Genomic DNA, 64,041 nt, shown 5'->3' on the forward strand with positions numbered 1-64,041 from the left:
TATCTAGAGCTGCTCCTGTCTAGAAAATTTAATTTTTATTGGCAGTATTGAGGGGCCTGGTGCCAATGAGATAGGTGATCTGCCACCTGAGTCACATCTCTATCCCTTTTTGGTTTAATTATTTTTGCACAGTACTCAGATCTCAGCCTCTTGAGTAGCTAAGACCATAGGCATGTCATTGTTACCTGGCTCTGAGTATAACAATTTTGAGTAACTATTATTGAGAGTGAAAACAAGAGGTCTAGATTCCCATAATGTTAACATCTGACACTGAGAAACATTTGCTTATTATCTGTCTGTCTGTCTATCTTCCATTCTTCCTTGTGTGTATGTGAGTCCTGGGGCCTGCACTCAGGACTTGGGCACTGTCCCCCACACACAAACATAAAAATATTTATAGGGGCTGGGAAGGTGGCTCAGTGGTAGAGCACTTGCCTTGCATGCATGAGGCCCTGGGTTCAATTCCTCAGCACCACATAAGCAAAAAGAAAAAAAAGCCGGAAGTGGCACTGTGGCTCAAGTGGTAGAGCACTAGCCTTGAGCTGAAGAGCTGAGGGACAGTGCCCAGGCCCAGAGTTTAGGCCTCACAACCAGACACAAAAAAATTTTATATATGTATGAATATGTGTGTATGTATATACAAACATAGCCATGTATGTTTATATGTACACACATACACACATTTACATGTACATGTACATCCTCTTGGTCCTATTTCTCTGGAGACCTCTGATTGTTATAGGTGTTTGTCATCAAGAGTAGTTCTACACAGTTTCCCCTTTACTAGTACATGTTAAGAAATTTTTCAGAAAACAATTCTCCAATCATTGACAGCTAATGAGAGATCCATTCTAAAAACAGGACAAACTTTTAGGAATACACTTCTATGGCAAAAATAATGTGAGAGGGTTGGGCTGGGTGGCTCACGCCTGTAATCCTAGCTACTCAGGAGGCTGAGATCTGAGGATGGCAGTTCAAAGCCAGTTCAAAGCCAGCCTGGGCAGGAAAGTCCATGAGACTCTTATCTCCAATTAAAAAAAAACAAACACTAGAAAACCGGAAGTGGCACTGTGGCTCAAGCAGTAGAGTGCTTGCCTTGAGGTGAAGAGCTGAGGGACAGTGCCCAGGCCCAGAGTTCAAGCCCCATGACCAACAAAAAAAAAATACAAAAAAACAAAACAAAACAAAACAAAATAATAATAATGTGAGAGGTAATTCAGAAGTCCTCCCACTTCTAGTTTAATTAAATTAAAACTACTGTGTCAACATAAGCAAAACTTCCTTTGTTGAGACTGTCTGAAAATACAAGGATATGAGATTTTACCCTAGTGGTTCTTCAAGAAATGTGTTTTAAAAGTGGACTCATTAAAATTTTTATAGCTTTCACTGTATGTATTTGCACATATTATACTTTAAAATATTTCCTTGAGGGCTGGGGATATAACTCAATGGTAGAACACATGACTAGCACATGTAAGGCCCTGGATTCTAGTCTCAATACCAGAAAATATTCATTAAAATTAAATGAAAATTACCTTGAACATTGGGTGCCAGTAGCTCATGCCTATAATCCTAGCAATTTGGGAAGCTAGGACTGGAATGATTGGACCTTGACACAAGCTCTTTGCAGAAAAGCTTACAATATTACTTCTCAGCTTATAACTGGTTATAGTAGTGTGTCATCCTAAACTATATGTGAGCTTGAGATTGGGAGAATCAAGTTTCCAGGTCAGCTCAAACAGAAAAGCCCAGGATACTCCATTTCAATGGAGGGAAGCTGGACGTTGTAGCCCATGACAGTCATCCTGGCAAGACTTGAAGCCTAAGATAGGTGGATCACTGTCCAGGCTCTTGTGTGGGAAGGAAATGAGACCCTATCTTCAACTACCTATGAAAAACAAGGTTGGAAGCATGTCTCACTGATAGAGCACTTGCCTAGCAAGTACAAGGCTCTGAGTTCAAACCATAGTAGTGCCAAAAAATTGCCCTAAAATTGCATAATTTAAAAAATCAGTGGTTGTACAGGAATAGAATCTTAAGGACTGGTCTTCTGAATTCTTTTTTCTTATATGATTATACTTGAAGGCCCTGATTATACTTACTTCTTTTCTTTTCAGGACTGAGACTAGGACTCAAACTTGGTACCTGGCACTTTTGCTTATTGGCTAGTGTTCTACCAACTGAGCCGTGCCTCCCTCACCTTTGATTAAACTTAAAGGCGAGGTAAACAGGACATTAATAGTCTATGATTGTAAACATAGGCAAACAATAATCATCATTACATCTCTATAATCAAATACCTCTACAAATCAGGGTTTGGAGTAACCATGTATTTGATAACTTAGAACATTATAGTAAAACTGAGGATTATAATAAGGTTGACTAATTGATCCCAGCTTGGCTAGAGAAAATGGGAAAAAATATGATGAACTTAAGGATTCAAGTTTCCCAATCAAGCTCAACAAAAATGAGCAGGAAACTTCCATAGCACTGAAGGAAATTCTTATCTTCTGTAGCCCCAGGGCTAAGATTGTTGAAAAACAAGCCAGGCCATCATCCTTACTGTGGCATCTTTTTTGAACTTAAAGCCATTGATAGGGAAGAATCAGGATTATGAAACTCTGGCATGGGAACATGTGGGAAGATCCCGATAAAGCTGGGGGTAGTAAACCCTGGTATTTTGCTGAGACTTTCACATACTTTGAAGTTATCTTTGAAGAGACTTTAATGATCTTCTGTGGGGGTTGTTGTGTTACAAGATACTTTTGATTCTTCTCTGGCCCTAGTTCCCAAACATTCTTTTTTGTGTCTGGAAGTAAACTAGTTTGAAGTCTCAGCACTCACCAAAAGTTAAGATGCAATGAGATTTGTCTGATTTTTTTACCCATGTGTACAAAGGTTGAGAGTAAGTGGGGGAGTAGAGGTTAAGAGTACAGGATGATTGGGAAAAAAACATGAAGATCTATCAGATTGAATGTACTGGTACTGGATTCTGGATTTATGGATATATTTCAAGGGGTAGAAAGAGCTCTAACAGTTTGGATGTTGATTAGAACCCTAAACAGAGATGAAATGCCTCAACTTCCTTGGTATATTGTGTACAAAGGCTTATGGAGAATAGAATGTAGAGGTTCCAAAGAACACACTATTAATGACTCTGAGACTTAAATTTGTGAGAAGACCCCCCTCCCCATCAAGAATCAGAAATGTCAAAAATTCCAGTGGGAACTATTGCTGTGGACCTGTTTACATACATTCATTGGGGTAACTAGATCCCAGACTGGCATGGGAAAGAGAAGACACTTAATAGCAAACACAAGGTGAAGCAGCAATAATATCTTACTTTCAGAGACTGACTGCACTGCCTTAGCTGATCATGATGTCCTTTGAAAAGAAAAACATAGGCAGTCTACTAAATTTTTCCTTGATCAGTGTAAGTGGACAAGCTTTAAATAAGAGTCCACAGAAAACTAATTGGAATCACCAAAATGAAGAGTCACAGCTTCTCAATCACTTCCCAGATTTTAGCCAATTTACATGCCTAATGCAATCCTGAGCAAGGTGGGTTGATACTGCTAGATACATACTGCTCATTATGGAACTCAGGACAAATCTCAGCAGAACCACAATCTATCCCTAGGGTTCTTCCATGCCACATCTGCAAATGGAACTGTTCATATGTGGTTGTGTGTGGAGAGTGTAGTAAGAAGGTCTACACCAGCATGCACTTTCCCCCTCCTTGCAACTTCTTCTTATGGACTCATACCCCTCTTCCATTCATTCTCCTGCTCTTTCCAGGGCTCCTCTTCCTCACTCTCAGATAAAGTTAACTCAGGTGCACTGGGGGGCAATAACTTCAAAGTCTCAGTGAAAACTGTTTTCCCTAGTTCATGATTAACTGAGATCCAGCTAGGCAGAAGAGCCTAGACTACTGACCCTGACAACAGCAGCTGGCAGTTTACATACTACCTATGTGCCAGCAAGTATGATCAACATACACACAGACACACAGTGCTGTCCTTGAGGTCGCAGAAGAACCCTGAAACAGCTCTCATACCTTCCACTTTACTAGAAGAGTGACTTGTCCCCTAGTTACTAGATAGCAGGACTGGAAATCCACCATTTCTCTAAGGCCCGAGTAGCCCTGCTATTGCAGAGATACTGCCTCCCTGTGGAAACAAGAAGCAATACATTATTCACTCTGCACCCAGGGCAAGGAGCAATATGGAGGATGAATGTCCCAAAAAACTACTAAAAGTCACTGACCAGTGTTAGGTATAAACTTCAATCAAGGCAATCAATTTTGTTTCTTTTGAGATAGGTTCTCACTGTGTAGCCCGGGTGGGCTAGAACTCTAACCTTTTGCCTCTGCCTTCCAAGTGCTTGGACGACAGGCCTGTGCCACCACACTTGGGAAGAAATTATGAATGGGTAATAAATGACTGGATAAAGAAAATGTAGAAGACTAAAACTGGATCCTTAACATCCTGAATAAATACGAACTCAAAATGGATCAAAGACATTAATCTAAGACCTGAAACTCTGAAACTATTAGAGGAAAATATAGGGAAACAATTCTAAGATTAGGCATAGGAAATAACTTTTTAAATAGAACTCCATAGCCAGGAAATAAAAGCAAGAATTGACAAATGGCTTTCTATCAAATCTAAACAGCTTCTGCCTGGCAGTGGAAAGAACAGATTGAATTTAAGAGAAAATCTTAATATGACTTAAGAGAAAAATCTTTGCCAGCTGTTTATCTAAATGGAATGAATATTCAGAATATATAGAACTCAAAACTTAAACACTGAAGGAACAAATAAGTTGGATGCCTGGCTCATGCCTGGAATCCTAGATACTCAGCAGGCTGAGTAAAAGAGTAAAGTCAAAGAAAACTGACTTGTTTGTCAGCCAAAATTTGGCCTCACTAAACCATGGCCACCACTGACCTGAATTCAGAACCTTCAATTTTACTCTTACTGATACAAACAGTTCTCCAACCAAATGGTGAGAGGTCCAAGGTCCCCTAAACCCAAGTTCTTCTCTACCTTTGATCCAGAGACCCCCCCCCCAACTCGTCCTGTTCTGCCCACCAAGTTCTTCTCTGACCTCCACTTCTGAGCCACCCCTCCTCCCCCTCTTGTGCCTTGCTCACAAAGTCTTTCTCTGCAGAAAGCCTCCCAGCCCAAAGGCAACTTTCTTTATCCTTTTTTAAATTTTACTTTATTTTATTTTTGTTTTTTGTCTGTCATAGGCCTTGATCTCTGGGCCTGAGTGTTGTCTCTGAGCTCTTCTGCTCAAGGCCAGTGCTCTACCATTTGAGCCACAGGGCCACTTCTGGTTTTCTGGCGGTTAATTGGAGATAAGAGTCTCACAGACTTTCATGCCTGGGCTGGCTTTGAACAACAATCCTCAGATCTCAGCCTTTTGAGTAGCTAGATTTACAGGCATGAGCCACCGGCGCCTGGCCAACTTTCTTTATCTTGGAGCAGCTCAATCTTCGCGCCCCCCCCCCCCCACTCTCTCTCTGAGAACCTCCAGATTGGAACAAGTCATCCCAGCAACAAACCTGGACAGTCCTGGTGAACAGGGACCACACACGACCAGACAGTTGGGAAAACTGCTCAGCTAAGAGGGGATGGTATCAGATCTTAAATAGAGTCACTTGGTGCTTGTCCTTTCAAAATTGACCAGATCTGGGAGATCAAGAGAAAATATTTCATAAGCATGCCTATCTAATATCCATACCTATCTACCATGTAACTGTTCAGGTACTTAGCATTCTTGCTTTTGTTACCTGCTATTTCTATTTCTCATCCATACTATATAGTCCAGACATCTATAATCCAGTTATATAAAAATCCCTCCTTCCCTGTAATAGGCCACAACTGGGATTATGCTCCAAGTGGAACTTTTCTGACATGTGCCTAGGGTATGTTTTCCTCTGTCATTCATCTCAACTAGTCCTGCCACCTTGTCAGCTTTTTGCCTGATCTCACCTTTTTCAAGTTTATAACAGGCTAACAGTCCTCACTGAGGACACTACCTGGGAGCACATCAAGGCCAACGTATTACTGCAGGCAACCAGAGGGTTAGTTTACACCATTATGCCCTGTCCAACACAAACATGGACCCTGAAGACTCCAGCCCCAATGACTCCTCAATGCCCCCATGTCAGCAGGAAGTAGCCAGAAAAGACCATGACATCCCTCAACTTTTTATACTCCTTCAGGGCTTCAAATGATGGGAAACTACCTTATTCTTGTAACTCCATGTTGCTCCCCTCTCTGCCCATCCTTTCTATGTATCCAAAGATGAACTATGAAGGATTGATTCCCACCCTGTTTTCCCAGGTGCATACAGATACCAGGGAACCCACCAAAGATAAGTGCAGACTGCCTGACTCCAGCAGGACGATCTATCTAAGCCTGTCTGTAAACATTCCATCGTGGGCCCAACTGAATCCCACTCCCCCTCCCTTGACCTAATGGCTTTTTCATTAACCTCTGCCTCCTTAATCAGACCTCATAAAACCCCATTCCTGAGCCCAGCTCTGATACACAGTCTCCAAGCCCATGGGAATGCTGTGTCCCTTGCTGCTCTATCTCAATAAACAGTCTTCGCCTGTGGAACATTGAATCTTGCCTGTTTCCTTCTCTTCTCTTCCATTTTCTTAACACCCATCAACAGATGAATGCATGGAAAATATCATATACACATATAAATCAACTATAAAGAAGAAAGTAGTTATATGGTTTGCAGGAAAACGGTTGGAACTGGAGGCCATCAATTTAAGCCAAATAAGCCAGACTCTGGAAGATAATACCATGTCTTCTCTCATCTGTGGGATTAAGATCTAAAAAGAAAGGGAGAAAGTACATGAACATTAAAAATGAGGCCATTTTCAGGGAGGGGAACTAGTTTGAGGTAGAATGAGGGAAAAGCCAGGGAAATATAAGTAAAGTACATTTTCTGCACATATGAAAAACATTTTTAAATCTTTGCAAGAAGTTTTAAGGTGATTTAAGAGGGGATAACAAAGAAATTGAGGGGACAAATATAATTAAAACACATTATTTACAAGTACAGAAATATAACTGAAAACACTCACTTTGTACAATAAATGTGTGTTATTAGTGATAACGGAATTCTAAAAAGAAAACATGGTATATATGCTCAATGGGGTTTAATCAACTATAAAGAAGAATGAACCGGTGTGGTTTGAAGGAAAGTGAATGGAATCAAGATCATTTAAAATGAAATAAGTCAGTTTCACAAAGACAAGTATTATGTGTTTTCTCTCACATGTGGGACACAGGGAAGAAGGGCGACATGGAAATAAAAGGGTGGAGGACTTCAAGTGGAAGAGGAAGGGCAGGTAGTAAAGGTAATAGAGGAGTGCATATGACTGAAGTACATAATACCCATTATGAAGATGTCATAATGAAGCCCCATATTTTGTGCAATTAATATGCATTAGTTCTTTGTGTATGTGCCAGTCCTGAGGCTTGAACTCAGGGCCTGGGCACTGTTCCTGAGTGTTTTGCTCAAGGCTAGCACTCTATCACTAGAGCCACAGCTCCACTTCAGGTTTTTTTGGGGTAGTTTATTCGCGATGAGAGTTTCATGGACTATCTTGCCTAGGCTGGTTTCAAACCATGATCTTCACATCTTAGCTCCTGATTAGCTAATATATTTTAATTTCAAGAAAAGAAAATCTGTAATCTTACTATATATATGATAAACGGCAGTAGCGTCTATGGCAATAGCTACCGGACCCAATGCAGCCTCTGCCACTGGCTGAGGGTCAGGCTCCCAGTCCGCATGGGCTGAAACCAGCTGTGACTCCCATCACAAGTGACTGGGGCCGCTGAGAGACGGGGCTTTGCTGGGACACCAAAATGCCGCGGAAGACACTTCGGCCCGGGCGGAGGGGTCAGTTCCCAGTGCTGCCCACCACCTCGCCCAGTCATAGCGCTTCCACCGGAGCCTCGTGGAAGGCACAAGAACAGATAGTGCTCTCTTCTCCATTCTGGACCCACACAGAACTAAATAAACCCTGACTCCACACACGAAGGCCCAAATTTTAAGTGACAGTATGGGATCAATCTCAGGACTACATTTGTCAAAGCACATCATTGTATCTAGCCGCCTTTGGATCTTGTCGAGCCTCATCTTGTCGTTGACCAATCAGAAGGCAAAATTTGCTTTCAGAGGCGGGACTAGCAAGGGACTTATTGGAAGACAAGAGACAGATCCAGAGGGCGGTCCTGAAGACCCCTAGTGACCTCTCTGGGCAGTAGGTTGTGGACAGGAATGGGCGGAGTCTTTAGACTGGATCTTAGGGGCTTCCAGAAAGAAACTGGGAAGCAAATTCAAGAACACTGTGATCCGCAGGCGAGATGAGACTCGGAATCTCCAGGGTGTTGGACAAATTTTGATGCCCAGAAGTCTGAATTATTATAAATAAATCTCTTCCAAGAAATTACCTCCATCCCGCGGAATACAGGTTTGAGAATCAGTGAATCATAGCGGATTTTAAGGGTCTGGTTACTCTAAGGCTGTTGGGAAGAAGCTCTTACTTGGCTCACTATACCGGGCTCGTTCCTCCCAATCCCCGGAGACCAAAAAGCTATTAAACCGGAAATGGGACCACTTCCAAAGCAGCTGAAGCTAGGTGGAAGCCTGGGAGAGCCCTAGCCCCTCCCATGTCAGCATCCTTTTGGGCTCTGAACGCGGCGGGGTGGCGTGAGGCCTGCTGGGAGATGTAGTCCAGAGCTCAGTTCTGCGCTTGCGCTTTGAGCAGTTGCCGGTGAGCTGGGGAGAGCTGTGGGCGCCGAGGCGGTGAGTCCCGGAGCGGCCAGAGGGCGTGGCCGTCCCTGGGGCGCAGGAGCGGGTAACGGGGCTCCCTTCGCCAGCCTGGGCCTGTGGAGCTGGCAGATTCCAGATGTGCTCTGGGCGCTAGGCGCAGAGAGCAAGGAAGGGCGGCGGGCCCCTATCCGATCAGAGACCCCGTCGCCGCTCCCTGCGACCTGGCCAGGCCTTCCTGGGAGTCTTCCCAGGGTAGGAGTACCCCTCTGGGCAGATGGACCTTGTCGCCTAGTTGCTATTGGAGACCACACCCGTGAAATTGGCATCAGATTTTAAAACGAGCTTTTAGACTTTTCGGGGCATGTCAGGCTTGCGTTTTCCCTAGTGCCCTCTTTTCTTACCGTTTTACTAGTAGGCCCTGTAAGGGTGGGTTTACTCCAGGGAGGTTTAAGGGAAAACCACTAATCCCACAATGAAATGAACTTTTAACTGGGCAGGGCCCATGGAAGGAAACCCGAAGGGTCACTTCCCTGGTAGACGTGATGGAAGGTTTTGGGTCAGTTATGGGGAGGGCTGGCCAGCTGTGAAGCTGGAGCCAATTAACGGGTGGGTCTGCAGCCAAAAACCGCTGTTCCTGGATTCCCTCCAGCAATGGTTGGATGTCTAGGCTCAGGAAAGTAGAAGCTTCCTAGGAAGGAGTCGTTACCAGCAATAAACTTTAATTGAGTCCTTTCCTGGTGCCAGTCAAGCTGCTATTCACTTTCTATGCAATTGGTTCTGCACAGGATACTTTATGAACTCCAAGTTATGATTATGCACACCTTGCTGACAGATGGATTGGGCATCAAGATACCACAACAAGTAGGTTATTGTGCCTAGATCCATCTGCCACTAGAGTTGAGTTTACTGTCACTGTAAAAAGGGTTATGAGGATACAACTTCAATTTTTGATGACTGAGTAGGAAGAAAGTCATGAGTATTTTTTTTTTCAGCAATCCCTTCAAGAATCTTTCCTGGAGAGGAAAGGTATATCAAATACAGGTGCAGGTCATATGACCTGAGGAGACCTCAAAAGTGTTGTGTTGTTCCTCTTATATTTACTTTTAAAGCCTTCATATATTCAGAAACACAAGACACATGGAATAGACTCAGAATGTGTTTAAGGCAAGCAAATCTAAAAATACCTGGAGGCTTATTAATGGCATAGTTCTTACACTTGGGTCCATGGAAGATTAGAAGAGAGGTGCCCATTGGAACTTTTTATCATAATGTTTACTGAGAACTTTATTTTTGAGTAGTATGACTGAGAAACTAAATTTTTAAAATTAAAGTATCACATGAGACCATTGACTATCATATGGACAAGCACAGCTTTGAGTATGTTGATGAACTTTGAGATCTTGCGAACATCTAAAATATATGAGGAATTTGTGTGTGTGTGTGTGTGTGTGTGTGTGTGTGTGTGTATTTTACTGAAAAGTGAGTCTACAACTTTTATCTGATTCTTAAACCACAATGAAGAGTTTCAATTGTTCATTTCGGTCTTTGGGGGAAAAACATGAATATGCCCTCTTCTGACCACTGCGGTTTCTCTTTTTTCATATTTTCTTGTCTTCAGCTTTAGGTGGCTCCCCTGAATTATTAAGTAAAAAAACATAAACAAACCAGGAACCAGAGACCTCAGGCCCCAGATCAATCGTAAACTTCTAGAAAGGGCAATGGCTGTGGCCCTAGGTTGTGCCATCCAGGCCTCCTTGAATCAGGGCTCTGTGCTGCAAGAGTATGACACAGACTGTGAAGTATTCCGCCAACGTTTCAGGCAGTTCCAGTACACAGAAGCAGCTGGACCTCATGAAGCTTTCAACAAACTCTGGGAGCTTTGCTGTCAATGGCTGAAGCCAAAGATGCGTTCTAAGGAACAAATCCTGGAGCTGCTAGTGTTGGAGCAATTCCTAACTATTCTGCCCACGGAGATAGAGACCTGGGTGAGGGAACACTGCCCAGAAAACAGAGAAAGAGTCGTGTCTCTGATAGAAGATTTACAGAGAGAACTTGAGATACCAGAGCAGCAGGTGAGAAAGAGTTTGGGGTCTTCATCCTTAGGCCAAAAGAACCGCTGAGGCAGTTGGGTCTAGACAAGGCTTTTTATGTCCATGCCATTCTACAGCCTCAAGACTTCTCCACGGCCCATTCATTTTTCTCTTCTGCTGGAATCATTATCTGGGTCAGTGGCTGTCAACCATATCTCACTCCATTCCCTCTCTATAAGACATACATTGTAATGTCCTCTGTATTGTCATTAAAGGAAATTCATGGATAGCAAAACTCATTTAAATATTGGCCTGAAGGCCAGTTCAAGCCACAGCCTGTGTCTATGCACTCTGAATGTTTATAATGGTTTTACTTTGTTAAATAGTTGTTTTAATCAAGAAGTAGATGAAGTGATAAGGTAAATGTGACCCACACGTTTGCAAACATTTATACTTGGGCATTTTTTTTTCCTTCAGAAGCTTTTCCACCCTTAGTTGTGTAGCCTAGAAAGGATAAAAGGAAAGGGAATGAAGTCAGTTGTAAGCTAGTATGTATTTCTGCATATACATATTGCAGATTCACCTCACACAATAGCGCTAGGAAATCCTTGCATTCACACAGCATCCCTGCTGCTTAGAATTGCTATAATGGGGTTAGTCAGGAATTCTTGCTACAGGTCAAGTGCTATGAGAAATGTTGCTACCTGTCACATGATTTCTCAAAGTAGTTTCTTTTTTTTTATTGTGAAAATACCGTACAGAGGGGTTACAATTACATGGGCAAGGTAATGAGTACATTTCTTATCAAGCATTGGTACCTCCTCCTTTGTTTCCCCTTCCCATCCCTTCCCATCTCCCCTCCCTCACCCCCCCACTAGTTTCTTCTTATATATTGTTTCCTATGACCTCTGGAAAACTGACATGTGTGGCTCATTGTACTCCTCCTGGGTTAGCAGCTTATTTGGAGTGAGAAAAAATTAGTTTTGCTAATTTTGTGGGTCTAGATTGTGGAATGATGAGTTCTGGCCTTTCCTCCAGGTCAACATGCATGACATGCTTTTGGAAGAATTGGCACCGGTGGGGACAGTACCCATGCCACCAAATATGCACCTGGAGTCACCTGCACTCCAGGTAATGGGAACTGTCCAGGACCCCCCGGTAGCAGAGGCCTGGATCCCACAGCCAGGGCCACAGGAGATGGACTATGGTGCTGCTGGTCAATGCCAGCCCTTTCTGGATCCTGGTAAGACAAGGATTTATTTTCTGTTTCTCTGTTGGAGAGTTCAAGAGCTCTAGGGGTTTGTATTGGGAAGAAAAAAGTATTAATTCTCCAATCAAAATGGACCTCTTAAAGTATTGGAGAAGGGAGAGAAGGAGTAGGAAATCTCTCTGGAAACACTAGCAAGGAACAATGGTCTTTGGGTAGATTGGTGCTCAGAAGTAGATAAACTATTGGCCTTTCTCAATGGGCTTTTCTTTAAAAAAAAAAAAAAAAGCAAGATTAGTATTTGGGAAAACCTATGGTTGGAGATAAGATCCTCCAGGTGAGGAATCATTTGTCCATCTTTTGAGCTATAGGATCTGTAATGTGGTTCACAGAGACCAAAGTTACTTTTAGCATAAGTACTTCATTCAGATTGAATACCCAAGTAATATGTTCTCTTCAGATCCTTGAAGGGGGTGCAGTCACAGAGTGTAAAGGAAATAAATACAGCCTAGAAGAGTTCTCTAAGTGTGGTAAACAGGTCCTCTACATCAGCATAACCCAGAGGTGCAGAGGTTACACACTTACTAGGTAAGCCCTTCACAAGCAAAAGTTTCAGAATTAACCAGCTGCTGGTGGCTCATGCCTGTATTCTAGCTACTCAGGAGGCTGAGATCTGAGGACTGTTCAAAGCCAGCCTGGGCAGGAAAGTCCATGAGACTCTTATTTCTAATTAATCACCAAAAAGGTGGAACTGGAACTGTGGCTCAAGTGGTAGAGTGCCAGGCATGAGTAACAAAGCTAAGGGATAGCATCCAGGCTCTAAGTTCAAGGTCCAGTACCAGAATGCACACACACACACACACACACACACACACACACACACACACACACACACATTTGAGGCTTACTGCCCATGTGACATGACATTGTGAGTTGCAGAAGGCACAAATCCAGTGGAGAAAGGCAATGAGAAATCATAGCCAATGAACTCCTGTATTTTCCTTCCCTTTGGGGTTCTTATACATTGTTGTCCATGCTCCCTGCCCCTGCCGTTGATCCAAGTGTGGTCACAGACAGCTTAGATATTGTGGCACATGGGCCAACTGTGTAATACTGACACAACAAAAGAGACCAAGAAAATGGAAAGCAATCAAGTATAGCCAAAGTTACAAAGGAAAAATGTCTGATATGTCCATAGTACCACAGAGTTTAGCAACTACATGCCTTTTCTCATCTTAACAATTTTTTTACATATCCAAGACTTTTTTTCCTAAGTAATTTGCCAGCTTTTCATCTTAACAATTATTAAGTCATCTGACATCATGATCCCCTGGGAAGAACCAGGCTCTGTGCTAGATTTTGGGATTCGGTAGGACTCAAGGCCGAAAAGCATTGGGATTCTTAGGCTCTGGGCAGTTCAGCTATGTTCATAGGAGAGCTTGTCTGTGCGTGAAGTGGGAGGTGCATTGGAGGGTGTGGGATGCTGGAGAGTGCATTGCAGGGCCAGCTCGACAGCTTTAGGTGGAAAGAGAGGGGTGTGGATAAACACTCACAGGATGGACTGCAGGGCTAGCAGTTTGAGGGGTGCAAGTAAAGATGGGAGAGGACTCTGGGCAGGAGGATCATCATGTGCAAAAGCTCGGGGACCAGAGAAAAGAACTTGTGCTGCTCTGTGGGGGGTGGACAGGAACAAGGGGAGCAGTGTTGATGAAAATGAGATCAAAGGGATGATCCCTATTTTATTTAGCCGGTGTGGCTGCCTGGCTGTTAGTTGATGGGTAAGAACAGGTGAATGTGACATCTAGCTCTCTGTCCAGTGACCTGGACACGTGGCAATATTATTCACTGACATAGACAATATAGTGTATGGTGAGAGGGTAAGATTTGCTGCCTCAAGGTGATGTTAGATTTGACCATGTAGTTTTTGGGTACTACTGCTAAGTATATTTTAAAGAAATGGCGAGAAAGAGAAAACTCAAGTCCATATTTAAATCGATTGGTTAAATCAGAACCATATAATATTATAATGTTCTGATCTTGCATCACTTTCATTTTATAGGCCATTACATACTTCAAAAATTAATGGATTTGGGCTGGGAAGGTGGCTCAGTGGTAGAGCGCTTGCCTTGCATGCCTGAGGCCCTGGGTTCAATTCCTCAGCACCACATAAGAAAAAAGCTGGAAGTGGCGCTGTGGCTCAAGTGGTAGAGCGCTAGCCTTGAGCTGAAGAGCTGAGGGACAGCGCCCAGGCCCAGAGTTCAGGCCCCACGACTGGACCTCCCCAAAAAATTAATGGATTTATATGTAAATGCCTGTTACTAATGGTAGAACTTAAATTAATACTGTTTCAGCACACAATTCATTGACTTTCCATTAATTAGAATGTTCATTCCTTTTGTTTTGTGATTTTGATACTGGGTACTGGGGCTTGAACTCAGGGCTGAGGTATACTGCCTCTGGACATTGTTTACTCTTCCATTTGTGCCACAACTCCACTTCTTTTTTTGGTAGTTAATTAGGTATGAATCTCACAGACTTTCTCACCTGGACTGGCTTTGAACCATGATCCTCAGATGTCAGCCTCCTGAATTACTAGGATTACAGGCCTGAGCCACTGGCACCTGCCTTCTTTCTGTTTTTGTTCTGTTCTTAATCTGTTTCTAAAAAGTCTTTTGTAAATGACTGCAATGATGTAACAGTAATCGAGGAGGAAGTAGATATTAAGAGGCCATGTAAGGGCTGGGAATGTGGTTTAGTGGTAGATTGCTTGTCTAACACACATGAAGCCCTGGGTTCGATTCCTCAGTACCACATAAACAGAAATAGGCCAAAAAGTGGCTCAAATGGTAGAGTGCTAGCCTCGCACAAAAGAAGCTCAGGGACAGTGCCCAGGCCCTAAGTTCAAACCCCAGGACTGGTAACAACAACAAAAAAGAGGTGATATATCCTGGAAATCAGCCTAAACTCTGGAAAAGTCTTTTTTTTTATTATTGTGAAAACACCATACAGAGGGGTTACAATTGATGAACCAAATTATCATGCTTGCCTTTTTTTATGACCAGGATATCCATTACCAAAGCTTGATGTGAACTTCCCATTGGATCATAGGGAAGAGCCATGGGTGAAGGAATTACAGGATTCCAAAGAAATGAAACAATTACTTGATTCCAAAATAGGTAAGAAATCAGGATAAAAGAGCTTAGAATACTGTTGAGGAAAGTGTATATTCCTGCTAATAATTTCATATACCTCTTCATTTTCTTTCCCTTTTTTGTTGTAGTTTTTGTGGTGGTTGTTGTTTTGGTCAATCGTGAGGCTTGAACTCTGGGCCTGAGCACTGTCCCTCAGCTCTTCAGCTCAAGGCTAGTGCTCGGCCACTTTGAGCCACAGCCCCACTTCCAGTTTTCTGGTGGTTAATTGGTGATGAGTCTCACAGTCTTTCCTGCTGGGGCTTTGAACCATGATCCTCAGATCTCAGCCACCTGAGTATCTAAGATTATAGGTATGAGACACCGGTGCCTGGCTTCTTTCACTTTTTTTTCCCCTCTCGGAATGCAATGTCATATATGTTTTCTATTTCTTAGGGTTTGAGCTCGGCATTGAAAATGAACAAGATGCTTCAAAACAGAAAAAACTGGAAAATATGTATCCATTTATTGTAACTTTAGAGGGCAATGCTCTTCAGGGTCCTATTTTGCAAAAGGACTATGTCCAGTTAGAAAACCAATGGGAACCACCTCCAGAGGATTTACAGACAGATTTAGAAAAACTTGTAGATCCTCCAAACCCTACTCTAGGAGAGACACCTGAGACCTCCAGTTTGGAAGAACCTCTCAACCCTAAGCCTCAAAAGAAAAAGAATCCAGGGGAGAAACCCCATCGGTGTCCTCAGTGTGGAAAATGTTTTGCTCGGAAATCACAACTCACTGGGCACCAGAGAATTCATTCTGGAGAGGAGCCTCACAAATGCCCTGAATGTGGAAAACGGTTCCTTCGTAGCTCAGACCTTTATAGACACCAACGACTTCATACAGGAGAGAGACCCTATGAATGTACTGTATGTAAAAAGCGATTCACTCGGCGGTCACACCTTATTGGGCACCAGAGAACCCATTCTGAAGAAGAAACATACAAATGCCTGGAGTGTGGGAAAAGTTTTTGTCATGGATCGAGTCTTAAAAGACATCTGAAAACTCATACAGGTGAAAAACCTCATAGATGTCATAATTGTGGGAAAAGTTTTAGCCGGCTGACAGCACTTACTTTGCACCAGAGAACACATACTGAAGAGAGACCTTTTAAATGTAATTACTGTGGGAAAAGCTTTAGACAGAGACCAAGCCTTGTTATTCATTTAAGAATCCATACAGGGGAAAAGCCATATAAGTGTAGTCATTGTTCAAAAAGCTTCAGACAGAGGGCAGGCCTAATTATGCACCAAGTGACCCACTTTAGAGGACTTCTTTGAGAATTGTTAAGGGAAGAAGTAGGTCCTACAAAAATTAACACTAACCCAAAAAATTGTAGCCTATAGTAGCTTGTCTTGGAAGAACCGTATAAGAACACTTTCTTAGGGGGTATTTTTCAAAACCTGTCTTCCAAGGTATATGACTTCTAGAGTATCTACCTATTCTTGCAACATTCCTACATTTGATTTATCCTGTGTATGCAACCTCTTTTTTATTGCAATGGCAAGTTTTGTGTTGTAAAGCAACCATATGATACATATAAACACAAAGCATGTAAATGATGACGGTCTTTGTAGGGGTAGGGTCAATATAATCAATGATTATGTCTATCTAACATATCTGTTATAGCAGTACCATACACATTCTGCTATAATATTATTAAAGGTGATTATGTGACCACAAAGCTTTAGATGTGCCCCCAGTTGGCAACAGGAGGCAATGAATTTTGTCAAACAATAAAAATGTGTCAGTAGTATGAAGATGAATTTGCCTGGTAAGATAAGAACTGGGTCATTGCCATTAAAGTTTTTATGTTTAAAAAAGTTAAGATTTTTAACTTTGACTTGAGACTTTTGCAAAATTTGCTCACCTGAATTTGGCAGTCTGGTATGGTGATTAGAGCGGAGTAGTAAGTTTGTAATTAAGCTCTAGGGCTGGCAGAAATCACTTGAGAGTTGAAATTGTACCAGTAGGATTGAAATTAATTTAGATTGATGCAATGCCTTTTCACTCTCCTTTGGTAATTCAGTCAAGTGACTTTCAGTGCTTTTAAATTGTACCCATTCTTTAATTCAGTGTCATCCAAGGTAAATGGCATAGACCATTTAGTTCTACAACATATTCTGCAGTTAAGTTTGGGAATTGCTATCTACCTAGATTCATAATGCATATCAGTTTGTGAGAGAGATCCTAGTCTAGTAAAGGAAGATAAAGCACCTCTTTTGGCTCAGTGTTTTTCAAACTTATTTGATGTCCACCTAGTATTAACTTAGAGAACTAGTATTCTGCAAACACTTTCTGAAACACACTGCCTTATGCAAATACCTTTATAGCTATCAGTGTAGTCTTTTTTGAGGCCAAGCTAGTTATCTCCAGCTATTTCAAGAGTTCTCTATAAAACTCTTTAAAGACATACATCTTGTGTATCATACAAACATATAAATTTCCCAGTGATTCTCAATGTTTTTGCATTTACTTATTATTACATACACACACAGACACATACATACATATTTGAAAGAGGTAAGGGTCACTAATTCAAATGATTTATAACTTATCTGGTAATTCTCAACCTTTTTCAGTTTTAGTTATGATTACACACACATACATGCACACATATCGCTACTTATATAAACATTCTCATATAATCATGATAATTCAAATTCCCATAATAAGGGAAGAAGTCTCTGCATCTGTTAAACTGTTGATATGTGAAAATATCTGTTGAGCCTAATTCCTTGTTATCAGATATAAGAAATGGAACATTCAAGCATTTTCCCTTTATGAAGATTTCCAGCCATCCTTTCCTTAAACTAAGAGTAGGGAAAATACATCTCTTCTCTGGCATTGAAGTTCTTGGAAGTGATGTCTAAGTATTTTGGGGTTGTGTACTATGTGCCTAACTAGTCCTAGGCTTAATGGAAACTAGCAATGAAGTATAATTCATAGGTAAGACATTAAGAGTATAATATCTCTAGTTAAACAAGAGTTGGGAAACAAATGGAAAATAATGCAAGGGAGTTCATAATTAAGTGCCAAATCATATCAAGTGCCAGAGCCAGGATGTGTCTTTAATTTGTGGCATCCAGGTCCTTGTATTATGCTGCTATAAGCCTGAGGTTAAAATTGAGACCCCAGTAGCAATAAACCTCACACGGGAGGAGTCTGAATGTAGAGATGAAAAATTCCGAATGTAATGGCTTCTCTTTCTCTCTTGTGGAATAGCATTCAAACCAGAACAGTGCCTTAGAATGGATGTACCCAACTGCTCTGTATTTATACAATATTTTAATAAAGTGGTAATGTATATATGCTCTTCCTGCTTCTCTCACATTAAGTAGTTGAACAACCTAGAACTGCTTCCTGAACAATGGCAACAAGCATCACTATTGATTCCTGTTCGCATTCCAAGTTGTATTCACCTTTTGTGTCAATAATCCTGGTGCTGCAATTTAGGCATTATTATTTTTTTTAGCATTTAATAGAATAAATTTTAGCTAGTAGGGTTAAATATAATCATAATATTGAGCTGTGCACACCCTTTCATCTACATCATAAACTCATGCTTAGATTTTTGCAGGTTAGAAAACATGAATAATTGTGGCAGTCAATCAAGAAATATGTGAAATCATTCTTGGAAACAGATTACATAGAACATTGCATATTATGTGCCTAATTAGTGCATATACAACATTTACCTCCTATTACAAAGAGTAAAAAATAATACCCACCTCATAAATACAGTGAAAATTGAGCAAAGTATATTTTGTTTAGGCCCTACCTACATAATAGAAGCTTTCAATAAATTTCCAGCAACGTATTCTCATTTTTTGTTCTGTAAGGGTAAAAGCATTTAAGGATATATATTTTTTCTCCTAAGTAGAGCTTTGATTACATTCCATTATTTTACATATAATGCTCTTGATTTCAAATTTTTGCTACTGTATTTTTCATTATAACTATCCTTTGACCCAAGATATATATTGTGTTGTCATTTTCCTTTTAAGTTTTGGCTTTTCTATGTTGCAATTAGGAGATAGATTTCATGTTATTTCTGCGTATAACCTCATTTTGTCTCTTTTTATTCACAAATATTAATTATAAAAAGGGTTTTTATGGTGGCATTTCATTTATGCATATTTTATACTTTGATCAGATTAATTCCTTCTATTGCTTCCCTTCCCTCCCCCTATTTTTCAACAGCCTTCAGTGGATTTCTTTATAACATCTTCATATGTATACAATGTATTAAATCAATTTGGTTTCTTAAAAGATTTATATTTGACAAAATTTGATAGCTATCCTATATATTCTAGAAAACAAGTGTTTCTGTTCATGAGTACAAATGTAGAATGCAGTCTTTGCCCTGTCAATTGCTTTAATATCTTTAGGATTATTCCTGTGACATAGAGATTAGATTGTTCCCCATTCTGAGTCCCTCCCATTTTGTACTCCCCCTTCCCTTGGTAAAGGTCTTGGTCCCTTTTCTTTCCCTTTCACTTCATGTGTTCTATGAATGATGTATAATGATTGTTAATAGCTGCCTGAGTATTATTAAGGCTACCAGTAAACACAGAAGGCTAGAAGGCCTAGAAGGAGCCACATCCCCACTGGTAAGCCAGGCTGACAATGCTCACCCTCAAGATATTATCCTTTTCTTGCCTCCTAAAAGGAGTGGGAACCTCGAGTAGTCTATCTAAATTTTTGGCAACCTGAACAAGATTGTTAATGTAGAAGTATGGGGAAAATAAATAAATAAATAAAGAAAGAAATCAGGCCTCATATGTCTTACCACAAGGTGGCAGAAAAGGGTCATAGAACTCTTCCTCTTGCATTTGCTGCCTGCTGGGCATCTTGAAGGGAAATAGCTTAGAGCCCCTGCAGGAAACTGCCTGGGAATTATTCCTCAGCCTTCTCAGTCCCAGCTTCCTGGTGTTAGTTGGAAATAACCACACTTTATGCTTACACCTGAGCCATCCTCCAGATTCTTTCCTAGTCCACCGTAACACATGTGCAATGAGTTGTAAAGAGAATCTATTTCTTAAGTCTCCCTTTTGCAGTCAAACTGCCTTACCTATTCTACAGTTCTAGTTCCCATGAGATATGGATGATGGACTATATTCCTTTCTCACATGAATAATATTTGGTTGATTTCTATGAAGTCTTCTCCAGCTTAGAGTTAGGCAGGTCTCAGAAATCTAGAAAAAGACAAATTCACATTTTCTAAGAATAAGATACTAAAACACGGAATTTCTCATGTATTTTAAGCATTTGCCTTTACTGAACATCTATCACCTACTACAAAAATATTAATGTATACATTTTTTAAAACTTTTTAAAAGAAAGCCTAAAAAAATACGTATTTTTGGAAGGTCAGGCCATACCTGTTGGCCCTAGGATTGGCCTTTTTATCCTTTCCTGTGAAGGTGGAAAAGTGGAGGGCAAGAAGTGAAGAAATAGAGGCCACTGTCCTTGGAGTGTAGTAAAGGTAAACACTTAAGCTGTCTTAACTCCAGAGACCATTTATCCTGAGAAAGGCTGAGTCAATCCCTCTTCCTTAAGATAGTACTCCCATGGTGCCCCCTATACCTACACATTAAAGGAAGAGACAAGGAAAACTGTAATTCTCATCCCAATTTCTTCACTTTCAAGCAAAGCAGTAGCATACTAAGCACTGAGAAGTTTGAAGTTTACCAAGCAAATTACCTTGACCTTAAATTGCCAACTCTTTTTTTTTATTTATTTTTTTTGTTGGCTGTAGAGCTTTAACTCAGGATTTGGGTACTGACCTTTAGCTTTTTCACTCAAGGCTGTCACTCTACCACTTGACCCACAGTTCCACTTCCTGGCTTTTTTGCTGGCTAATTGGAGATAAGAGTCAGGGACTTTTCTTTCTTTCTTTCTTTCTTTTTGGGGAGGGGGGTCCGGTCATGGGGCCTGAACTCTGGGCCTGGGCACTATCCCTCAGCTCTTCAGCTCAAGGCTAGCGCTCTACCACTTGAGCCACAGCGCCACTTCCGGCTTTTTTTTTCTTTTTTCTTATGTGATGCTGGGGAATCGAACCCAAGGCCTCATGCATGCAAGGTAAGCGCTCTATCACTGAGACACCTTTCCAGCCCCTCTTAGGGACTTTTCTTTCTGGGCTGGCTTCCAACCACGATTCTCAGATCTCACCCTCCTGAGTAGCTAGGATTACAGGCATGAGACACCCGTTCCTGGCTTCTTCATGAATTTTTGAAATTGCTTTTGATCAGTGATTAAAGCAAACACTGTAATATTGGCTGATGTGGGTTCAATGTGCATAAACCAAAGTTATGCTCTTTATATTTACAAGGGAAAAGGGTAATGGAAACTAAATGGAAGTAGTTTCTCTTTCACTTGAAATTGTTTAAATACTAATGCCAATAGACTGTAACATAGTATTGAAGTAAGGACACTGGATCTAAGCAATATGAAGCAGTATGCCTTGTCCTTACAGCCATTTTAGGTGCCTTGCCAGGTGGAGGGAGCTTTCCACACTGCTCTAAAAAACTCCATTAGAATTAATAGAGGACATTCTTTGGAATATAAATGTGTCCTGGGTTGTTAAACTCCAGGAAAGTCTTACTTCCCTTAGATAATAGACCTTGATTTCTCCTGATTGTTTCCTTAGATGGTTGGCTTTGCTTATATTTAACACCTTTAATAGGTGTATCTCATCTGATTTGCGTTGCTTATATTTAACACCTTCATTAGGTGTAAGTATCGCATCCGATTTGCTTTGCTTATATTTAACACCTTCATTAGGTTTATGCGTCCTCATTTGGTTTGCTTTGCTTATGTATAACATGTTTGGTAGGATAAATTCCTCATACCTTGTTGGTTTTGGCCTATATAAGGTTTGTGCTAGCTGCATTCAAGGCTGCTGGTCTTTGAGACTAGAGTCCACCAGCAGTTCACGGCTCTCCAATAAACATTCCCAGTTTGTCCTCTTAAGTGGTCGATTCTCTCTTTCTTGTGACCGAGTTTCCCTTACAACAGTATGTATTATGAGCATGAGCCACCAGCACCTGGCTTGTGATGAATATTTTAATTCCTGTAGTAACTAGCAAATAACTATACAACTCTAAGCTCAAAAACACTGTAGATAAAATATAATTAAAGTAATTATGTACCTTACAAAAAGACAAAAAATGGAAATAGAAAAAATCAAAGGTATGGTGTAAAGTACACCTGTACTCTTAGCTACTGGACAGGTGGATATAGGAGAACCATAAATCATGGTCCAGACTGTTGTTTATGTCTGAATGGACCTTGATACTCCTATATATTCTTCCCACATTGCCACGATGATACATGTGCACCACTATGTTTGGCTTATTGGTAGTGATGGGTTCTTAATGTAAGGTATCTAGTTACAAGTCCAGTCACAAGAAAACACAGGAGCCTCCTTTTGAAAGATCAAATGGGGAGTCTTTATTAGAAGGCCTGGAAAAGTTATCAAGATCCTATCTCAAGGGCTGGGAAGGTGGCTCAATGGTAGAGTGCTTGCCTTGCACGCATGAGGCTCTGGGTTCGATTCCTCAGCACCACATAAGCAAAAAAGAAAAAAGCCAGAAGTGGCGGTGTGGCTCAAGTGGTAGAGCGCTAGCCTTGAGCTGAAGAGCTGAGGGACAGCGCCCAGGCCCAGAGTTCAAGCCCCACGACTGGACCAAAAAAAAAAAGATCCTATCTCAAAAGCAAGATAACAACCAAAAGGGCTTTGAGCAAGGCTGACCAGTAGAGCATTTGTTTCTAGGTTTACTCCCCCAGTACAAACAAAAAGACAATAAAATAGCAGGTTTTGTCATTGAATGGGGTGAGGTTTAGTGAAGCTTCCCTTCAGATATGGCAATTCTTCACTTAGGGTCCTTGACTTCAATTGCAGAATAAGAATTTCTGGACAAGTCACAATAGTAAGAAAACTTGGCAGAGCTTTATTAAGTAAGCAAGCAGACAAGCAGAGAAACAGACCAAAAGCAGACAAACAGAAGGGCAGCAGCACATTCTAGCAAAGTATGGGTGCTCTCATAGGGAGATAGAGACCCAGACCCAGAGTGAGAGACACACACATACAAGGAAACAACCAGAGAGACACAGACTCAGAGAGAGACAGAGAGACAGAGAGAGGCACATACACAAGGAAACACCCAGAGAGACACCACTCCTTGTACTGTTGGGGTATTTATAGGGTAAAGGCAAGGAGTCTGGCTTGCTGTAACCACACCTGGTGTTATTCCCACAGTTCCCAGGTAAGAATGCATCCTCTCAGACAGTTGTTAATCCTTGGGTGAGAATTGCAGTTGTTAATCCCTTAGGAAGGAATACATCCTGCTGTCTCTCTTTGAAGCAAAGATGGCACTTTAGTAATTATAAATATCATTATTTCTGAGTTGCCTTCACCAGGCCTCAGTTTCCTTCAGTTAACCCTATTTCATTTCCCTTAATCTTAAGGGAAGTACATGAAGGACTATCTCCTATATTTGCTGTAAGCTGACCATTTCTTATTTTCCCTTCATTGACCTTGCTTCATTTCCCCCCAAATGACTATGTTCCCTTAATCTTAAGGGAAGTAGGTAGACAAGCTTTAAGCTTGAGTCTTTGAATCCCTGGCAGTCTTTTCCCTAGGCTATCCTGCCTCACTTTAAACTCTAACATTGATAATGTCTTCAAAAGTAATGGTTGAAGAATAACAATGAAAGCTGAGAGCTAGACATCAGTGGCTCACACCTGTAATCCTAGCCATTCAGAAGGCTGATATTTGAGGATTGCAGTTTTAAGTCAGTCTGGGCAGAAACGCTCTAGAGACTCTTGTCTCCAGTTAACCAGCAAAGAAATAAAAACAAAAACAGAACTTAAATGGTAGAGGGCCAACTTTGAGCAGAAAAACCTGAGCAAAAGCTTGACCTTAAGTCTTTGTGCCAACAAAAACAAAAAACTAAGGCTGGGTGTGATAACACACATCTGGAATCTCGACTACTTGGGATGCTGAGAGGATCTCATTTTTGAGACCAGTCCAGACAGAAAGGTACCAATGAAGTGAGGGAATTCTCCACCCAGTGCTGAAAAGCCTTGAGGTGAGAGAGGCCATCATTGAATGAGAATGCCAAGCTCAAGGTGAACTAGGAGGGCTCTGCTTCAGAGAAATTCCGGAGTGGTGTCATAGCCTTAGGAAAGCTTTGCATAGAGAAAGCATTGATCTTTTTTTTTTTTTTTTTGGTTGGTCATAGGGCTTGAACTCTGGGCTTGGGTGCTGTCCCTGTACTCTTCAGCTGAAGGCGAGTACCGCTTGAGCTGATTACCTCCCTAAATGGGTTGAATCACTTGCCTCTAAGATCTCTCCCATATGGAAGGTTGAGGCATATCTTCCTTATATGGAAAAGTTCTGGTGGTATCTGAACAGGTACCGGTGTATGTCCATACTTGCATTTGTTGGGCTTGAGTTCCTCTATCCCAAGCATGTGGTTGTTGTATTTAAAAGCTTTGTGTAAGCTCTGTTCAGGCCTGCTGGTCTTTGAGACTGGAGACCACCATGCAATCACTGGTCTTCTATTAAACAATCCCGATTTGACGTTTCCAAATGAGGCTTCTGGGTTTTCTGGTGACTGCATTTGTATCTGAGATACCTTACTTACATCTAGAACCCATGACAACCAATAAGCCAAACAGTGGTGTACATGTATCATCGTGGCAATGTGGGAAGAATATATAGGGGGATGGAGGTCTTCAGGTCCATTCCTACATAAATCACAGTCTATTAAAAGAAACACTAAAACAAAAAGGAACTGGATTCCTGGCTCAAATGGTAGAACACCTTCTTAGCTAATGTGAAGTAGCATTGAAGCCTCATAAACAAAGGGAAATATAAACCCATGATGGTCTCCTTAACTAACCAGGGAACATAGTGCTTAGAGGAACATATATTCCATGTTTAGAAATAAAATGGTAACGAGGAAACTCACCAACAAGGGATTAAATGCAACAAATAAATACACCAAAAAGAAACAAGCACATCCCAAACATACCAGAATTTGCTATCACTGTATGCACATTTACTGCATTATGCAAATTAAAGAAAGAGTTAATTAAGAGTTATGCTAGTTCTACTTCATGGTGAGAACATGGAAAAAGTGTGGAAGTGTGCCAGGGAGGAGCTTTCTGGATGCGGCTTCTTCCAGAACCAGCACAGCAATCCACACCAGCCAGTTGTTACTCCTACTTCAAAAGAGAGGATTCCCAAAGAGTGATCCCTGGCCTTAGCTCCTTCCAAACCTCTCAGGCCTCAGGCTATGTACAAACCCCGGAAGGAGAGGTGGAGCTTCATGGGGGGGGTGGGACCTATCGGTGGAGATATGTACATAAGAGCCGAGGCAAGTGATTGGAGCCTTCCTGAAGGGGCCACTCTGCCAGCTGGGTCTAAACCATGGAGTATGATGGGGCAGATCTATACTGAGAGAATGAAGGAGGGGGAAGGATGTGACACGGGGGTAAAGCCCTGTGTCCTTAGATTGTACAAGCGAGATGGAGGCGGCAGGGGCAGCTGTAGGGCCCGGAAAGCATTCCTGCTCCCGAAGGCCAGTCACAGGGGCGTCTATACAAATAAGCGTGGTCTGTGGACTGGGCGAGAGTAGTAAGCTGAGCCTGCGCGAAGCAGTCTCTGCAGCAGCCACGGCCGAGGGGCGGGGCTCCGATTGGGGCGGGTGTTTGCTGAGGGAGCATAGCTGGAGGAGCTGGGCACGGATTGGGGCGGGTTGACTGTGCGGTCCTCTAGCGGGAGGAGGGGCAGAGGCGGCTCGAGGGCGGGGAGAACCGAGAGGGCCGGGAGAGCCGGGGGCGGGGCTCCCAAGGGCGAGGGTCTCCACCGAGCTTCGACTCCAGCCGCCCACAAGCCTCGCGCGCTCTCGCAGGTACCGGGTCGGCCGGGTGTGCTGCGGCCCGGGGCCCATGGCGGCGTCGGCGGCTCTGTCGGTGGCGGCGGCGGCGGCGGCCCTGTCCGGCCTGGCGGTGCGGCTGTCGCGCTCCGCCGCGGTCCGAGGCTCGTACGGCGCCTTCTGCAAGGGACTCACGCGCACGCTGCTCACCTTCTTCGACCTGGCCTGGCGGCTGCGCATGAACTTCCCCTACTTCTACGTGGTGGCCTCGGTGATGTTCAATGTCCGCCTGCAGGTGCGCATCGAATGAGCGCCCGCGGCGGGGGCAAGCGGCCGGCCGCCGTGGCCCGCGCCCGGGCTTCCGGCCAGGACGCCGGGACCTGAAGGACAGCGGCGAGGCCCAGGGGCGCGAGAACACGGCCGAGGACAGAGGCCGGGCGGCCGGGGCCCTCCGCTGCTCCCCACCTCCGCGGACAGGCGACGGTCACCCGGCCCGGGCCCCGTCCCAGACGGCCGAGCCACTCGTGCAACCGGTCCTTTGCAACGGGACCTGGAGAATTGCAGTCCGTCCGACCTGTTGCCTCGCGGTGGCCAAAGGGGACAACAGGGAGGACGCAATTCCACCGCGGCCACTTGATTTGCCAGGCCCCGGGCTGCAAGGTAAGGGCGACAGGTTGCAGTGCGGGTGGCGGAGGGGTTGCTATGACATCTCGATGTCGAGGCGCCCCGGAGGTTTAGAGGAAATATGGAAGACACCCGGGCAAAGCAGCCGGCGAAGCTGCCGAGCCGAGCTGAGAAACGGAAAGGCGGGCAGAGGCTCGGGCGCACGCACTGGGGTGAGGGGCGGCGGCGGAGGCGGCCTCTGCATCTCCGAGGGTCAGCCCATCACCCCGACAGGAAGCCCCTCCCGCCCACCAACCAGTCCCCGCCCCCTTGATGGGGAGGCCCGGATGGTGTCACCTGAACCCTGGGGAATTGGGGGTGGGGGGTGTCGAGGACTCCCTGGGAAGGTTGTAGAGGAAAAAACACAGATGCACCCACTCTTCATCTTTCGCAGGTACCCAGACAGAAGGATGGCTCCCTTCTGAGCCAAACCTAAGTCTGTCCCTTTCTCAGGCAAGAGGCCTCTGGGCTTCTCAGCAGATCTGCCCAGTTCTTCGCAAGACTGCCTCCTGCCTTCTCTTTGGGGCCAGGGGACTGGTGTCTGCCGCCTCCTGCTGTTCCTCTGCTCCTCAGCACCATCTGCGGTCATGGTGAAGACACCGAGTTTGCTGGTAGGAAAGAGTGGGCAAGACGGCTTCCCTACCCATCCCCTTCTCCCACAGTCTGGCTCTTCAGCCAGCCGCTGCTTCCAGCAGTGGCTAATGGGACCTCTCAGAGCCACAAAACTCCAGACATGCACAGCACGGCGACCCACTATGTGGAAAAATGAGAAGGTCTCCTGGAGTGGGCAGCACTCTCGAGCTGTGGTGGGGAGGGCAGGGGGGAGAGGGGATTGCAGAGGAGGATGCAGGGCAGACAAGGCCGTCTCTGGGTGGCCAGGCAACTCACTCTGAGGTCTCTATCCCTTGCTTGTTGAGGCATTGGTTTTTGTAGCTGGTGGCCTGCCCCTTCCCTGGCCTTGTCAAGAGTCAGATCCCTACCTGAAGTACCCTGGGTCCAACAGCTGCTTTCAGGTAGAGGACCAGAGGATAGTGTGGCCCAGGGAAAGATGCCCGGTTCCCAGAGCACTGAGATCTCCTAGCAACACTGAGAGAGATGTATTCTCTTGCCTAAAGAGCCCAGTGGGGCTCTGGGCATGGGCAGGGGTTTGTCCTTGTCATACAGATAGAAGGGATTGAGCCCAGGCTGACCTTGGGTCTGCACTCTGCCACTCCCGCCCAGACTTCAAGACCTGGGAAGGGATGAGGTAGGGAGAAATCACAGAGTTCTCAGGGAACCTAGGGAGAAAAGGCCAGAGTAGGGACTCGACTCGGGAGATCTTAGAGGCATATAGAAGGTCAGAGGGAAGATAGGACAGCAGTGAGCTGAGATGGGTCCACAAACACTTCACCACAAAACCTCCTGACCCTCCTGGAGTTCTAGACCAGTGGCTCCACAGCACTTGTGTGGCCAGAGCCTCCCAGTGTTGGTGGAGTAAGGCTTATAGTGATGATGGTGGCTCCTGATGGCAGGATGTTGCTGAGAGGGTGAGGGGTTAAACCAGTGCTTTTTCTTTCTTACGTTTGTTTCTAACATATTTATAACAGGATTTCTTCGTTCCTTTGTATGGCCCTCCCCCACGGTATAACCTCTCTTTTCACTGTTTTTGATGTTGGTATAATTTGTGGAGGAGAAGGGAAAAAACAAATCATTTAAATAGGGATACAGGTGGACCCATTGCAACAATGAGATGCACAAGACGTTACGTCGAAAAACGAACTTTACAACTTTGGCACGGGGTGCAGGGGGCGGGCGATGGGAAGGGATAGGAAGGGGAAACAAAGGTAGAGGCAACAAGGCTTGGTAAGAAATATACTCATTATCTTGCCCATGTAATTGTAAACCCTCTGTACAATATTTTCACACACACACATACACACACACACACACACACACACACACACACAAAAGCCTGGGGTAAGATGGGCTGGAACCCATGACATGACTGCATCTCTCTGTCTCCAGGTTCTGCCCTCATCTCCAGGATCATATGGGAAAATCTCACCCAGATGGACTGAGAGTGGCTCAGGAGTCCCTGGCTATGCTAATCACAGTGACAAACAGGCCAGGAGAAGCGCAAGGGATGCCCTTACCAGTTGTCCATTCTTCAGCTTCCCTGGTAGTGCTGACTGGAGGCCCGTGTTCTCACTGCCTTGGATGGAAACCTGCAGCAGTGTGACCAACCCAGGGAACAGAGTGGCCCAGCCTCTCACCATCTGCCCTGTTCAGCTGCCCACTGGAGCCAAGGACCTGAAGGACCATCTCTGTCTAACCCCATAGGCACAGGCTGGAAGGGGGGCTGCTACTGCCTACCTGTGGGTTCCCCTAGCCCAAGACTGATGGTTTGCTTCCTTGTGCCAAGTCTCCCAGAGCCCCTAATCCTGCTGGTGCCTCTCATCCACCCAGGAACAGCTCTGGGCAGCTGTCAGATTCTTCCCTGACCCATCCAAAGCAGGCCCCTTGTGAGGTGACAAGAAAAGCCAAAGTCAGGGGCCTCCAGAAATGGCAGTGCCCATCCAAATCCCCTCTGGGCAGCTGCCTCCCTAGCTTCAGCCTCTTCCTAAGCAGCTAGGAAAGGACGAAGGCCCATAATCTGGTATCCTTGCATGTTTGAGCCAGTGGCATTGTTCTATGTGTGTGTGTGAGTGTGTGTGTGTGTGTGTGCGTGCATAATCTGGTATCCTTGCATGTTTGAGTCAGTGGCATTGTTCTGTGTGTATGTGTGTGTGTGTGTGTGTGTATGTGTGTGTGTGTGTGTGTGTGTGTGTGCATAATCTGGTATCCTTGCATGTTTGAGTCAGTGGCATTGTTCTGTGTGTGTGTGTGTGTGTGTTTGACCATGCCTGTGCTGGGGGTGGAGCTGCTGGGGTATCCTCCCTGTATATAAGGGGCTTGGACCACAGCAGTCTTGGGTCCTCACCTTCCCAGTCCCTTGCAGGGGATACAGTCTCACCCCTTCCCAGAGGCAATAGCCTGGAGAGAGCCAGGACCAGGCCTCCTTGTCTTCCTGCCTTCCTGTGGCCTTGGGTCATTAGAGCTCTGCTCTCTCCTCCCCTCATGGCTGCGCCCTCCTCTGTGGGGCCTTGCTGTATGATGGGGTCTCCATGCACTTTATTTATTGGCAGTCTGTGTTCCTGGAAGTAGAAGCTCAACAAATGTTGAGACATCACCAGGGCGACTCTAGTTTTCTGTGTGATGAAATGCACTGCCAGCAGTCTTGTCAGGAATGGGGTCTTGTTTTGCTGTAGTAATACCTTGTTGGTTCTTCATATGTAAAGAAATTCCTTGTGTTCTGTATACCAAATGCTGACTGGAGGCCTCCTGTTTCTGCTGTGTGTGCCATGCTGTAGCCCAGGGAAAGGTGGGGAGGGTGGAGACTGCACTTTCCAGGCCAAGGTCTGGGGGGCACCTCAGAAGGCTGAGGGGGCCACGCGGGGATCCTGCTGCTCCTTCAAGAGCCACTCCAACCCCGACTCATATCCCTACCTGTGGAAAACAGCAGTAGCAGAGCTTGGCCTTGGGATGGGAGACTCAGTGGGCCATACCTACCCCTTCAGTAAGAAGACATGCGGCATGATTCTTTTCTTCCATTTTAGAGCCTGTTGTGGACATGACCAGTTCAGTGGCTCTGGGGGTAAGGGGAATTGAAACTGACTGTGTGTCACTTTGTGTAGCCCATTGACCCCTTTGTAGCAGCAGGTGGGCGAGTCCCTACTGCCTTCCTGCTGGCTGGTGGCTGAGGACTCTTGTGGATAAACCACCCACCAGGTCCTAGATCTGCATGTTGGCTTCCCTCCCCTGACCATAGCCCCAAACTCTTTCCTAGCAGAGCCCCACCCCCAGCTCTCCAGAGGAGCCAGGCATTGAAAGGGGAAGTGAAATGAGGATGGCAATAGAGCACAAGGCTGGGGGGCAGGAAAGCACCAAGTATGGCAGGGGGGGGGCTGGGAAGTCTGGGGAGGCACCTGGACAGGAAAGGGATGGCTGGGGAAAAGGTAGGGGTTGCCAGTCAAGATATTTATCTTCAAAATCACATCCCTGAAGCTGGGATTCAGTGACCAGAAAGCAGGTGTGACCACAACCACCTTCCAGTTCTCAGGAGGAACACCATCAGGTAAGCAAAGGCTGCGTGATGGCTCTCACCAACAGGAAAGAGTCAATGAAGCTGAAGGTGACCACTGCTTCCCATGCATCATAAGCCACCCAGGCCCCTAACAAGTGGGCTGTAATTCACACCTAGAAGTCTTACTGGAGGCAGAACATTCAGGCATACATACTGATACTTTTCTGAGAGTGCATGAAGGGAAAGAAGGGACATGAGGAGCTTGGGCAGGTACTGAGTCCCAATTCACCCTATGTGTCACAATCATTGTCATCAACATGCTAAGGGAAATTTCCCCATTCACTAGTTACCAACGGGTACATGTTAGCAGGAAGATCAACAAGCCCAAAAGGAAGCTGGGCATGGTTGCTCATGCCCGTAATCTCTGCTACTCAGGAGGTCGAAGGAGGAGGGTCATAAAAGTTGAGGGCAAGCTTGGCAAAGGGACTGAGATCCTGTCTCAAAAAAGAGTCAGTGGGGAGAGGCAGCTCGAGTTGTGGCTCAAGTGGCTCAAGTGGCAGGACATCTGCCTAATAAGTATGGAGCCATGAGTTCAAACTCCAATACAGCATATATACAAAAGTAAAAATCTGGGCCAGGTGCTGGTGGCTCATGCCTGTAATCCTAGTTACTCAGGAGGCTGAGATCTGAGGATCACGGCTCAAAGCCAGTCTGGGCAGGAAAGTTCCTGAGACTCTTATTTCCAATAAACCACTAGAAAACCAGAAGTGGTGCTGTGGCTCAAGTGGTAGAGCACTAGCCCTGAGCTGATGAGCACAGGGACAGCTCCCAGGCCCAGAGTTCAAGCCCCATAACCGACAAATAAATAAACAAAAGTTTGGAAAAATGGTTCAAGTGGTAAGAGGCCCTGGATTCAATCTCCAGAACTGAAAGGGGAAAAAAGCCCAAAGGAAGACATGAAAATATCAAGAAATACTAACAAATAAATGTTCATTAACTGTGGATCAGATGGAGCTGGTCACTAGTGGCTTGTGCCTGTAATCCTAGCTACTCAGGATGCTGAGATGTGAGGACAGTGGTTTGAAGCCAGTCAGGGCAGGAAAGTCAGTGGGACTCTTTAAGTACATAGAAAGCTGGAAGTGCAGCTGTGTCTCAAGTGGTAGAGCACTAGACTTGAGCACAACAGCTCAGAGACAGCAAACAGGTCCTGAGTTCAAGCCCCAGGACTGGAAAAAAATCAATGTTCTTCAGGAGAATCTAAGGTATCAGATTAGTAGCAAGTTAGTTTGCAGCTTCTTCGTAGTTTGGGATTGAAAGGACCAGTGAATCACTACTCAGAATGGTGGGTGACTGAGGGAACACACTGAAAATATTGAGCACATTATTGGATCAGAGGACAAGAAAGAGCTCATGGTCACTGAGTTCACAGTGGCCTGGCAGCTTGGCAGAAGAGGGGCCTAACAGAAAGGAAAAGAGGGAGAGACAAAGTGACAAAATTGGCAGAGTCAGATGCAGAACCAAAAGGCAGTCTGACCTGTAGATTTGGGCACTTTAGAGCTCCTTACAAGCGCCTGTATCCCTCAATGTAAAAGCATGGGTACTATAACAGGAAGGCAGCTTGAGAAGTTTGAGCCCAAGTTTGCTGCTTCAGGAATCATAAACCCCACACTGTTCCTTTCCCTGGAATTCAAAGTAATTATCACCATGCTGTCCCAGCCAATGTCTCTACCTTGTGCTGGTGTAGACCTGGGTGAACACCACTGGAGCAAGGCTAAAGAGAGTTGGGAGACTCAGCAGGTGTGTGTGATTGTATGCTGGAAGTTGGACTGGGAAACCATCACAGGCAGTGGAAAGCACAGGACCTGCTGCTCCACTCCACCCAGTATGCTTTGGGGTCCTACTCCCTCTGTGCAGTTCATTAGGATACGTGGGACCCTGACACAATCTTCGGGTGTCAGCCTGACCCTGGAAGCACATCAAGCTAACCTATTTGGAGGAAAGTGCAACTGAGGGAATGTTGGTTCTGTGCTGCCTTGTACTAGTATTCCCACCAGCCCTGAACCTAAATACTTTCAGTCACTCTTTGGGGGAATAACATACAAAGGAGAGCTGGCTAGGAGGGATTCATATCTCAATAATCTACAGAAAGAAGGTTGGGGTAGTGAATATCCACTCTGGCCTTCATGATCATCCAGTGAAGATTTGTGTGTGTGTGTGTGTGTGTGTGTGTGTGTGTGTGTGTGTGTGTGTGCGCGCGCGCGCCAGTACTGGGGCTTGAACTCAGTAACATTATTTAGCTGCAAAGTAAAACAAAATTATGGCATTTTCAGAAAAATGGATGGAACATCACCAGGTTAAGTGAAATATGCTAGATTCAAAAACAAACAAACAAAAAACAAGTTTGCTGGGCACAGGTAACTCACTCCTGTAATCCTAGCTACTCAGGAGGCTGAGATCTAAGGATCACAGTTCAAAGCCTGCCCAGGCAGGAAAGTTTATGAGACTCTTATCTCCAGTAAACCAATAGAAAACCGGAAGTGGTGTGGTGGCTCAAGGGGTAGGGTGCTTGCTTTGAGCTGAAGAGCACAAGGACAGTGCCCAAGCCCAGAGTTCAATCCCCATGACCAACAAAAAACAAAAACAAAAAACAAGTCTGTATGGTAATTTTTTGTGCTGGTCCTGGGCTTGAACTTAGGGCCTGGCACTGTCCCTTAGGTTTTTCCACTCAGGCTGATGCTCTACCACTTGAGCCACTTCCAGCTTTTTTATGGTTAATTGGAAATAAAAGTCTCACAGTCTTTCTTGCCCAGGTGGTGTCTGAACTGTGATCCTCACCCCTCAGCCTCCTGATTAGCTAGGATTACAGAGGTGAACTACCAGCACAGGATTCTGCATGATTTCTTTCATACAAAGAATCTAGAAAATTAAAATACATGAAAGAGCAAGGGGCACTATGAAGGAAAAGGAAGGAGATCAGCAGGGTGGAAGAAGTGAAATAAGAGAGGGTATACATAGGTGAATATGATCAAAATATGTCATGTGCTTGTATGAAAATGTGATAATAAAGCTCATTATATTGTATAATTTCTATATGCTAATGAGAATATATCTAGAGATTTTTTTTAATTTGGTTAAAAATTTCAACACATGCTGGGTGCTGGTGGCTCTTTCCTCTAATCCTAGCTATTAAGGAGGATGAGACCTGAGGATTGCAGTTGAAAGCCAGCCTGGGCAGGAAAGTTTGTGAGACTCATCTCTAATTAACCACCAGAAAACCAGAAGTGGAGCTGCAGCTCTAAGAGTTAGAGGACTAGAAACAGAAAAGCTCAGGGACAGTGTCCAGGCCCTGAGTTCAAGCCCCATGACTGATTAAAAAAAATCTCAACACCTATTCTGGAGGTGGGGCTCACATGGTAGAGGGCCAGCAGAGCAAGTGACAGACTCTTGAGTTCCAACCCCAGTACTGGCAAAAATTATCAAAAGTTTCAAGTCATACTGATAATTACAGGAAAAAAGAAAAAGTAGATTTTACTAAATTAAGTCAAGTACTGATTTAATCACATTGCACAGAATCAATAATGTAATAGTCATCAGGTCCCTAAAACAGAAATTTTCGGAATATCTCTTTGTAAAGATGAGGTAACTGGATCTCAGAGAGATAAACGAACTTGTTCATAGGGTAGAGTGTATAGTTGAGACCAGGTAGTTTTACTCACAGTATAGGAGTTGCAAGAGCTTCTGCTGAGGGCTCATGGTGTACAGTGTCAGAGGCAAAACCACGTGCGAGACAGAGAAAGGATGCGAGAGACCAAGAAAGGGTAACTTCAACTTCTTTTTTTAAAATATATTGCCAGTCCTAGGACTTGAACTCAGGGCCTGTGTGCTGTCCCTGAGCTTCTTTTGCTCAAGGATAACACTCTGCCACTTAAGCCACAGCGCTACTTCTGGCATTTTCTGTGTATGTGGTACTGAGGAATCAAACCCAGGGCTTCATGCATGCTAGGCAGGCACTCTACCACTAAGCCACCTTCCTAGGCCAGAAGTTCAACTTTATATAGAAACCCATTCTTGTAGGAATCCTAGTAAAACCTAGGTCACTTCTTTAGACCAGGATTGATCACTTCATTAGTGTAGTACTGATCCAAACCTGCAACTAGGCCATATCTCTCATATATTATATATAATGTATAATATATCAGTATATGAACTTTTGAAGGACATAACCAGAACAAAATTCTACCTAAAGAAAACACTGAAGGGGCTGGGCGGGGGATGGGGAGAGATGGGAAGGGATGAGAAGGGGAAACAAAGAAGGAGGTGTGGAGCACATGGGCAGCAAAGATGGCACTGAGAGGGAGTTGAGTGGGCAGAGCCCAATTTGCTTTACATTCAATGTGTAACCAGCGCGTGGAAGCTTAGGTGCATGATAGGGTGTGACCTTGACAGTGATTGGTTCCTTTTCCTCCCCTGCCATGCCACCTGCTCTTTTTTGCTTTAAAAAGGGCTGCTCTCTGTTAATAAATGAGTTTCTTCCTGCTTGACTTGACTCCCCACTGCATCTGATTGTCTCCCTGGCTAAGGGAGGCTGGGGAATGGGCACTTACCTTTCCTCGACCCCGTCTGTCTTTTGTGGGACTGATGAAGACCCGACAAGGAGGCAACAATGCTTGATAAGAAATGTACTCATTACCTTGCCCATGTAATTGTAACCCCTCTGTACGGTATTTTCACAATTAAAAAAAGAAAACACTGGATGTCTGGAATCTTGGAGGACCAAGTCCTTGAATTATCATGCCAATTCTTTCATGAGTATAGAAACCATGTAGCAAAATACTTTCTGCTCCTGTCTTAACATGATAAAGACATCAATTTAAGAAGGCTAGTGTGATGCACTGATGCAGATGAATTGACCAAGGACTTTACCTTCTAAATTAGGGCAAAGAGCATTGGAACTAACTTATTGTGGCAGCAAAATGTTCAAAGTCTAGTTCTGCTGAATCTTTCCCCAAAGAAAGCAAATGGGTGCTGGTATGTTATTCACAAAATGAAGAACGTGTCCCCATCCTTACCACTGTTGCACACCAGCGACAGAAGTGCTTCCTTCAGTCCAGGGGAGTTGTCTGGAAAAAGTAGGTATGACTGACTCACACCTGAAAAGGCTTAACCAGACCCAAACTTGTTCTCAGAGACATCTCTTCTATACTAGCCAACCTGAAGAATGAAATGAAAGGAGTCAAGTGCATGGCTGACATATTTTGGGTATGTGCCAGTCCTCGGGCTTGAACTCAGGGCCTGGGTGCCCTCCCTGAGATTTTTTGCTCAAGGGTAGCACTCTACTGCATGAGCCACAGCTTTTGGTAGTTAATTGGAAATAAGAGTCTTACAGACTTAACTGTTTGGGCTGGCTTTGAACTGTGATCCTCAGATCTCAGCCTCCTGAGTGGCTAGGATTACAGGCATAAGCCTAGTAACTGATTTTTTTTTTCCAGTCTTGGTGCTTGAACTCAGGGCCTGGGCACTGTCCCTGAGATTGTTTGCTCAAGGCTAGCACTCTACCACTTGAGCCACAGCTCCACTTCTGGCTTTTTCTGTTTATGTGGCACTGAGGAATCGAACCTAAGGCTTCATGCATGCTAGGCAAGCACTCTGCCACTAAGCCACATTCCAAGCCCAACTGATACATTTTTAATGTACAGCGGTAGTCTCTGGGATTCCCAGACGGTGGGGTATTGTTTAGGAGGGATGACTTTCACTGAGACCTGGAGCTAGCCCAGCTCCCACTTGCTTTCCTCTCTTGGGAGCCACTCTATCCTGAGTTAGGAAGCCCACAGGGTTTAAGAGAAGGCAAGTTATATTCTATATTGGCCCTAAATGTTCTTCATTTGGCTCCATTCTTGTGCCAACAATAGTTCCTGGCACATAAATTGGAAGTTGCAGAGTGAACCAGCATGTGAAAGTACCAACTGCAAGATATTCTTCCCTACTGGCTTTCTTTAATATAAAGTGGGGCACAAACCACTAGAGGGTTGGAGGACTCCCGTAAACCTATAAAGCAAACTCAGAGCCAAAGTCTCTTTAGTAGAGACCAGGCACTTTTAGTGGCATTATGAAGCCCAGGACTGGTGCTGAGCCACAAGCCACATCCCAGTGATGCTCAAAGCTCTGAAATAGCCTCTCCCCTAGTGCAGGGTCATTGTTTGAATGATCTCTTAAGGGAGATCAAGGAGATTCATAGACTCCTCTTGGAAGACATTGGTAAGATCCTTCCCCAGGCTCAAGCAACTTCCCCTTCCTGCAAGTGGCCCTGGGTTTACCCTGATACAAATCTACAGATGGACTGGCATCTCTCCCATAAAGTGCCCACGGAGGCTTATGGACACCATGCATGGCTATATTTTTGTTTAAAAAATCAACTGAGGTCTTCATGGGATGCTCAACAACTTGATTCCTGGAAATTAGATGATGAACTAACCACACAGAAGCTCTACTGCTGCTCAAACAATTCATTTATTAAAGTTAGTAACGCGTAATCTGCCCCTAATACCAGCCAGGGTCTGTACTAAGTACTTGCTGGTAGGTTAATGAAGAAAAGATACACACAGCCCTGGTAAAACATCCCTTATGTTGACAGCACTTACATTCTGAATAGCCTGGAAAGAAGGGCCAGAGATAGACACTAAATTTCATAAAGAGGAGGCATTAGGAGATGGGAAATGCTGTGGATAAGGAAATACTGCACACCTAGCATAAGGCGGACTCCAATCTAAAGGAAGACTGTCACTTTAAATCATGCCCATTAACATGCTGGCCCTTGTGCTTGGAGTTAGATGCTTTGTCTCTGCAGGTGTATGATCAAAGGCCAAAGCTAGCACTGTCAGCACAGAATTCACTATGAGCCTGGAAACCAAGATTTACCTTAATGTCAAGCTTGTTTTTACCTACAATCAAGATTTAGCATTACAATGTTTTTTTTAAATCGGTAATATACTTCAATAAAGTGCATCCTCACTCTCTAGAGAATTTGCTGGTATCTTTTTGCTTTGTTTTTTCAGATAAGCTCTTGCTCCATAAACCAGGCTGGCTGTGTTCATTAGTTGACTGTGGTCACTAACATGTGAAAGATTTTTTTTAATTCATATGTTTAATTTCTAATGAAATATCGACTGAATAGATATGATGTTTTTCAAATATCCATTTTTTTGTTGTTGTTCTTACACATGGCCTTTCTCCGTAGCCCTGGCTGGCTCTGAACTCGAGATCAATTAGCCTCTGTCTCCTAACTGCAGAGATTACACCACACTCATTAATTAGATGAACCTAAAGAGTTCTATTTAGAACATTGTTTAAACTTTCTAAGCTAAGTTTTTCTAATAAAACAAACTTCTTAATCCCATAGAAGGAAAGATAAACAGGGAAAATATTTTGTTACAAGGAACTTTGCACAGGGGTGATGGAAACTGCTCTCCATGTACAGCCCACCTGGGTACTCTCCACTATGACAGCATTGACCAGGTCATATTCTTGAGGTTCATATCCAGCCGGACACTTCAGAGAATCCAAGGTGAAAAAGATGCTGTAGTCGATCACCCCATTTCTTTCCTCTATTGAAGTAATGTAAATCTGTGGTGAGAAATGATGAAAAACTTTTTACAACAAAGCACAATCCATCATACTGGGGTCTACACATCCTCATCCCAGCTCTAACTGGCACACTGTTCCACCCCGCCATGGATTCCCAGACTGCCTGGTACACTGGCAATGCAATACACTGGCTCTTTGTCAACACACCTGTGGCCCAGGTCCCACTTTATACCAATTCCAGCAGAGTCTCTGGAGATGGTCCCAAGATCTTTGATGAGAAACCTTGCTCTAAACATTACCCACAATTGCATAGTTAAGGCTGAGAGATTGAAGGGAATAACTTGAAAGGAATGCAGTGGGAAAGGGCTATTATTTTCCCTAATAATTTAGAACTTAATTATATGCATTCTATATTATTTCCAAATTATCTCCTTCTGGAATTCCTGTTATTTCAATAATGAAAACGGAGTAGGCGCCAGCGGCTCACGCCTGTAACTTAGCTACTCAGGAGTCTGAGATCTGAGGACTGGGGTTTGAAGCCAGCCTGAGAGGGAAAGTCAGGGACAATTCTCAGGTCCTCAGTACAATCCCAAGTCTCCCCCCAGCGTATACACCACACAGAAAAGAAAAGAAAAGAAAAAAAAGAAAATTGACCCCTCTCTGGTAAAGAACATATCCCTCCCCCCCCCCCTCTCTCTCTCTCGTGTGTGTGTGTGTGTGTGTGTGTGTGTGTGTGTGTGTGTGTGTGTGTGTGTGTCTGTATGGGTGTCTCTGTGTGTATCTGTGTGTGCCTGTGTCTATGTTTATGTCTGTGTGTGTGCATGCACTAGTACTGGGGCTTTGAACTTAAGGACTGGGCACTGTCATTTAGCTTCTTCACTCAAGACTGGCACTCTACTACTTTGAGCCACAGCACCACTTCCAGCTTTTTGCAGGCTAATTTGAACTAAGGATCTCACAATTTTTCATCCCCCTGCTGGCTTTGATTTATAATCCTCAGATCTCTACATTCTGAGTAGCTAGGATTATAGGCTTAGGAATCGGATGGTGAACTAATCACATAGAAGCTCTACTGCTGCTCAAATGATTCATTTATTAAAGTTAGTAACATGTAATCTGCCCCTAATATTTCCCAACCTTATTTCATGCTACTTTCTGTAGACTCTGGATCTTGAATTTTATGATTTTCCCTCAATTCTCATAAATTCTATTTGTTTCTCCTGTTTCCCTGTCCCTGTTCCCATTGCCATTTGCCAGGTGAATACTTTATATCCATCCACAACCCATATTTTTAGATGTTCCAGAACATTCAGTAGATTTCTGATACCAAAGATCATCATCACTAGGGGAAGATATGAATATATTTAAAATAAGTTTGACATGAAAACAACTTACATTTTCCACATGCTTACAGTTCATGGGCTTCACTGAGTGTGCCTTGATCTTTGAGTTCCTTGACTTCTTAGAATACTCAATTTCTACCCAGTCACCCTTATAGGGCACAAAACCTGAAAGAGCCATGGAGAAAAATGAGTGACTAGAAAACTATGGTTAGGCCATTTCTTTATACTTTTCTCCTCTCTTTTTGTTTCTCTCTGTTTCTGTTTTTAAAGTACTATGTAGTGAGTCAATGAGATGTTACCTTTGTTTATGTTAATTTTCACAAGCTACTATGATTTATTACACACTAAAATAACTTGCATTCTATTTAAAGTACACTTTTCACACTGAAACACATACTTCTTTTCTTTTGGAAGCCCTATGGTTTGAACTCAGGGCCTCATGCTTGCTAGGAAGGTATTTTGCCTCTCATAACACATATTTTCAGATGAAACCAACCTCAGAGTCAGTTGTCCATTTGTCTATGATCATTTAGCATGACATAAATCATACCTGTAGAAAAGATGTCCAGAGAGAAGTAAAGTTTCTTATCAATGTATACAATATTTTTCTTTACACGGGTAACACAGCCAGCTAAAACTCTCATTTTGGGGTCTGGTTGTATAACGACTTCAAAATTCTCAGAGATAGCATCCACCTGTAAGATATGGAAATTGTTACTGAAAATACGATATAAAATGTCAAAATTAATTTGTATGCTTAAAGCATCAATGTTGAAGGATTTTGGGATATGGTGAAGATAGGCTAGGTTGAACCTAGAGGTTTCAGACCAGCTTGTGCAATGTAATGTGACCCTGTCTCACAAGATATTTTAAAGTTATCCTCAATACCAGTGAACATATTTCACATTATATTACAAAGAGATCAGAGAAAATAGAGAGGAAAAAAGCAATACCCATGCTTCATGCATTGATAAAAGGCATCCAGAAATTTTAATTGCACATATAGCATTAAATTCAGAGAAAAAAATAGTGCTGTCATCTCTAGAAAATTTTCAACTTATTTGGAGGAAAAGGGACAGTAAATCTTTCTAAGCAAGTAGAGTTACAGAGTATAAAGTAAGTTCAAAAATTGGTCTCAGGAATCCTGAGGCAGAAGAAAATTTCAGACTGCTAGAGGGCATGCAAGGGTATTACCTGGAGGAAATCAGATTTGAGCTGGGTTGTGGATGGATACAAAGTATTTGCCTGGCAAATGGCATGGGAACAGGGGCAGGGAAACAGGAGAAACAAATATAATTTACAAGAATTGGGGGAAAATCATAAAATTCAAGATCCAGAGTCTACAGAAAGAAGCACGAAATAAGGTTGGGAAAATAACCTCAAATGAGGGACAGTTCTGAAAGAGCAAATAAAAATAAAGGCCAGATTGCTTATGACAGAGATGCATACAAATATTTAGTGAAACGTAAAATTTTATTGCTTCAGCTCTGGAGTTTAAGGACAGCTAGAACAACATATTGAGACTCCCGTCTGAAACAAAAAACAGAACTCACAACCAATATTAGAAAAAAAAGACCTACAGCTTCAGAGGAGTAGGACTTCAAATTTCACTATATCCACTGTACGGGTCACACAGAGACATTGAATTGAAATACAAAGCTATGCTGAAAGCCAGTAAGACGAGGACTGCCCTCAAATTCATAGTGATCTTACTTTGATTGCCTTTAGTCTGGAAGATAGTTCATCTTCTTCCACAACCGCAGTAACTTTTTGTCCAACTTTTAGAGACGCATTGCCAGTCGCATCAGCACTGAAGTAAATGGACTCATCAATCCAGCCATGATCGCTACCGAAACTTGTCACAAATCCTTGCACAGTTTTCAATTTGCTCTCACCTATAGGATGAATAAACAACAGGTTCCAGAAATCAGTTTCAAAAGCAAACACTCATTACAAAGAAATCCTACCCAAGGAAGACAATGGTAGCTGTTATCAATTTCTAGAAAGAGGGTGCTTCCAATTTAAGATACACATGATACAGATAGTACAGTTGCATGCAGGGTGCTAGAGTCAGAGTGCCCAAGTTCAAATCCTGATCATACCGTTTCTTAGTACAGCTCAGGGTCCTCACACCACAAGCAATGGAGGAATGTGGTTAAGAGCACAGTGTTGGGAGCTAGATTGCCTGGGTTACAGTTACATCTAGTAAATTCACTCATCTCTGCAACCCCAAGCACAATTCTTAACAATTCTAAACTTGTTTTAAAATTTTTACTTTTTGCCAATCCTGGGGCTTTAAATCTAGGAGTGAGCACTATTGTTGAGCTTTTGTGATCAAGGCTAGCTCTTAACCCACAGCTCCGTTTCAAGCATTTTGTGGTTAACTGGAGTCTCAAGGCTTTCCTGCCCAGATTGGCTTCAAACTGCAATCCTCAGATCTTAGTTTTCTGAGTAGCTAGGACTAAGGTGTGATCCACTGGCTCTTGGCTGAACCTGTTTTTTTCTGTAATCAAGGAAAACACCAATGTTTGCCTAATTTCAATTGTAAATGCTAAGTGACATAAACGTCAACTGCTTTGGAACTGTGAGTGTCTTGAACAATCTAGAATATAAAATGGTTTTATTATGATATCTATGTATGGTAAGTCTTTAAAGGACTGCTATTTGTTTCTTTGCATTGCCAAGGATGGAGCCTGGGCTTTTCAGATCCTAGGCAAGTGCCCTATTACTGACTGCACACACACTTTGCCTTTATAGGCCAGTTATTATACAGCTATTACATTTATACCAACATACTGAGAAGCATCATATGCTATATCTCAACAGATATAGTATTGCAATATATCAGGGTTTTAAATCTAATCACCAAGGAGTTTGATTTTTCTGAATAAACATAAGTGCTAAGTACTATTCCGGGATCCTACCCCACACAGTAGGACTGCAGAAATGAAGCTCTGAACCACAGTGCCCCAATTGCCTATTCAATAATTAGGGGAGGGGGGTGGGGGAGGCTGGGAAGGGATGGGAAGGGTAAACAAAGGAGAAGGCTACAATACTTGATAAGAAATGTACTCACTATCTTGCCCATGTAATTGTAACCCCTCTGTAGAGTATTTTCACAATAAAAATAAATAAAAAAACAATTAAAGGATTAGAAGCATGGCTAGGAAATCTTTTATTATATATTATATCATGAAAATAAAATGCAGCAGAACTTGAGAAATTGAAAACAGTAAGGATTATGATTAATTATTATTATTAAGTTAAATGTAGTAGTCACATCATATCTTAGGAGAAAGAGGAAGGACAGGAGACAACAGCCACTCAGCACATGAAAATTTGTCAGACTCTCTATTCCCAGTGGAGAAAAGAACAGGTAGTGAAGGGCACTGCCATGAGAGAGTTCAGCTCAACAGGAAGAATCGCATTCCCAGATGAGCTTTGCTAAGACTCAACCACCTCCGCTGGGAGTCTGTACTCTTCCTCCTAAGAAGCATGGCAGATCCCTGTCCCTGCTGGGCACAGTGCTAACCACAAGGCATTAATCTCTTCCCACCACCCTCCTGAGGACTCTGAATGCCCTCTGATAGATTAATTAAGTCAGGTGTGTTGGATGTGGGTGTGGGGTATCAATTCTGCTAGGTCACTGCCTCCCTGTGTGCCTCTGTTCCTTATTACCCTGACATGGCAATGCTAGGAGTGCTCTTCTTAGACTGAATTAATGACACACATGCCTTAGAGCCCTTAGTCCCATGCCTGGAACATACAAGCACTAGACACAAATTAGTATTACTATAAGTCAGATCAGAGACATCAGTCACCCAGCAAACGTCCTCATGTTGAATCTGTTGCCCCTCCCCCCCCAACCCCGCCAAGAGCAGATCTTACCCCATCTCCCTTGATGGTCCACTGTAGGATAGACCTGGGGCAGGGCTCCAGGAAATACAGAGAAGCACTTAAACCTGCCTCCTGCTCTCCCCTGCATGGCAGATGTGTGATGGGCCCACTTGGCTTCGATCACACACAAGAACAAATTCGGCCCCAAGTTAGAGCGTTTTGCTTCTCCCAGAAACAGAAAACGTTGAAGCCCACCAAGCATTTTGTGACACAACGTCTGTGTATTAGCCCAAACACTTCCTATTTGGGCTCGACAAAGGGCGTTGGGGCATGGATATAGGATGCCCTAACACTGGAAGTCTCCGGGACCCCCCACTCCCCGCCACCGGACATTCTAGAAGGCCTAGCCCCACCCCTCACACTCTTCCCTCCTGAGGCCCAGGGGCAGAGGCCTGAGCAGAGAGCCGTTAGGAGCATTAGGAGAACCGTTAGGATGCGGGGGACCAGGGGGACTTGCAGAGGGATACCTTGCACTGTCTCCTGCTGTTCTTCATTGGTGTCCGCCCTTCTTCGGAAGAAAGTGAAAATTTGGCTCAAAAGCCTAAACATAGTTCTGTTACTACTGGCACTCCTGTGCCTCACAGCCAATGTGTCTACGACACCTCCTCTGTCTGAAGGTCCTGAGGTCACAATCTTCAGTTAAGGTCTGGCCTCAGCCCCTGTGATGGACAGGGACACTGCACCACACAGGAGACAGCATCTGCCTTTTAAACCCCACCTCCTAAGAGGCCCGCCTTTTTCTTCATCTGGCCAACAAAGATGCTATCAATAGTCATGTGGACTCCTATGGCCAATAAGAGGTGGTCGGCAGGAAAGTCAGGGCTCCTCCTATTTAATGCAAGGGCACCAGTCTCAGGAAAATGGCTTGGGCGCTAAACCACACTGGCCACAAGTACCCGGGGTTATAATTTGGGGTCAGAAAGTTTAAGGTATGGTATAGATGGGTGCTGGTGGTTCATGCCTGTAATACTAGCTACTTAGGATGCTGAGATCTGAAGATAGTGTTTGAAGCCAGTCTAAGCAGGAAAGCCCAGGAGACTCTTAACCTCCAATTACCTTCCAAAAAGCCAAAAGTGGAGCTGTGGCTCAAGTGGTAGAGCGCAAAAGGTCAGAAACAGCACACAGGTCCTGAGTTCAAGCCCCAGGATAGTACACACACATAAAAAAAGATATGGCAGACACCTTCCCCCATGCTGTGCAAATGAAAATAAATCTAGCATGATGTTTAGCATAAAGACTACCCACTCAGTGGATAGTCACTACTGTTCAGCAGGAATCTTATGTCAGTCCCATGAAGATGTCACATTTTATAGATGCCCAGTAGCTGTCTTGTACTAGGATTCCTTTATGGAACCCAGTAGTAATTTATCTTACAATTATTTAATGACCATTGATAAAACTTATCCATTGCTTACTAATTATATTGATTGCTACACAGATCCCATTTATTCATTTGCTTAGTAAATATTTGTTGAGTCCTGTGAACCAGTAAAACAGCTCTGAAATTAGTGAATAAAATAGGCAGTTAGTTTGGCCCAATAATAGTAAGTTTTTCATACCAGGTAGGGGAGGATATGAAGTAAAGCCTTTCTCTCAAGGCTTTGTTACAAATATTACAGTTACATACATAATATACTGAAAGGTAATGGACATATTGAGAAATATAACAGGATGACAGGTGTCTAAGAGTTTGACTGCAATTTCAAATCGGGTGGGCAAGATAGGCATCTTTAGGAAGAATACAGGAGCAAAATCTTGAAGGTTCTCCTGCTTGGAAGAGGGGTTCTTCAGGAAGACAATGTGTGAAGAAACCTGACGCAAGAGTTGCTTGCTGTGGCCAGATGCCAGTGTCTTGTGCCTCTAATCCTAGCTACTCATGTGGCTGCAATCTGTGGATAGTGGTTCTAAACCAACCTGGTCAGGAAAGTCTAGGAAACTCATCTCCAATTAATCACTAAAAAGATGGAAGTGGAACTGTGGTTCGAGTTGTACAGTGCTACCCTTGTGCAAAAAGAGCTCAGAGACAGCAACCAGGCCGTATGTTCAAGTCCCAGAACCAATGCAAAAAAAAGGGTTCTCTTATGTGTTCAAAGAGAACATAAAAAGATGTGGCAGAGGAAGTAAGAGATTAAAGATTGGGAAATAGGAAAAAGAGGTCTATGGTAAACCATTTAGGACACTATAATTAGTTTTTACTATGTATCTGAAGGATTTGTAGCTTTAGAGGAGTCCTTCTGGGTACTTTGGTGGTGAATAGGCTCTAGGGAACTTCAGCACAGAGCATAGAGACCTACTAGGAAGGAACTGCTACAATCCATGACCACAATGGATCTTTTCTCTACTCCTGCACAGAAAAAGACTGCACAGTTGCAAATAATGGCAGAGATGGATAAGAGGGGCCCAAAAGGTGAGAAGCAGGCTGTCCTTGGAAATGGGCCAGAAATGTTCACTGGATTCTTGGGTTCACCAGTGTTCAAGAAAGTAGATTTGGGAGCAGTGGCTCACATGATGAGCAGAGGGAGGGTGTCCTGAGCTTTCAACAGATGTCAGCATGAGAATCATGAAGAGGAGAAGAAAGCGTTTTCCTTGTGGTATTAGTAATAGCTATAGCTTCAGAGTGTGTTTCAGTGCTGGGCATTGTTTTGAGCTTGTCACTGTCTTGAGTGTTTATTGTTGCTGCGTTGTTATATGAGAGCCTTGAGACAAGAGAAAGTTGGATAATTTAACTAAGGCAGAGATGGGTCTGTGGCCCAAGTAGTGTGTCTCTATCTTTGATGCCCATAAACACAGTGTTATACTCAACCCCCAGCCTGGTTACCTCCTCTCATCCAAGAGATCTCCAGGGAGAGGTAAAATCCCCACACAGAGGGATGTTTCATAGATCAGGATGTCAGATGTATGTTTGTGGCTTCTTAGAAACATGAAGGTCAATGGGTGAGCTCTCCACAGAGGGAGGTGACAAAGATCCCTCCCTGGGGCCCCACCATCTCAGTTGTGGGTGTTTGTATGAGGGAAATCAGTCTTTTCTGTCTAACTAACGTGTCCCCATCATATGCTAAGTCATTTTTTAAATCAAGTTTCCTGAAATTGTTCTGTCAAACCAAAGTTTTCTCATCCTGTGATAAGGTATCTTGACACCAGGTTTCCTAAAATTGCTTACTTCTACTGACCTTCCCAACTTCCTCAAAAACTGCAACTTTACCAGGACAAGAAGAATATGAGTCTTTTAATTCCACCAATAGGATTAAAGGGCAGAACAGTGCTCCTTGCATTAGGGTGAAAAGAAAGTGGACTGCTTACTCTGTGTGCCTGCAAGACTCTAGCTTGAGTTGCTACAGCACTCTTCCACACAGAAGTAAATTTGCAATGCCAGTATCTCCTTTGTTTCTTACATGTTTGCTTTTTTTTTTTTTGACGCCGGAGGGTCACAATATCCAATAATTGTGGGGGATCGACTACGATCCTCATTCCATTCATGGAAAGAGATCCAGACTCCCTCCCTGGGGAAATGTGTCCTGCTGCCTGGTTGCTGAAGCCCTGAAGATTGGTTAGCTGTGGGTGTCTTCCCAGACTTGTGAATGAACCTGGATTCTTTGGAGATTTCTGCAATGTAAGTGAAAGCCCTAAGGGCAGGTATCAGCAACAACCAAGTAACTCTGCATAGACCAGCTAAGAAACATCACGAAAGTGACAAGGTATGCTTTGGTGGTTGGGATTCTGGAGGTTGACTGTTATATGAATGAGATGTGTCTAAAGACATGAAGCAAGAATTGAGTCCCAATATACAGTTCTGTGGTGCTCTCATATGGGTGAGGGCAGTGTTAGATTCAAATTTAAACTAATCCGGCTTAGGGACTTATACTGACCTGCCATTTGCTAAGGGGCAACCTAGACTGTGAGGGACACTGTTGGAGGTGGACCAAGTGAAAGAAAATTCAGAGATACCTCCAGCAGAATAATCTAGGCCCAAAAAAGTTCCGGGACCTAGCTATTCAGAAGGCTGAAATCTGAAGTTTGCAGCTCAAAGCCAGCCCAGCAAGAAAGTCTGAGATTCTTTTTTTTGGGGTCCGGTTGTGGGCCTGAACTCTGGGCCTGGGCGCTGTCCCTCAGCTCTTCAGCCCAAGGCTAGCACTCTACCACTTGAGCCACAGCGCCACTTCCAGCTTTTTTTCTGCTTATGTGGTGCTGAGGAATAGAACCCAGGGCCTCATGCATGCAAGGCAAGCCACTCTACCACTGAGCCACCTTCCCAGCCCAAGTCTGAGATTCTTCTCTCCAATTAACTACTAAAAGGATGGAAATGGAGCTGTAACTCAAAGTGGTAGCACACTAGCTTTGAGCACAAAAGCTCAGGAACAGTTCCCAGGCCCTGAGTTCAAGCCCTAGGACAAAAACAAAACAGAACAAAATAACCCCCCCCCAAAAAAAAAACCAGACACTAAAGAAAAAGAGACAAAATGCCCTGAGTGAGATTCATTGTCTTCTCTTCCTCCTTTTATAATCCTACTGTTCCCTCAGGCCAGGCACTAGAGACAACTTTCCCACTTCCATTTTTTTTTTTTTGTCAAGGTGATGTACAGAGGGGTTACAGTTACATAAGTAAGGTAATAAGTACATTTCTTGTCAAAGTTGCTACCCCTTCCCTCATTTTTCTCCTACTTTCCCTCCCCCACCAGCTCCCCACCAAGTTGTACAAATCATTTCCAACATACTCTCTTGTGTATATCGCTGTTGCATTGGTTCCCTCTTGTCATCTGTCTCACCATTTGGTTGTTCCCCTTCTCTTTCCTAATTCAAATAAACATATATACAATACCAGGGTACCAATATCAAATACAATTCCCCCCTCTCCCTTGTCCTCTTCCTCTTCCTCTCTGTTCCTCTTTCCTGGCTCCCTATCAGTTACCCTTCACTATCCAGACAGAAGGAATTAGAGAAATGCCACACAGATCTTGAAAATCTCCCCCTTGAAAATGGGGAAACTGAGCAGAGGGGCAGGACCTGCTTCGTTAGAGAGAAGAAGGGGAACAGTCTGCCTGCTCGGTGTGCTTACTTGCCAATTTTCTGGCTGATGGCCCAAATCAACTTTACTTCTACAGAAGTAAATTTTGCCTTGCTGAGACCCAAAACAAAAACAAACTGGGGAAAAATCGTTTTCTTTCCTTCCTCAGAGAGAGGTCACACTGGGGCTGGGGGGAAGAGGTAGAATTGGATTTATCAACACTCCCATCAGAGGTCTGAGATCTGAAATCTTAAGAGACGGTTCTCTGCTCGAAAGTCAATTCATTTCTGGGCCCACAGTTATATACTTGGACTGAGCTGATGCCCATTATAGGAATCCTCTTCTCTAGTGAGCAAAGGGATATGATCTATACAGCACCAATGGCCTTTGGGAATGAAACCATCTGCCTGGAGAAAATGTCCCTGCAGCCAATGTCAAGTTCTGTTCCCCAACCAGGACCACCAGTGGGATAGTAATAATAATCCAGGACATTGGAACATATGAGGGGCTTGAGAAATTTCATTACCAAGGGAATCAGAGAATCAGTTCCTATTCATAAAATATGTTCAAAGCTTTTGATGTCCAACAGGGAAAAGATGAAGGGCCAGCTGAATTTCTCAGATTGCTAAAGGATCAGGTGAGGAAACATGTAGATTTAGACCTAGAAGATTTCCCAGAATAAGGAATGTTAAAACTCAGTTTTGGCCAGGCACTAGTGGCTCACACCTATAATCCGAGCTACTCAGGAGGTAGAAAGCCAGCCTAGGCAGGAAAGTTCCTGAAACTCTTATCTCCAATTAACCACCAAAAAACTGGAAGTAGTGCTGTGGTTCAAAGTGATAGAGCCCTAGTCTTGAGTAAAAGAGCTCGGGGACAGCGCCCAAGCCCTGAGTTCAATCCCCATGACTAACCAAAATAAAACAAAACAAAAAACCCAAAACCAACAACACCAAAAACAAACCAAAATACCAACTCCATTTTATTACATACAGTTGGTCATATATAGTCAAGAAATTACCAAAATGACAAAAGTGGAAGGCTAGATTGGTGGAGGAGTTATTGACCCAGGCACAGAAAGTATATGTAAGGAGGGATGAAGAAAGACAGAAACAGAAGGCAAAAATTTTACTCTCTATTATGGAGCAAGCCAACAAAGGGAGACCAAATCAATGACCATTGGTCCTCACTCCACCTGACCCCTGCCTCAAGAGCTAGGAAACTAGAGAATCAGAAAGTGGGGCCAAAGAAAGGGGAAAGGAAATGACTTAAATGTGGCAAGACTGGGCATTTTCAAGAAAGATTGCCTAGAATGGGAGAAAGAAAGCAGAGAAGCCAACCCCCTCCCCATCTTTGATGAATAATAGAGGAGTTAAGGGATCATTTACTCAGGAGGGTCCCATCCAGAGTCCTTAATAAATTTAGAGGTGGGACCACCAGAGGAAACTGTAACCTTCTTGATTGATGAAAGGGCCTTTAGATCCTCCCTCTGCTTTCTGCCCAAAGGTCTAGTTTGTTCCCCTGAGTGACTCTTGTTCTTAGGAGTGAAGGGAGAGAGAAGGTTCTCTGCCCAGGTGTTACAGGAAACAGATGTTTCCCAAACCCAAATACCAAATTGCAGTTCCTTTTGGTCCCCAAGGCAGACACTAATTTATTTCATTGAAACGTAATAACAAAATTGGGAATTGGTCTACATATTAATAGGGACAAAATATTTGCATCCCTAAATTAATTCACTCCCTGGGTTGAGAAGTCCCTGGTATAGGCTAAAGAAGGAAACAGGGGTGGCTTTCACTTTCTGCCTACTCAAATTCAGCTAAAGCACTGGAGAGGTTGTATGGAGAGAACAATATCCCATTCCTTTAGAGGGAAGGATAGAGATCGATTTGGGATAGCTCCTTGAGCCATGCATATTCCAAGTCAAAATGGTCTAGTGATCCTATCAACGGGTCCAGGACCTCAGATCCATTAAACAGATTGTCCAGATTAGACCTCCAATAGTTCCCCATCCCTATATACTTCTCAGTAAGATCGTCTACAATCTTCAGTGCTTTAGTGTGGTAGATAAATTGGAATAGACCTTTCACTGTAGAAAATATACACATGGCAAATGATTTAAAGCATGTGCAACCATCATTAGTAATTGAGGATTGAAAGTATAACTTACAAGGTGAGATATCACTTATTACACAGGAAGAAAAAGTCCAAATTTAAAAATCCCACTTTAGCAAGTATTAGGAGGTATGTGGAACATTAAAAACTCCTACCCTGTCGTGTGGGGCACAAGAAATCACAACCAACATGGAGACCTGTGTGTCAGGTTCTTGAGAAGCTAAACCTACCCTTCTCACATTATTGGAACATTCCACTCAAATTTACCAAAGTGGAAAGATAAACCACATCCATGTAAAGGCCAATTGGTGACTTTTCAAAACATCTTTCCATGTTGCTCAAATACCAGAGTGGTAGAGCATTTTCCTAGCAGGCATGAGGCCCAGAGTTCAATCCTCACCATCATAAAGAATGAAAAAGGGTTTCTGACAGAAGTTAGAAACTGTATGCATCTATGATGGTGGACAGTTGAGTGTATGAACAAGCCATTAGATATCCATACCATGGTACATATAGGAAAGAAACATTCACAAGTTTAACCGGGTACATTAAATTTAAGAGACAAGAGCTTGGTCCTGTGGTTTGAAAGCAAAGACAGATAAGGATAGAACAGATGAAGGAGTTAGCAAGTTTGAGGAGAGCAGGAAGAAGTATATAGAGCCGTGGACTTCAGGGGCAAGTGGAACTCTGCCCAGGGAGGAAATGACAATGTTTTTGCTGGTGCAGTGAGGGAGAGCAGAAGGAAGAAAAGCCTCTGAGAGTTTGCTCAGATTCCCCCACTTGGAGTGTAGCACCATATAAATAAATAAATAAATAAATAAGAGATATACATATATCTATTATATACGTATATGTATATATATATATATATATATATACATATACATATATAGGCACAGTGAAGAGACTATTTCCCTCACCATTGTACCTTCTTGTCTCTTTTTATGATAATACCATACTGCCAGGATCATTGTGGCTTTGTATTTTTTTCCCAAATAAGGATGTGGGATGCCTCCAGCTTTGTTCTTGCTCAGGATTGCTTCACATAACAGTTTAGTATGAAACTACAGACAATTCATTAGTAACTGTATTCAGATGAGTGAATTTAAAAAATTCCCCATAATGAGACAAAGGACAAAGGGTGAACCGATACAATAGTGATACTCACAAAGACACTATGTTGTAAATGAACTTTACAACTTTGTAGGGAGGGGAGTCCAGGGGATAGTAGAATACCAAGGACAGGATAGTAATCTTTGACAAGAATTGTACTCATTTCCTTACTTATGTAACTGTAACCCCCTCTATACATCACCTTTACAAAACAAAATCCCTATAGAGGAAAGCTAAGGCCCTGGGAATAATGAGTCCTGAAGGGGAAATGCCCCACAATGAGGTTGCCATGAAGGAGTGAATGGATCTTTTAGCACAGGGAATACGTGAACAGGAAAGTAACAGCACGATACCAACATAATCCCAGCACCTCCAGAGGGCTATGTACCCATCTCTCCCTCCCATCAGAGGGTCCACTATGGGGTGTATGGAAGAGGGGGAGAATAAACACTCAAGCAGCTCTGTGTTTATAGAAAAGCAGAATCTCTCCCATGTGACATACATGTACCATTTGTGAGAAACCTCTTTAAGGAGAGGTCATCCTCCATGCCTTAGAGTATAGCAAGTGGTCTTTGAAACCATAGGCCTGTGAGGATGGTCCACCCATAGTTATGTGATTATACAAGTCCTAGGTGTGAAGGGACTCTGGATCCAAGCTTTATTCCCAACCAAATGTTGGACAAGTGCTGCGTGCAGACAGGAGACTGTGGACTGCAGGGGAATGCATTATCAGAGCAGCCTCCATGGTCACATTCACACAATCTTAGGGGGAAGACAAAGTATAGTCATGCACTCAGTATCACCAACCATGTCACAGCAAAAACACAACTGTCCTCTTGTTCTTCTCAGCCAACCAATTTCTGAGTGGCTGGACCCTTACATTTTCTTCAAGTTGTAGATTGGAGAGCAGGCAATGTGAAAGCCTCCCCCACCCTCCACCCACTCAAGATGGCAGGAGGATATCCAAGTGCGTATTCATGAATGAGATAGAAGGCAGCATCCAGCATGGCTTCCAGAAAAGAACAGGAGATAGCCCTTTTCTCTGTCTGTCAAGACTAAGTAGACAGCAATTCTTGTCAGCTCATAGCTGAGAGCAGCCACAGGTTCCAGTCAACACTACCATAACAAAGAGTAAGATAACCTATAGAAAGCACGATGTTGATGCTTGTCATTGATCTTCTATTCAATTGGACAATTGGATCAGGTACCAATATCTGTATCTGGATTTGTCTCAATACCTCTCCCAGACCTAGTCTCTATCCCTCCCCTTTTAAATCCAGCTTGTTAAAGTAAAGCAAAACATTCCTAGATCTATCCTAATGAGGAGTTTGGGATTTGGTTCTTAACCAACTAAATCAGAATCTCTGGAAATGGAACTTAGGCACTGACACTATTTTTTTCTGCAGTGGGGTTTGAACTCAGGGCTTTATACATGATAGAGAGGTACTCTATTGCTTAAGCCACACCCTCAGCATCTTGAGTTTTGGATTTGAGCCAGGTTGTCTTGTTCTTTACAATTTGCTGATGCATATTGCTTCATTATTGGTTCTCTTCCACTCCAGAGGAACTTCTTTCCTGGTCTTTCATTGCATCCCTAAGGCCCTCACCCACCCCTGTGGGACTAATTGACGGCTTATACCAACAGCACCATGGTACCAGTTCTTGCACTCTTTCTTATCTGTGGAGCTCAGAAAGACAGCAAGGTCTGTGGTGAATGACTATGCCATCTGGGACTGATTTGGTCATGTTTCCCGTGTGCCTGTCTAGAGAAGAACAGCATGGAATTTTCCCCCCATTCCCTCCGTACCCTTGTGCTTTAGAGGAAGAGCAAGTGCTCCCCCTGACTTCAACAGTCCTGGTAACTCTGACCCTGGGACTGCTAAAGAAGGAAGTCCTGGCCTTGTGAGAACACTGGACACTGCTCACATATAAATGCCTGCTCTGCCTGGACTCATCCCTACGTGATGTCATATACCCAACCCTCTGAGCCCCTGTTCCTCATATTCCCAGGAAGAACAGAGGGATAGGACCTCAGGGGTCACTCACAATGATGCTCCAAATGTCACCTTAGTGGAGAGAAAACATAAGTCCTTGGAGCAGGTTACCACATCCTCAGAGGTTCAAGGAGAGCAAAGGCTACAGATTGCTATTAATGCTTGAGACTAGGAGATAGTTTCACTTCAGGCTACACCAGACTGATCTTCCTCCTCCTAGGACATTGATAGTGGTATACGACAGCAGTTATACATTCTGGTCACACATAAGTCACTACTGTCATCCATTCCCATTCAGCTATTAGAACAAAGCTGGACTTCTATTCTGCTCCTAGGTGTGCAGAGGATGTCCTGAGGCCCCGAGACTGGGCTGACACAGGTCTTGCCTCCAAGCCTTCTCAAAAGGCTACTAATAGGGCTACCATGCATTCCTTCTCTCTTCCTATCGCAGTCCAGATGTAGCAACCAAGACTGCTTTTCACTCGCAGCACCATCCTCCACAGCAAACAAAGCTCCCATCCCTCTCACCATCAGGACATTACAGTTCACTTCCCACAGCATGCCAACTCATGCCCCATATCCCCAGTCTGCAGTGGGATCAGGACTTACTCCTTGGACCTTCTCCACATGAGACCCTAAGGAGGGTCTTGGACATACATTACTCAGTGGGCTTCTTGAAAAAAGACTTGCAAGGCAGACTTGGGTGCAGAGAAGGTGCCAAGGATGGTGAGAAGGCTTAGCCAATAAGCATGTGACTCCTCTTGCCACCAAGGAAGTGGGCAGAATGGGTAGAATGGGTGCCTTCAGGGTGAAGTTCAATCAGATAGAACCATGCAGACCAGCAGAGCTGCAAGATGGTCTACCTAGTTCCCAGAGACCTGTGTCCGAAGTTTCTGTTCTCAAATACCACATGTAAGAAAGATGTGATTGGGCACTACCATAGTGACCACAGAGCACCCAGAAAGTGCTGGAAGGGAACTGCACTAAAGTTCTTAAAGTGTGTGCAGCGAGAGTTCCAGGGTCTTCACACATCAGGATCATGGCCGGGTGAAGCCATCTTCTCTTCAGACAGGTGTGACAAGCCTAGCTCCAGTCTCCCCCATCCCTCTGCTCCAGGCTTTCGCCCCAGGGAGCCCGCAGATGATCAGTGCCCTGGGAACTCAGAAGCTAGCCTGAGTTCAGCTGCACAGCTAGGATCCCTATTTTCCAGATGTCAAATTGAATACAGTGTTACTCCACCTTGGGAATTGCAGCAGTATGGTTAGAGGTGAGGCTCTGCAGCTTCACACTGGTTCCTCCCTTCCTCCTTTCCTAGGCCCCATACCTCATAGCCTTTCCTCTTAGCCTTCCATCCAAACTGTGGCCCAGGGGTGATTGCCTCTTGCTGAAGGTCCTTGTAGCATCCTCCGTTGGCTTCCGATGTAGTTCAAGGGAGTCACCAGCAGATGTCATGACTATCATTAGCACAGGATGCAGGCAGGGTGGGGAGGTGAGGCTCTGGGAAAATTACCTTTCTGTAAACCAATCAGGATGAAACATATAGGTTTACAAAATCAACGCAAGGCACAGGACCTCAAGCAACCAAAAACTCCACAGGCACTTGGGTGCTTTTGATTCCTGTACTCACTACAACAGTGATTTGAAAATTCAAATGGGCAGTAGAACATCCCAGGAGGCCTCAAAAGACTTTTCAGAAGCCCTGTAAATGCCGGGAGATGGTCAACCCATGTTTTAGTGTAGATGCAGTGCAGTCAGAGGTGTTGAAAGGAGGAATCAGCTGGATCGAATCCTGGCTTTTCAGATTGTGAGCTTGCTGAGTTTGGTCAGGTCTCTCACTCTCTGGGCTTCAATTTTCTCATCTGAAAAATGATTAATAATCACAGGGTTCCATGAGGAGCCAATGAAATAATGCACAGAAATAAACATTCTGCACAGTAGTGTCTGTCCTGGTTTCCCAGGGCTGAGGAAACCAGTCACACCCACCTGGTGAACAGAGGACTGAAATCAAGGTGTCTGTAGGATCACCATCCTCTAAGGCTGTAGGAGAGACTCCTCTTTACTCCTTCCAGCTTCTAGTGATTGTTACATCATCTGGCCTCTGTGTCTCTGTGACTTTATTTTTTAAGCACATGGGTCATATTGGATTTACAGTCTACCGTGATCATGTAGGACTTCATGTTAACTTGACTACATTTCTAAAGACTCTTTGCAAAATTACATTCTCAGATTCCAGGTTGACAGGGAGCTGGGGAGAACAGCTCAGTAAAGTGTCTGGCATGTGAAGGTGGAGAGTAAATGGATGCTCCATTTTCTTAGTTATCAGCTTTTTTTTTGGTCAGTTATGGGGCTTGAACTCAGGATCTGAGCTCTGTCTATAAGCCTCTTTGTGCTCAAGACTAGCACTCTACCACTTTGAGCCACAGTACCACTTCCAGTTTTTGAGTGGTTAATTGGAGCTAAGAATCTAATGAGGATTTTTCCACCTGGCCTGGGGCTTGGACCTCAGTTCTCAGCTTCCAGAGTAGCTAGAATTGCAGATGTGAGCCATCAGCACCTGGCTAGCTATCAGCTTGATTTGTGGTTATTCAGGCTCAGTCAGAGTGGCTTTAAAAGGCAGGAATGTGCTGGCTGGTGTTCCAGAACAAATCTTTATCACTAAATACAATGGCTCTGCCACTTAAGAGCATTACTCCACCTCCAGGAGTCTCCAATTCATGACTGGAGCAATTAGAATGCTTGACACCATTCTGCAGGCTGCCAAGAAGACTAAATGTTATCTCTTCAATAAAATCACCTGACATATAGAAAGGGGCGGATCAATAGATGTTTCCATGATGATAGACAAATCAAAAGCACCATCTCAAGTGCTTTTTCCATGGAAATCATTACCACTCATTCTACATCCTCTGCACCTGGTTAGTCTTCTGCTCACCTGCCCCATTCAGGTGCAGCAACTCAAATTTAAGAAAAAGAATACACACATAGGATACAGTGAAATCTATCCATGCACTTTTTTTTCTGGCTTTGGAAGGAAGCTTTGCTGGTACTGAGGCTTGAGTGAACTGGGAGCCTCCCTGAGGACTAGGCTGCTCCCCAGCTTTGCTGAGAACCTCTAGATTCCTCCTGGGCCGGAACCTTTGACATCCTGTCACCTGGGAGAAAATCAGGGTTGTCAGACTCTTCTAAAGTCCTGTGGGAGTAAGAGCTTTACCACACTTCTGCCCTGATTCAGTTCCTTCCTGTGACTTCACCTTTCCCTTGCCAGGAATAAGGAGGCCTTATAGTTTTGTGCTGTTTCCTGACCTGGTTCCTGAGAGCTCCTGCACCAACCCCAATATTCCATTCTTGTATATTCAGCTCAGACAGTGAGGCTCTGGAGCCAGACTTGCTTGCAGTACCAAGAATGTTCAATCCTAGCATTTTAGAACGGAAAGGTAATCTTTCTGCATTTTTCTTTGTGTTCTTATTAGTTGGATATGAAATGAGATTTGCCAAGTTGGTGGTACTTGTTGAAGCTGAATAGAGATTGCATAGATGGTATGCGTTTGAAATCTTCCATGATACAAAGCCTAAAACACTTATCTCAAAGGGCTGTAATTTAATGGTTTTCAAGTTCTTTTTAAAAATCACTTTATCTTTAAGTTGTTGTACAAAGGGATTACCATTCAACAAATCACTTTATAACTATGATTTATCACAATCAACATCACCACATACATCTTTCTTCCCAGGTTTTCAAGCTCTTACAAAACAGGACTCTCGGGGCTGGGAAGGTGGCTCAGTGGTAGAGCGCTTGCCTTGCATGCCTGAGGCCCTGGGTTCGATTCCTCAGCACCACATAAGCAAAAAGAAGAAAGCCGGAAGTGGCACTGTGGCTCAAGTGGTAGAGCGCTAGCCTTGAGCTGAAGAGCTGAGGGACAGCGCCCAGGCCCAGAGTTCAGGCCCCATAACTGAACCCCCCCCCAAAAAAAAAACAGGACTCTCTATTTTTCAAAACTTTCTTAAGTAGAACTCTAGAATATACAACAAATTAAAGCAAGTTGCTTCTGCTGAAGCTTGAAGAGGAGTGGTGATTCCAACAGACAGATCCCTTGAGCCACTCCTGCAGTTTTCCTTTTCTTAAATTAAATGTTTTATTGTTATTATAAAGGTGATATATTGAGGGGTTACCATTTCATAAGTCAAGTAATGAATACATTTTCTTTTGGACAGTGTCACCCCTTCCTTCACTCTCTCCCAGGTTTTCCCTTCCATTTCTGGGCACAAGTTGTATAGTTCAATTCCAACTTAGTTTCTAATTTGTTCACCCTTTGTCCCTCCATTTTTTTTTCTTTTTTTGGGTCCGGTCATGGGGCCTGAACTCTGGGCCTGGACACTGTCCCTCAGCTCTTCAGCTCAAGACTAGCGCTCTACCACTTGAGCCACAGCGCCACTTCCAGCTTTTTCTGCTTATGTGGTGCTGAGGAATCGAACCCAAGGCCTCATGCATGCAAGGCAAGCACTCTACCACTGAGCCACCTTCCCAGCCCCTGTCCCTCCATTTCTGTGCCCCCCCCCATCCCCTCCCAAAGACAAATCTATAAACAAGACAAAAACAACAACAAGGAAAAAAACCTCTTGTTTTCATTCCTTGGAGTCCATTTTGATAAATATTATTTTATGTGATCAGAGGCACAGAGGCATTATGTGTTTATGTTCCTTCCCTAAGAGTATCCTCTTTTGGTCTCACAATGGGTAAATGCCTAGAGTCCCGTATAATTTATCATATCTCAATGTATTTTAGATCTAGCTTCTGTATATGAGAGAAAACGTGTGGGTTGTGTCTCTGAGCTTGGCTTACCTCACTTAAAATGATTTGTTCTAGTTCAATCCATTTCCCTGCAAATGACATTATATAATTCTTTCTAATGGTTATGTAAAATTCCATTGTGTATAGGTATCACATTTTGTTTTGATCCACTCATCTATTTTAGGGCATCTAGGCTGTTTCCAAAACTTGGCTGTTGTGAATAGTGCTGCAATGAACATGGATGTGCAGGTGTCTTTATGGTATCCTGGCTGCTTCTGTGGTTTTCTACGCTTGCTTACTTCGTACTCAACACGTACCAGGGCCAGCAGCAGCAACAGAAGCACCTGGAAACTGATGAGACATGCAGACGGCGAGGCTTAGCACTTGGGACTTACTGAGTTTGGATTTGCATTTGCCAAGATTCCCCGGTGATTCAAGTGCACATTAGAATGTGAGAGTTAGGACTCTGTGGAAGCTTGGAAGGCTAGAGGCTGAAACTCAATGGCATAAGTTGATTTCTTTATTTTATAAATAGCTATCAGTTGCTTATGGTTTGTCCCTCTAAAAAACTCACGTTAGAGTTTAATCCCCACTCTAAAGTGATTTGAGAGTGAAAACTCAATCCAGCTATTATGAGGTAGGGCCTTTGGGAAGTAATTGGAATTAGATAAGGTCATGGGGTGGGGCACTCATGACTGAATCCTTGTGGTTTTGCACAAAGAAGGAGAGATACCAGAACAAGCACATTCACACTCTGTCTCTTGCAGTAATGGGAATGGTTAAGCTTCATCCCACGAGCAGAGACATTTTTAATTGTTTTGGAAATTATTTCTTTTGGTAGTTCTGGGGATTTGAACTGGGTCTCATGCTCACCTGGCATTCTACCACTTGCACCATACCTCCAGTCTGGTTTCTTTACTAGTTAATTTGGAGATAGAGTCTATTGGATATTTCTGCCCAGTTGTCCTTTAACTTCCATCTCCCAGATCTCATCCTCCTGAGTTAGGATTACAAGTGTGAGCCACTAGCACCTGGTTTAAGCCTCCAAGATGTAAAAGCTCCACACATCCTTCTATTAATAGCACTTATCTCTGAGTGGGGAGAAAGATTTGAGACTTTGACTGTTTTCTAACTTCTATACAAGTAAATTATTACAACAGTGTTATTTTTAATATGAATAACATTAATAAAGGAAAAACAGGGAGAGACTAGTGACTAAGGAATAGCAGGTAGAATTTGTACAGAACTGTTTTGGATTAGTTCTACTTTTAAAAAGTATAAAAGATGGCTTTTTATTTAGTATTCAGTCTTTACTATTTCAATTTAGTAAAACCCAAAACAATTTCTAAGAACTTTTTATAGATTCACAATTTGACCTTTGGTTCTTGATTCTACTTTTGTCTGTAACATTCTAAGTTCATCAACTATGTATTCTCTTACCACAATGGTTTTCCCCAGATGGACTTAACCATAGAGAATGAAGAGAGACTACAGAGGAATGCTTTGTTTGGCAAGCTTACTTTTGGCAAAAATAAGTGTGAATTAACTCAGCTATAATCTTAAAAGCTAACTAGAAGCCATCATAAATGTTTTGTTCCTAACAGACTCTAGCCAAACCAGATCTGAAACTCTTCTGACTGTGCAGAAAAATATAGCCTGTGCTTCAGAGCACAATAACAGGAAGAAATTAGGTAGCTGCCTAGATTAACATTCTTATGGTTATTCAGGAAGCCTAGACATTATGATATAAATGAGCCTAGAAAGAAACCTGTCAAAGAAAAAATTCCTCCACCTCCCACTCCAGATACAACACTGAGCCATATTTTATTTGAGACAAGTATCTGAATAATCAATGCCTTTAATTATTATCAGAAAGAATTTTTGCTTAAAACCAGCAAGTCCTCATTGTGATACAATTTCTCACAATTATCTGTTGACTGTGGCTGGAATTCAAATGGCATTTGAAGAACCAGAAATTATAGATGTAACTGTGTGAATGTGAATTTCTGAGTATCCATGGCTTTCAGCAGTCTCCTAAGGTGGCTTTTTGGCCAAAAGGAATGTAAGATCCACTGATCTAAGGGTTTCCCAGTTTGAGACCAGGGAATAACAAACTGGTAAAGGCATGCTTTCACTCTCACCTTCCTCAATCTTCCCAGACTCAGTCCAGACTGAATCTGGACTGATCTCTGTGCCTGCAGTTTCTTTCACTCTATAGCCAAGAAAGTGGAAGTGCATGACAAGAAGTCTGGGGACAGAAAAAACAGAAAAGTGCTTTCATCTCCCCACCTTGAAAGGGTCTTCAAGAGGAAGGATCTGTTCCCATTTTGACAGTAATTCTGGTCTTAATAATATTGTGTAGCCTAAAGAAGCAGAACCAGGAGGCTTCTTTTGGATATAAAGACCAAGCATTGATCAACTGCAATCCTAGAAACCACCATAACTCTGTTTTCTCATTGGATTCAGGGAAATAATCTCTGCATCCAAGCCAAGATAAGGTCAAGAGATTACCAGTTCAGCCTAGCATAAAACAGGCTAGAGCAAGACAACAGTATAATATAGAGAACTAAGTGGCATCACAGGTCTTAATATCTTGGTTTTAGTCTAAGCTCTTGGTTTAGTCTCAGCCAAAGAATATAAGAAACTTCTGACCAACAATCAAAATCATCAAAATGACAGATTTCCCTAGAGTTTTCAAAGGGAAAAGGCTCCTACTATTTAGTAGTCTTTAATTTTAGACTTCTATCCTCCAGAATAGTAAGGCAATGGATTTCTGCTATTTTAAGTCACCTAATTTGTGTGTGTGTGTGGGGTGGTTGCTCTTGTAGCTCTAGAAAGCTAAACCAGAGAATACGGAGAATCAGAGACCCTCAAAATAGCAACTGATGAGACAATACACGCTAATTGATTCCAGACTTCTGAAATGATTAGGGACTATTGAGGAATGTATAGAATAAGCAGCTCTCCCTGGAGTTTCTGAAAAATGTAGATTTTTAGGAAGTAATGTTAAGCAACTAAGAGGTTTCATTGGAGCCACTGGAACTTTTCATATCCCAACACAAATCTTGCCATTGGTCCCAGGAAACTGCAGAGAAAACCAGAGGTTCAGAACGTAAGATTTCCCCTAGGCAACCATTTGGAGATGAAAAGAACACTATATTGCTCTCACCAAACATTGCTACAGGCTGTTTTGTGTGAAACGATAATGGCAAACAGACTTGCGGTACACCATAGAGTGACTTTCTTTGGCCGTCACTAGGCAACAAATCAAGATGGATCCATCTGTAGTTAATTCCATGCTCTCCAGAAAACAACTTTCTTTAGGAAACCAAGTTAAAAGTCCTGTACAATGCCATACTCGCAGTAGAAATTCTATACTTTGCTAAAAACACTTTCACCTTTTGAGGACTCTTCAAAGGTCAACATTTCATGCCATCATATTGGGCTATAAGTGAAGTTAAGACACGGTCTGTGATGTATCTGATTTTGTTTTTATAAGGCCGTAGTCACAGGTGACCCATTTTATTGACCTACTTTCAGTATACATAGAGGATGTCAACTAAAAATGACATTGTGCCAATCAAAGTCTTGTATCTTTTCTTTTTCTCAGCAACTTTGTTTTCAATGGCCAAACTAGAAACAATCTAGATCATTAACAGGTGGTAACTAGGTGAAGAAATTATGTTTTCTCTAGGTCTAGGGGCATAGCTCAGTAGAAGAGTGCTTGTCAACAATGTATCCGGTATCAGACTTGATCCCAGGCTCTGAGGAACAGAGGAGGGGAAAAGAAATTGTATTGTATTATATCATATTTATGCAGTGGAATGACACTAGAAAATAAAAGGGAGCCAGGCACTGGTGGTTCATGCTTGCAATCCTAGCTACTCAGGAAGCTGAGAATTGAAGTTCAAAGCCAACCAGTGCAGGAAAGTGCATGAGAGTCTTATCTCCAATGAACCTCCAGAAAACCAGAAGTAGCACAATGGCTCAAAGTAGTAGAATGCTAGCCTTGAGCAAAATTGCTCAGAGACAATGCTTGGTCCCTGAGTTCAAGCCCCATGACTGACAATAAAACAACATGAAAACCTACATATTAATAAGTAGTACTTTAAATTTCTTTATATTAATTTAGTATAACAAAACAATTCAAGTGAACATTGGGTCTAAAGATGTTTACGACACAGTTTCTGCCTCAAAGCTATAGATTACATTCTAGTTGAGTAGACAGTACATGACCACATTTAATTTTCCCAACAATGTTTTTTTTTTTTTGGTCCGGTTGTAGGGCCTGAACTCTGGGCCTGGGCGCTGTCCCTCAGCTCTTCAGCTCAAGGCTAGCGCTCTACCACTTGAGCCACAGCACCACTTCCGGCGTTTTTTCTTTTTGCTTATGTGGTGCTGGAGAATTGAACCCAGGGCTTCATGCATGCAAGGCAAGCACTCTACCACTGAGCCACCTTCCCAGCCCATCCCAACAATGTTATGAAGTACTATTTTATGATCATTTTACATATGAGGAAACAAAGTGAGGAAAGGTAAATAAAATGCCTAAGACAACACAGCTATAAAGTAGTCCCTCTAGTATCTGAGTCTATGTAGCTGTTCCAGAGGCCACAAATGTAAGACTATAATAGAGTACAAATGGACAACTCCTCCAAGAGTTTTCAAACCCTGAAAAGTGTGACAAAAAGAGGAACATTTGAAAGAGGACTTTAATTTCACAGCCAGTCCATAATGGTTATATAATGTGGACAGTTTTCTTAAAGTATAAAAAGTCATTCATACATCAGTGGAGATTCTCCCCCTAGCTGGCTTCATGCCTTAATTATCTCCATCATCCTCTGAATCGGCTCTGGTGCGCCTCCATCTGGTTAGTTGAGAAAATCTTGTAAGGAAGGAACATACATTTAAAGAATAATAATTATGTATTTTGAAATATTATATACTACATTCTTTTTGTTCTCACAGTCATCATTTAAAAACACTTTGGAATTAGTATTACTCTTACTTACATTTAACATCTGAGGAAACTGAGGCATATATACAGGTTATAGTACCCATGATCACATACCTAGAATGTGGTGGCTGAAACTTGACCCAGGCCTGACTACAGAGCTTGCTCTCTTAAACACCACCATAGAATGAATTCTATATAATATGGAATGAGAAAATTAAGCCTATGTGAAAACTCAGTAGGCTCTTCCACATTTCTAATGGATCCATTCTGGATATAACTTCTAGCTTATTTTCCCTGGCATTGCTGTAGGATTTGCTGTGATTAATTTGTGCAGAAAACTCAGGAACAAAAGGAAATATGAATAGG

At 43.3% G+C, this 64,041-nt stretch overlaps 3 protein-coding genes across 4 annotated transcripts; 2 read left to right on the plus strand and 1 right to left on the minus strand.

The window, feature by feature from the left end:
* Window positions 1-8,811: 8,811 nt before the first annotated feature.
* On the plus strand, window positions 8,812-18,750 carry Znf449 (zinc finger protein 449). Of its 2 annotated transcripts, none has more exons than XM_042697518.1 (5): window positions 8,812-8,844; window positions 10,430-10,883; window positions 11,880-12,084; window positions 15,111-15,224; window positions 15,633-18,750. In XM_042697518.1, exons 2-5 carry the CDS (start codon window positions 10,530-10,532, stop codon window positions 16,514-16,516), a joined length of 1,557 nt encoding a protein of 518 aa, XP_042553452.1. In that variant the 5' UTR covers window positions 8,812-8,844; window positions 10,430-10,529; the 3' UTR covers window positions 16,517-18,750. The 2 variants fall into 2 exon arrangements, with proteins under 2 accessions (XP_042553452.1, XP_042553451.1); XM_042697517.1 differs by lacking the exon at window positions 8,812-8,844 and adding an exon at window positions 9,586-9,672.
* Window positions 18,751-26,133: 7,383 nt separating this feature from the next.
* Window positions 26,134-26,469, plus strand: LOC122123123 (small integral membrane protein 10-like protein 2A). Its single transcript, XM_042697523.1, has one exon. It carries the CDS (start codon window positions 26,199-26,201, stop codon window positions 26,433-26,435), a length of 237 nt encoding a protein of 78 aa, XP_042553457.1. The 5' UTR covers window positions 26,134-26,198; the 3' UTR covers window positions 26,436-26,469.
* Window positions 26,470-38,315: 11,846 nt separating this feature from the next.
* Window positions 38,316-44,260, minus strand: LOC122123132 (cancer/testis antigen 55-like). The gene is made up of 5 exons (XM_042697539.1): window positions 44,179-44,260; window positions 41,528-41,709; window positions 40,365-40,509; window positions 39,867-39,979; window positions 38,316-38,510 (listed from the first exon to the last, which is right to left on the minus strand). The coding sequence occupies exons 1-5, from the start codon at window positions 44,258-44,260 to the stop codon at window positions 38,316-38,318; spliced, it is 717 nt and encodes a 238-aa protein (XP_042553473.1).
* Between the last annotated feature and the right edge of the window lie 19,781 nt (window positions 44,261-64,041).

This window comes from Dipodomys spectabilis, unplaced genomic scaffold (genome assembly GCF_019054845.1).
Source record: "Dipodomys spectabilis isolate Male_0828 unplaced genomic scaffold, ASM1905484v1 ptg000221l, whole genome shotgun sequence".
NCBI lineage: Eukaryota > Metazoa > Chordata > Mammalia > Rodentia > Heteromyidae > Dipodomys > Dipodomys spectabilis.

Excerpts from the sequence above, each read along its gene's own strand:
- LOC122123132 (XM_042697539.1), bottom strand. The coding sequence starts at position 44,260 with ATGTTTAGGCTTTTGAGCCAAATTTTCACTTTCTTCCGAAGAAGGGCG. Across the intron at positions 41,710-44,178 it reads ACAGCAGGAGACAGTGCAAG|GTGAGAGCAAATTGAAAACT; the intron begins GTATCCCTCTGC and ends TTCATCCTATAG. Across the intron at positions 40,510-41,527 it reads CCAGACTAAAGGCAATCAAA|GTGGATGCTATCTCTGAGAA; the intron begins GTAAGATCACTA and ends CATATCTTACAG.
- LOC122123123 (XM_042697523.1), top strand. The coding sequence starts at position 26,199 with ATGGCGGCGTCGGCGGCTCTGTCGGTGGCGGCGGCGGCGGCGGCCCTG.
- Znf449 (XM_042697518.1), top strand. The coding sequence starts at position 10,530 with ATGGCTGTGGCCCTAGGTTGTGCCATCCAGGCCTCCTTGAATCAGGGC. Across the intron at positions 12,085-15,110 it reads CCAGCCCTTTCTGGATCCTG|GATATCCATTACCAAAGCTT; the intron begins GTAAGACAAGGA and ends TTTTATGACCAG. Across the intron at positions 15,225-15,632 it reads ATTACTTGATTCCAAAATAG|GGTTTGAGCTCGGCATTGAA; the intron begins GTAAGAAATCAG and ends TCTATTTCTTAG.